The sequence below is a fragment of the Cryptomeria japonica genome, chromosome 7 (assembly GCF_030272615.1).
Source record: "Cryptomeria japonica chromosome 7, Sugi_1.0, whole genome shotgun sequence".
NCBI classification, from domain to species: domain Eukaryota; kingdom Viridiplantae; phylum Streptophyta; class Pinopsida; order Cupressales; family Cupressaceae; genus Cryptomeria; species Cryptomeria japonica.
The window spans coordinates 614,103,390-614,175,478 of NC_081411.1; the positions used below are offsets into that span (position 1 = coordinate 614,103,390).

Here is a 72,089-nt window from a genome sequence, read left to right on the forward strand (position 1 = left end):
CATTTATCATAAAAGTATTCTCCCCTTGTCATTTACCTAGGCGGTCCCTTTAAATATTTTATTCTTGTTCGCTTTTAATCTACCTTTTCTAATGTTCTTTGGGCCTTATAAGTATCATGTGATTTTCTGTTGATCTGACGCCCCGTGTTGATTCACGACCAAAAAGTGCTTGAAACTTAGTTTCCGCGAAGTAGCGAAAGGTGAAGGTGGACCCGACATATAGGTTTGGACCAAAGCTAAACACTGATCAAATTTCATCTGATCAGACGGACAATGTGGTTTCGTGAGATCAAGCTGAACGTGTTTTAACCTTCACGAAGTGGCGAAAGGGTTTGGTAGGTCCCAGAGATAAGCGGTCTTCTTTGGTTAAAGAATGATCGGGTTGGAAAAAGATCAATGGGTTCTCATTGTTTCGTGGTCGAGAGATGCACGAGCTATACCTTCAGCGAAATAGCGAAAAGGTGGAGGGTCCTGCTAAGAGTGGTAGTAAATGTGGTAACCCCAGTTGGCGATGACATGGCGGTATGCAGTGGGTCTGGGCAAGGTTGTCATAAAAAGAGTAAACAACGAGCAAGTTATTGAGATCTAACGGCTCACGTGAATTCATGAAGATAAGATGCTAGCAAGTTATTCATTGCGAAGTAGCGAAAAGGCCGATGGGCCCAAGGGATAGGCATGGCATGAAGTTAAAAGCAGATCAAGTCTATTTTGATCTAACGGTTCTCATGGTTTCGTGGCTGCAAGCCAAACGAAGAATAATGTTTGCGAAGTCATGAAAGACAGGTGGAAATCACATAGAGGAGTGACGTGGCATAACAGCTACCGCTTTTTGTAGAGCTTGGAAAAACATCAATGGCTTCTCGTTGTTTCGTGGCTGGGAGATGCACGAGCTATACCTTCAATGAAATAGCGAAAAGGTGGAGGGTCCTACTAAGAGTGGTAGTAAATGTGGTAACCCCAGTTGGCGATGACATGGCGGTATGCAGTGGGTCCGGGCAAGGTTGTCATAAAAAGAGTAAACAACGAGCAAGTTCTTGAGATCTAACGGCTCGCATGAATTTGCGAAGATAAGATGCTAGCAAGTTAGTCATTGTGAAGTAGCGAAAAGGTTGATGGGCCTAAGGGACAGGCATGGTATGAAGTTAAAAGCAGATCAGGTCTGTATTGATCTAACGGTTCTCATGGTTTCGTGGCTGCAAGCCAAATGAAGAATAATGTTTGTGAAGTCACGAAAGATAGGTGGAAATCACACAGAGGAGTGACATGACACGTGGTTTAAAAAAGTGGTTGAGGGCCCGCCTAGGTGTAACCGACAGTTATGTGGGAATAGTAAAAGGGAATACATGGCGGATTAAGGGTGGAACCAAAAGGAGTTTCTAGGGCTAATGGCCAACTGCCATGTGGCATTTATTAACCGGATAATAAGTGGGGTAAGTAATTCCTGGATAAAGGGCCCACTTAAAAGGCATTCATCTGAAGATTGATCCAATGCTTCTCATTGTTTCATGACCTAAAGATGCCCACAGCTTAACCTCAACGAAATGGTGAAAACCGTTATCTGTCAAGATGAGGCGCGGTTAGTTAAAAGGATTGACGGTCCTGGTTGGAGTTAAAGGCTGGGTGATTTGAGTTTGATCTAATGCTTGGTATGGCCTCGTGAAGGAAAAGTGCACGACTGTTAAACTCCATGAAGTGGCGAAAAGGAGGTAGGGCCCGACACTAAAGCAAAGCGAATAAATGGAGATAAAGGCAATGTAAGTTCTCGAGATCCAATGGCCAGCATTGTTTCACGAAATAAAAGAGCACGGGTTTTATGTTCTGCAAAGTAGCGAAAGAGCGAAACAGAGGAAAGACTTAGAGAAATTATGACCCGTTGGAGCTAGTTTTGAATTCAATTTGGCGAATTTAATTCTGAAAAGAAAGCCGAAGCATGCGGAGTTAATTTCTAAAAACTTAAATGCCAACTTGCCCTTTTCAGTTCACATCAACTTGATTGCTAAGTATTGTTTCATCGAAGTTTGTTGCAGAGCGATTTTCTTCAGGTGAATAATCAGGTTTCTTGTGCTTTTCTTGATAACTCTTGGTTTGTTCTCAAATACTGCTATGTGAATTACTTCATTAGAGGTTTGTGCTAGCTTCTAGTGGTATAATTGTTTGACCAGAATGACACCCAGAAGAGAATTTACAGGGAAAGTGAATTACCAGGACCAAAATATCTGTGATGATTTTTTAGAGCAATTAACCATGTCCACCAATGTTGGGGCTAAGGCCAAAGAGCTAGTACCTAAGAACCCTCATCTAAAAATTGGAGATGGCCTCTATGATAAGGGTAATTGGTTGAGGGACCCTAAAATAGGATTGTCATTCTTAGGACTCTTCAAAGTCAGTTTTGGGCAGATGATTTCCCCAACTCCTTTGAATGGCATATGGGAGAAGGATGTAGGAAAGCTTGTGGTCCCAGGTGTTTTTATGGATGTAGATCTGTTAGCCCTGATTGCACAGAATTATGACTTTGTGGCAAGATGCATCAAGAACATAAAGGGATTAGTCTTGATTGAGATAAATGAAGATAAATTCAGGAAAGTGTTTAAACTCAGTGAGTCCTCCAATTTGTTAGAACTTATTGACTTTGAGTCGTTAGCCCAGGTTTACAACACACAAAGGGATCATCTTAGAAGTGGCCCATTGAAATAATTCTTTGTAAAGATAGGGGGGTTAACAGTTGTAGGCCCCAGCACAATGGAACCATTCTCTCTCAACCTATTCACTCTAAGAGCTAAGGGTATGTATTGGGCATTATGCTAGATTTTTGGAGAGGATGTTGAAAAGAATATGCCAACCCATTATATGTTAATGATTGCACAAATTCTAAACCCCTCCCTAGCAATAACATTTGATTATGCCTCATACCTTGCTAATACAATTCATAAAGGGCTAGTAGGAATAAAAAATGGTAAGGTGGGTAGGTCATTTGGATGGTACTCCATTTTAATGCATATGTTTCTGTTCAAAGGGGCTGATTATTTTGGAAAGGAGATAGACCTGATTAAGGTCAAGGATAAAGAGGAGATGCCAGTGCAATTGTGGAGTACTATTCTATCTTGGGATAGAGAAGATGCAAGTTATTTAAAGTTTGATAGATTCTTTGCATCTAAAATTAGGATTATTTTATGTAGAGAAAACCCTAGAATTCCTAAGGCTCTTTTGGAGTTTCTCAGACCAAAGGAGTTTGCAGAGGATATCAAGATTGTTCACAATTGGGGAGACATATATTTGTACCTCGTGTCTAGTATTTTTAGAGTGTTTGGATTTAGAGGCACCCCCTTTTTACTACCCTATCAGGTCCCATTGAAGATAGGGATTGCAGAAGTCCTGAGACAAATTGAGGGAGTACAAGAAGAAGAGCTAACCAATAGAGGTAAAGGGACTATTTTCCCAACTATTACCATGGCTCACCATTTTGTGATCACTAAGGGTGGATGGAGATTTTTTTAAGAATTCTTTAAGCCATATAGGCTGTCTACTGTAGTGTCAAGATGTGTAGACCCCAAGGATTTTTTCAATGGCATGTTCAGAAAAAGAGCAGTGTGCAGAGGTAGGCCACATCAATTTCAATTCCCAGAAGATCTGATTAGAAATGAATTCAACTTAGATGAGAAAGAACTGAGGAAGGAGAAGTGGGTGGCATATAAGAAAGCCCTTGATTTTATCCATCAATTTGACACTGGCTATGACCCCCTTTCTAGCTTCAATCCATTTGAGGAGAAAATAAAATTCCTGATTTTTTATTTTGAAGATCTCATGCAGACCTTAAAAGAAAAGAGGGAGGCCATAATGCAAAATGAGCCTGATAAGGCTAAGATGGTATTGGCTAAGCCTACCTTTGCTAGAGATATCCCACGTGGTGACTATGTAATGCACAAAAGGTCAAAGTACACTGTGATAATGCCAGTAACAGGTGAGCCTTCCACTTCAAAAGGGAAGAGGAAAATTGAAGATGTCATTGACATCCAAGATTCCCCTAAGAAGTAGAGAGTGGGAAAGGAAATTGAAATTGATGAGCCTCAATATTCTCCATCTCAGTCTCCTATCCACATTGGAGATGAACAAGTTGTGGTTGAACAATTATTGCAGTTAGGGAGTCTTGGTGAGATTGCCTATACCTATGAGGAGACCCAAGAGGGGATTCCCAAAGAGCCACCTAATGCTGAAATGGATTTGACTGATGATGAGTTAAAGGGCCAAGAAATGGACCTTACTATTAAGCAAGCTAGTGAAGAATTCCTAGTTGACAGTAATTTTGTCACATTAGGAGATTTTATACAATTTCTATGGAAGCAAAATATTGATCAATTCAAGACTAGATGTTAATAGAGGAAAAGTGAACAACCTCTTAAAATTACAACTCAGGTAGAAGAAGAGGTTAAGCAAGAAATGATGGAGGAGTTCAAAGAAATCACCCCTGAGAAAGGAAGAGAAATGGTAGCAAAGGCTGGTGTGTTGATTCTCCCTGAATGGGATATAGCTGATGCCTTAGTGCTTGATGCAGTGAGGAAAGAAACAAAGCCTATGGAAGGAGTGACATTCAGCAAAGATAATGTTGCTCTTGTCATGTGGTCTTTAAAGAAGGATGAAAACAAAAGAAGGAAGGATGCATCAGATTCTAGCCTCTTAGGAGGCATGATAGTTAAAAGAGTCCAAGACACAAGGGTAGTGGAAGCTGCAAGCATAGTCCTAGAGACTGCAAAATTCAGTGTTGTGGTGGCAAAGAAAGAGGCACAAGAAAAGGCTAATCTCGAATTGAAGTTGGAGACTATTTTAAAAGCTTACAATGATGCTAAAGAAGGAATAGCCAACAGAGACAACATAATTGCTAGACTCCAGAGTCAATTGGCAGGTCAATATCATCCCAGTGAATCTTCTACACTCATGATAGCCTCCTCTCTAGCAAGACCCCCTCCTACTAGTCCCATCATTGAATATCCCCCTTCTCCTATGCCTTCTAGTTCCCAATTACTTGAAAATGTCCAACATGAGTTGGAAAAATTGAAACAAGCTCAGACATTGTATGCAAATAAATATTAGGAGAAGGTGAAAGCCACCATCTTGAAGTTTGCTGACTCAGTCAAAACCTCCAATGTATACATAAATATGAAGAGGATTCTTGAGATTTTGATCAAATTGAGAGAAGAAGAAGCCACTTTGGAACCAATCCTGAATAAGTGGGTGCCTAGAGGTAAAGAGTTAGAGCTCATGTGTTCTTCCCATTCAGATGCAGAAGAGAATGACAATCTAAGGTCCACGTGTGAGTTTATAAAAGAGATGAATATTCTTTCAGTGGAAGGAGTAGGTATAAAAAGAAAAGCCCAACTTTATAGGAAAGAATATGCAAATCATACATTTGAAATGTTTGCAGAAGGTTTCATTGGTCCTGTCTAGCTAAAGGAAGAGAAGACTTGGTTAAAGGAGGTGGACCACAATTTGTCCCTAAGGATCAATCAGATTATTAGTACTGATGACACATCCTTATTGGTCCAAACAATTGAGAAAATTGAAAAAGTGAAATCTCATTATGGTTTCATAGAAACAGAGATTGGGCATGTACGAGTCACTTGGAAGCGGCTAGAAGATATGAAATAGAAGATTACTAGTTTTACTTGGCCTAGTGATGATGTGTATTGGGAGTGAAAAGATAAGTATATGGGACAGAAAGAAGATGCTCGGGAGCAGTTACAGGAGGTTGCAACAAAACAACAAGCAGAGGAAGCCGCAGATGTTGAAAAGGACTTATAATCGATTCTTGAAAATGATCGGTTGTTTGTAACAAACTTTCTTTTGAAGGGTCCAAAGCTTGTATGCATCCATACTATTATAAATGGATACCAAGACTCCTAAAAAAATGATCACAAGTAATTGTAAGAAAACACTGCTGAAATTTATCTGAGCTTTTTTCTAGTCTTATGGAGAATACTTTGAGTTTTGTAATATTTTCTCCAAATTAATATCAATATATAGACTAGAAATAATGTATATACATAAATGTGCATAGCAGTCATAGGGAAACTCATGTCAAATGTGCAACCCAATACAATAAATAATCTTATTTTGTAGCCCTATAGCATCATAATGCAATCCTTGACCAAGTATGCATACAAGAAACATCTAATCCTATTAAGAAACAAAGCATCAAAGTCAGAGGTTATGACAACTAGTGAAAAACATCAAGAACAAAAAGTTTAGTCTCAAGAATTAGGAGTTGTAATAAAAAAACTTACAAGGATGAGGCATATTCATAACTTTTGCAGTCCCACCTTGGATATCAACACTAGAAGCAACTCATATTGTTCATGTAAAGACAAGACAATATGGGAGTTCATTATACCCAACAACTCGTGGTGTTGTTGTTTGTGTTGGCTCTGTTGGACCCTACAATTAAGATTCAATATACATTATTCAATAAGATTAACTGTGCAACATAATGAAATATTGAAAAGTGTGTTGGCTTGTTGAGCTTCACTTGGTTTCGAGAATAGTTTAATATTCTCTACTTAACAGGGCCAACCACATGAAGGTGGAAGCTCATTTGGCCCCTCCCCCCCCTAACATCACTTTAAATTCCCCGTTGACATCTTATAACATTCATTCATTAATTCTTTCTACCATTAATAAAATATAGCATTAATTCATTAATATCACATAACGTTCATTAACACATAACATTGATTAACATTAATTAACACGCAACATTCATCAATATTAATTAACACATATCATCCATAACCATTAATTAGCACATAATTACATTCACTAACACATAAAAATTAGTCATTATCAAATAAGTTAGATTACAATCATTTCTTTCTTTGTTTTTTCTTTGAAGCTATGAAAAGACTAAGTGGAACATCGGTGTCTTCATCATTTCCCCCCTCTGCAGATGTTCTGCCAATTGCTCGTGATCTCAATGTATGCCTAGTCCTATACTGAGGACGAGGAAACTGAAGCGAAGGGGGGTCCTCTGCAATAACAAAGAAATGGGTTAAATTAAAAAAAAAAAATTATTGTTACAAGTATTTCATTAATTTAGAGAACATAATTGTTGTGCTCTTTACCTGATGGGGCCACATCATTTTGTGTAGCCTCAACCTAAACATGCTGAACACCATGGTCCTCTTCACCTGAGTGGGGAACACCACGTTCTTGAGGTTGTGTACCCAGATCATGCTCCACTTGCTCACCACCGACTACATTCTCTAAAATATTAACAAGGTTACATTAATTACTACTCTAATTACAAATTAAGATGTTTAATTGTATTAATAGTTAAATAAATAAATTTGAATAGCAAATGAATACCTCCACTATTGGGATGCACATCCGGACGTTCATGTGCAGGTGGTGTTTCACAACTAGTAGGCTACATTCCAATGACATGCACATTGTTATCATTGCTTGCTTATTTAAAATAAATATAGTCACTTTATGTTGGAACTCAACATCAATTAGATTATTGGTAAAGTATTCAATTTGAAACAACTTCCATTTACCATATTTACCTGTGTGACGGATGCACTCGAATGTTGTGTATGCCCACTCAATTCTCGTAGCCAATCAGCCACGACTGAATAGCCTTGCTAGTAGGCAATTCTCTTGTCATCTTCTGTGGGCACTCTATTGAATTCAGAGCCCTGCATTTTTGCTTGGTACCGTGAACTTTGCTTGCATTGTTTGATAAAAAAAAAAACGTTTGCAATTTATTAATATTTTGAGACAATATGGGAGTTTACATGAGATACTTACAATTTGTGCAACAAGTTTCATGTAACCACCAGAGCCGAGTTTGTGTTGCCCATGCTTTTCTTGCCTTGCCTTGGTTGCCTTTGACGTGTCACTTAGTCTATAAAAAGTTTGAAATATGTTAGATTATATAAATATAAAGAGTAATTAATCAGTACATAATTACATTCTTAATAGTATCCTGTACCTTCTTCTGGCATCTACTGGTGTATTTCCTTTTTTCCTTTCAATTCTCTCCTTGGCATCCAAAATCAGGTCCTTCCACTCCCTCTCTGGAATAATGGGGGGACGCTCGTACTTTAGGTTCCTCTCCAAATGGGTCCTATATTGGTCCCTCACATACTTTAGATATGTGCCAGCTTTTTCAAGGAGCTTGGTTTTGTCAAAGGTGTCATTTCCAAACCACTCAACCATTTGGTTTGTCAATTCATCTTTTAACCTTTTTTCTTGGTCATTCCACCTTTTAAAGCAAATAAAAAACCTGTTAGATTCAGAAATGAACTGAAGCTACATTTATTACACTTCAAGAAATGGATCAAAGGAAAAGTATTCTAGCAATGATATGAAATCAAAAGTGGATAAGGGTATTAAATAATTAACAACATGAACTTTGTAGACAAAAAGAGTATTAAATAATAAAAAGATGTTGTCATCAAAATCATTGTAAATTTTGTAATTCCTTACCTTTACTTTATGTAGACTATGCAGGATCCTCAACTAAGTGGTCACATAAATAGTCACATAGCTAATAAACAATCCAATTTCCATAAATAAACACAGTTTGAAAATTGTCACATAAATAGTCACACCCCCTATCTCCATCTCCTTATTAAAAGGTGCATCATGAATTAATTATGTAATGGCATTAGAATTCAAAACAGAATGAATTAATTATGTAAAAAAAATTCTATCAAGAATTCAATATTCAATAGATAATATACTAATCGCATTCCTCATACATTTCATTCCTCATCATCATGAACATCAAGGTCATCATCGCCATCATCATCATCATCATCATCATCATCGTCGTCGTCGTCGTCGTCGTCGTCGTCGTCGTCGTCGTCGTCGTCGTCGTCGTCGTCGTCGTCGTCGTCGTCGTCGTCGTCGTCGTCGTCGTCATCATCGTCGTCATCGTCATCGTCATCATCATCATCAACGTCTTCGCCATCATCATCAACGTCTTTGCCATCATCATCACCATCATCACCATCATCACCATCACCGTCATCATCATCAACATCATCATCATCATCTTCTTCTTCTTCTTCTTCTTCTTCTTGTTCTTCTTCATCTTCATTGTGAAACTGTCGATCATGATCATCGTCCACTTCATCTTCTACTTCTCCGATATCTTCTTCTTCCATCGCATTATACTTTATTAGCCTTCCTCTTGGATCATGTCTAACAACAAATGACCAACCCGGTTTATGTGGAACCTCAGAGTAAAATACTTTCTCACATTGGCTTGGAAGAACATAGGGCTCATCCCCAACTGGTTCAAATGACCTTGTATTTAGCATTATAAAACCATTATCATGTTCAATAATAGTTCTATCAGGATCATTTTTATTCAATCATAGCCTGTACCATTTGATGACGAACAAAACTAATTTGAAGGAATTAAAGTCACACTCAAGTATATCATCCAAAATGCCATAGTATCGATTTTGAGACTGTTGAGGATGAATGTCATTTCTCGATGAAATATTTGTCACCTCAAAGACTGCAGTGATGCCAGAATCACAAGTTTTCTTCATGTCATCCAACTTTTTGATGCGAAATTTATGACCATTGCAGCACATAGCGTTGTGGTGTTTGACCTGAGATATGTCAAACATGTAAAATTTATTGCATTGTGAGTTGATAAACATATGGGTGATTAATAAATTTATACGTATCTGTTTATCTCTTAAACCATATGCTAAATCAATTTCCCTTTGCATAACATTGGAATCTCCATTACGATGTGCTTCTTTAACCAATGAAGCCACACCTTCCCATGTTAACGTGTGTCCAGAATGTTGACAACGTTCAATCCATACCATCATCCAATCAAGATTGTTTGCAATATACAAATGTAGTGCATCCACTCTCGACCAACTATACAAAAAATAAATAGACGTCTTACAATCGATTTATTTTGAAGATTAAGAATTAATTAACTACAATAACATCTTATAATTACCTCTCACTTTCCTCAATCTACCTTTCCCCGTCAAGTACTCCCCTTCGAATTTGTTAATGGTGTTGGGATCCCAAATGCGATCCACATGGATCTTTGCTGCAAACTTAGGAAGATATTCAAAAATATACACCATAGTCTGGTATACCATATATCCCTCCACCATAGAACCCTCAGGATGTGCTCTTTATTGAACCAAAGCCTTCAAAAATTTCAAGTGCCTCTCAACCATCCACATTGACCTAGTGTGTACAGGTCCACACAATTCAATCTCCTCAACTTGGTGTATGAGGTAGTGTTCTTTTGCATTTCACACATTAAATGAGGAATTTTTCTCTTCCAATATTTTATATCGTCTTTATGGATTTCTTTACATGACAATCAACTACAAGGTATTCAAGACACAAAAAAATATATTACATAAGAAGTAAAACAAATCACAAATATAATATCTATACAACGAACTAAACAAATATCACTACTTACCTCATGTATTTTCCAAGATCATATATGACTTGCTTGACATTATTGTTGAAGTCGTCTGGGAGAGATAGAGGTAGAACATACTGCAACAATTATAAAATTATCTTTTCATTTTTTTGTAACATAATGAAAAGTACACGTACGCTAAGTACTTAAATACATACTAAAAACACAAGAACATGAATTACCTTAATGAAGGTATGCCAATCATGTGTTTTCATCCTTGGCCCAAATTCACTTTTCTTTGATATGAGATTGTTTATGTTTGCAGCAAATCCTGTGGGAAATTGAATTTTTCATATGACTTCTTTTATAGCATTCTTTGCTGGTCCATTAATAACTAAGGAAGCTCACTTATATTAATCTGGTCTCCATGGCTATTTGATTGAATGACATTTATCATTGTATGATTGGAAACCTGAATCTCACTACATATTTTGACAATTTTTTCTTTGTCACGCCTTCCATCCAATATTTTCCATAATGTCTCTATTATATTCTTTCCAATATGCATACTATCAAACAAATGAACAATTTGTAACTGCTCGTAGTAGGGCAACCTACTAAATTATCGGGGATAACTTTTTATTCCCTTAGGAAGGTGGTCATTTATGCCTTCACGACCATCATGATCATCAATCACATCATCAGTAAACAAAACAAAATAGAAAAGATGTTTTATGACAAACCAATAGATGGAATGGCATTACCTTGATGATTAATTCTATTATATTCCAACTTCCATAGGTGAGGTGTCATTCTTGGTGGCTTTGATGTATTCTCTTCTTTCCCATTGAAAGGATGTTTTTCAGTATTTTGATACTTATGATTTTTGTGGAGAAAGTGCCTATACTCATCAAACACTTGCTTTCCTAAACTTTCTGAATAACGAGATTTCATCTTTGGACCACAAACAAGACATGCAAATTTTCCCTTTGTTTGAAGACCTACAAGATAATGTATAATTGGATTAAATATGATAATTTTTTGAATTATAATGTTCATGCACAACTTAAACATTATAACATACCACAAAAATGTGTTAGCCCCAGGGCATTGTGTATTGTCCATAGAAGCATCGCATGGAATTGAAATTTTCTTTGTCCTATTGGTCTAGAGACGTCATACATAGTGACACCGTTCCATAACTCCAGCAACTCATCGATAAGAGGCTCAATATATACATTCATATCTTTAACTTGGTACTTACCAAATCGAATGAACAAAAACATTACATAATTATTATGACCATTTTACTGCAATATTTATAATTAAATTTAGACGGCTATATTTAAATGATAAAATACCTAGAACAATCATTGCCAACATTATGTGCTCCCTCTTTATTGACATCCATGGAGGAATGTTATTGTTGATAACAAAAATAGGCCACACTGAGTAAACAGATCTCATCTCTCCAAATGGATTGACATGGTCCGCTGCCAATGAAAGCCTGAGCTTACGAGGTTCTTCTTTAAAGTGTGGCCACTTTTCATCTATTTCCATAAATGTTGAACCATCCATAGGCATTCGGATAATGTCATCTTGACTTCTATTGCGTGCATGGTAATCCATAAATTGTGCCAAGGTAGTGCACTTGAATAATCGTTGCATACGTGGAATAATGGGAATATAGCGAAGAACCTTGTGAGGAACCCTTTTTGTTATTTGATTTGTTCGATATCTACTGATATGACATTCAGGGCATTTATTTCAAAATTCATTTTGTTTGTGATATATAATATGATCATTGGGACAAGCATCTATTGCTTGATACTCCATTCCAATATCTTTCATAACGGTAGATAATTCTAAGTATGAGCGAGGTAGAATATTTGATGGTGGTAACAAAAATTCACCTATCAATCTACAACAACAAAATATAATTTGTTGTAATAAAGAATATTAATGGTACAACATGATTCACAGCTTATTATGACATATATGACACACCTTAACATACGTGACATTGTTATGTTGGATAAACCATTCATAACCTTCAAGTTCACCAACAACAATACAACGGAGAGAAGAGTTGCCTGCGAGCCTTCATAAAGGGCCTCAAATGCCTTCTCAAGTAGAAGGACATCATGAACAACATCAAGGTCATCTTCATAATCATGATCAGCTGCGCGAGTACTAAATGAGTCATGGATCAATGTATTTGTACCATCATCTTCAATTGTGTTTTCTGGCTCATGATCGTCATCTTCCATGGGATCATTATCTTCAGCTTTGATATTCACACCTCCATGTTAGTCCACTTCGAAAACCATATTCTTAGGGTTGTGTTGATCCATACCATGTGCTCCAGGGTGCTCGACCTATATAAAATTGATATACATAAATAAACTGTGATCATGATCTCATCATCACTTGATTTATTATGTATATAAATTGTCAAAACGATATAATGAAAAACTTACCAATGGATGATAATCATGTCCACCTTCAATGTGACCATGCATCCTACAATGTTTCTTCATTGTTTTGATTAGAAGTCTTCTAGTCTTTAACCCCTTACAAATTTTGCATGGACAATAACATTTTCCATCACCTTTTCTTTTTAAGTTAGACCACAATCTAGCAATTGTCTCCTTATTTTGTTCATTGATATTGTCTGACATGGTCTTTCTTCACAGGCAAGAAAATAGAAATTATTGTCTAACATGGTCTTTCCCTCAGGAGTTGGCAGATCCTGCTTCCATACTTTAATTCTATTTTCTCAAAGGACAATCCTAAAAATCCATGCATTGCAAACAACTTTTTACACCTTTGTTGGTTGTGGTGGCGTCACAGAGAGTTTACATCAATAAATGAAGAATATGCCAATGCTTTTAATGCAGTAGTAGAAGTCTATCTCTTATTCAATATCTCTAGTGAAACCCCCATGATCTTTTGTTGGAGTAGAATTTGTTATATTCTAGAAAGGGTCTTGTCCTTTGTTGATGGGATATTCATCTACCTCAAGAAATAACTGTTCTTATCTCCAACAAGAAGTGGAACTAAATGAAGATCTAGCACCATGAAATTAATCCTCAAAAGGATTACTATAGTTAGTTTTGGTAGATAATGATTTGGGTAAAATACTAATGTGGCTTTACGAAACATTATGTACTAGCTTAGCATACTCTAACAACTTTGGTGCGACATGCTACATCTAATTAAGTCTCCATCAATATCTCTATTGTGTTTATGGATTGGGATTCAATGTACTCTTTTTATACACATATTTTACTTTCAACTGAGGAGGTTTGTATGTACTTACTTGTCTTTCGATTGTATCCCTATTTCAAGAATTTCTTCTATCAACAAATCATTTGTTGTAAGTTGTACAAGTGGAAGCTCGAACATGCCTTCCATGCTAGCCTTGTTGATATGTTCAACACCATCTTGTGCAACAAATCTTTAGAACTCCATTTTTCCGAATTGAAGAGTGAGTAGTAGGGACAATCTAGGACACTTACAGAGGTTTTACAAGAGAGATAAATAGACCTAAATATTATGGCTTAATAATGATCAATAGGTAAACAGATAAGAAACTCTCAATATCAAAATGACTTTCTCAATTGTCTTTACTAGAAATCGATAGATTTGCTAATAATGGCTTTATGACTGTATGTCAACTTTAGACTCAATCCAATAAGAGCTATAACTAATATGCGATATCTAGAATTATGATCTCTATAATATAACAATCCAATAATTATGTTTCCACACATCTATACCACAACACAAACATCATGCTACTGTTCAGCCATAGCAATTGATATCCTAATTATAGAATGTGAAATATGCACATAACTATGAATAAAGATTAAGAAAAACAAAGAAAGATTCTTATTGCAAACATAAATGACTAATGGACAAGAATTGAATTCATTGTAGATAGTTTTGAATATCAAATTCACTTATTTGTGTGCATTTAGTAACTCGTGTACTTGTGGACAACCATTTATCTCTTTCATAAATTAAACACTTATTAATAACATTAAATGGCTGAGTAATTATGTTTTAGTAGAAATTGAAAATAAAATATTTTATTTCAGGATAGCTCACACTATTCCCTATCATATTTTAGACTCTTGGTTTTGTTAGTAGTGGTTTGATGTCTTTGGAGCTGATCATTGCATTTCTTTAGTTACGTTTGCCAGCCTACTCCCAGCCTGTGCCAAAATGGGAGCTTTGGAATAGGGTATGGACATCCATCAAAGCATAAAAGATAGAGGAATTTTGTTAGATGTAGTTGCAGCTACACAAAATGGATTTGTTGAGAAGGCTCTAGAAACTTTCAAGCAAATGCAATCGGCAGGTGTAAAGACAAATTCCACGACCATTGCTACTATCCTCCCTGCCTGTGCCAAAATGGGAGATTTGGAATAGGGTATGGACATTCATCGAAGCATAAAGGATAGAGAAATTTTATCAGATGTTGTAGTTGTAACTGCCTTGGTAGACATGTATGCAAAATGTGGAAGCATAGACAAGGCACGTGAACTATTTGATAGAATGCCTAAAAGAAATGTTTTCTCATGGACTGTAGCGATTGCTGGATATGCACAAAATGGATTTGTCGAAAAGGCTTTAGACACTTTCAAGCAAATGAAATTGAAAGGCATAAAGCCAAATTCCACAACCTTTGCAAGCATCCTCCCTGCCTGTGGAAACATGGACAAGGCTCGTGAATTGTTTGATATGATGTCGCAAAGAGATGTGATCTCATGTGAACAATCAACACGCGCATATATAGGAGGAAGGGATTGCTGATACAAAATTGAATGCTCACTCCTCAATCATAGTTCTATGGTTTTACAAGATTAAACTAGGACAATTAACCACCACATATATATTTTTTGCAACATGAAATTAAAAACTAGGGCAATTTGAATCTACCTCGTGTGTGGGATTGCCTTCAATGCGGGTTTGATGTTCTTGGGGGTTGAAGTCACCATGGACACCTACGCGAGATTGCAATTCACAAATGAATTCCCCGCCTCTTTTTTTATTTTGTAATGGTCGTTGTTGTCGGAATTATGACGAACTCGAGCACTTTTTTGAAAAAAAAAAGAAAATTCTCATTGCTAATGCCTTCTTCGTCGAAACCAAATGGGTAATTTCCATTGGAATTACGATGAATGCAGGCATTTTTTCAAAAAAAAATCAAATTTGGCCACAATATACCTTCTCCGTCAGAAACCTCAGTCGAAAATCTAGTCCAAATGTATTAGTGATCATAGATATCCATCCTGTTATGCAAATCATCTATAGATTTGCTAAAGGCAAATATAGAGTCCTGAAGTGGGACATATGCCTTGTATATCCTTTCCTACTCTTGCTTCATTTTTGTTTGTCTTTTTGAAATGTCAGAATAAAAGAAAGAAACATTAGAGGTGGAAGCAAGATACTTTCCTCCCGTTTCAATAACATTTCTCAACAAATCTTTATTGTGCAACAGAGCCATTTTTCCACTATCAATATCTTTTGCCAGTTTTTCTCCATACTTCTTCTTGTGACTCTTTTTAGCATAGAGTTGAGCAGCATCTTCCAGTGACTTGATTTGATCAGATGCATCTACAACTAATTGACCAAGTTTGTTAATAGTTGTAGGTAGATGCATTGTAGATGTTTCTGGTAGCAGACTAGATAAAATATCTACTGCAGTCTTAATTGTTTTAGCTTCAACCCTTTTCTCTTTCAGTCTCTTCTTATGCGCTCTAGATTGCATCAAGCAAAAGTCAGTGGTAACAGTAAAGACTATGTCTTTTGCAAAGTGCCTTACCAGATCTTCTGGTAATCTCTTTCTCATTCTCATCTTTTTCTGAAATTCATTAAAATACTTATTCATGGCTACAGGGAAAGTATTCTTTATAGCCTTAATGTTATTCTTGATTTGTGCAGTGACTGGTAGGTCTTTTGACCCTTCAATGTCTCCAATTCCCGGTAGAAAGTTCTGGAAATAAAAGAATAACCCAACTAATAGCTGACCATATTTGAACTTTTGACTGTTGTCCTTTGTAATAGATTGCAAATTTTGAAATAATTGCCTTCTGGTAGCTTCATAGAGATCATAATTTGCATTATCAACAATCATTCTGTGAGTTGTATGAATTGTTGCAGATGCAACACTATTAAGTCTACTAGAGTAAAATACTCGGTAGTATATCACCATTGTTGCTAGTTTCACTGCAGGGTCTTTAATATTGTTAATAGAAAAGGCATGCTTATCAGAAGTAGAACCGATTAAAGAGAATACCGTATCCTGTGAAATTCATCTTAGAACAAGTACTTCACTGATTGAGAAATAACCAGTTACAGCCTGAATGGATTCCTTAGTTATTGTGTGAGTTCTTTATAAAACTCGACTCAAAATGATTCTGATATGTTCTTCCTCAAAATCTTCAAGAAAGTAAGTGGCATTATGAAAACCCTTTTCGAAAACCCTAGCATACTTTGTTTCAATCTTTTCGTTCTCATCACAAAGTGATTTCAACTATGTATAAATGTATAGTGTTGGCATATGTGCAGAATATGTTGACATGATGATATTGTGTTGTCATTAATGTCAATATGCTGAAAGAATGAACCAGTAATATACTCAAGAGAGAATTGGTAATATGTTGAAAGAGAGCCGGTAATATGCTGAAGAGTGAACTGGTAACATGATGAAGAGTGAACAGGATTATTGAAGTTAAGCAACTAGCAAATTGAACTGGTATAATGATGAGAACCGGTACATGTGCTAAAGGTGAAGCAGTTTAATATGGTATGACTATCGGTTGGTAGTCTCAGCTTCAGGGTTTCTAGTTGAAGTGTTTCGAGCCTGTTTGATTCAATCGATGGCATTGTGTGATGAGTTAGCATTGTAATGGAGATCAGATCGTGCTACCATGTCAGCCTTGTGCACGTGAAGGATCTTGCATGAAGGAGATTGATCCTATCTACCTCAGGAATGTGCGAAGTCTCTACAAACGGTGGAGAAAGTGTGATGGGTTATCACCTCCAAGAAGCGGTGAAGAACGAATGATGGAGATTGTCTTGAGATATGTTTAAGATCATTGTATTCAAATGCAAAGTGTTCAATGGTCAGGATTGAACTAACTGAATCGCTCAACCTAAATGATTAGGGTTTAGGGTTTATGTTACCGACCTATTTGTTTCCTATAAGGTCGATTTTGTGTTTCATGTTGAAGTTGTTGGCAACTGTTATGTGTGTATCTAAGTGCAAAGATACGTGATTCTTGCCAGATCAGATAAAAGGGTTGATACCTACAGAGTGTGTATGTAGAAAAAAGGAACTAAAGCGGGTCTGCATTGGCATTGAGTGCTATTACTAGATCATTGTAATACCTGTTGATCTCTAATCACTTCAACAGTTGGAAAATCCCTTAATAGGGTAGCTTTAACCAGCTTGCTATAAATCCTTTAACAGGGTGACTCAAAGCCATTGAGTTCAAGAAATCCTCTAACAAGGTAACCCTTAACCGGGTGATCCCTAGTAGGATCGGTTCCTAACAGAACCTGTTGTAACAGTCTTTAACCGGACTAGGCTTCTAACAGAGCGGACTTCTAAAGAGTTCAAAAACAGATTGTGGGTATTCATCCCCACCGTGGTTTTTCCCAGTTGGGTTTCCACATGAAAAATATGTGTGTCATATGTGATGTCTTTTTCATGTGATGCTTTTTTGTTTTCTGTCAAGCGGTGAATCATGTTGATCTAGAAAGTTATTATATTTCTCTTAATAGATTACCTGTCTATGCACAAGGCTAATGTGGAAATGAGGGTGTAGGTTGTGTGGTAAGATAAGTGTTTCTGGTTTATATCTTTCACAGTCTCATTGTGCTTAACCGATAGTATTTTGGTTTATGACCGGTGTTAGTGATTGGTAGTCAAGTTTGTTGTTTGCAGTCAAACCGGTTCAGGAAAAGTTTTTGTATCTGTCCTGATTCAACCCCCCCCCCCTCTCAGTACTGGTTTGGTACTCACTGTTCATCATTGTGTTATCAATTGGTATCAGAGCGTCCTCTAGGTCCTCTGTGTTGTAAGCTTAACCGCTTGAGGGAAAGATCCTATTGTAATGATGAAGAGGGAAGGTCCAAAATTCAACAGAGATAACTTTAAAATATGGAAGGACAGAATGAAGATATACATCAGAAGCATGGGTGCTCAACATTGGAGCTATGTTGAGAATGTTTATGTTATCCCTATCGGTACTCTCACTGATGACCAAAAGAGAGAGATTCAAGAGAATGGGCAAGTCATGGAAGCCCTAATCAGTAGTTTATCTGACATTGAGTTTATTGATGTCCAGGATAAAGAAAATCCCAAAGAAGTATGGGATACTCTTGAGAATATCTATGGTGGTGATGAGCATGTGAAAAAAGCTAAGGAAGAAATCCTTAGAGAAAAGTTTGAAGACATGTGGATGGTTGAAGGAGAGACCATTCAACAATATAGAATAAGAATCAAAACTGTTGTTGGAGATATCAAGAGTGCAGGTGGTAAAATGGAATATTCCACTATTGTTAGCAAATTTTTGAGATCATTATTACCGGTCTATGCAATAAGGGTTGTTCCTATTTAGGAGTTGAGGTCAATAGACAAGACTAAGGTGTCTCTAGACTCCATCATTACAAAGTTGACAGCCTATGAGCTAAATAGCTTTGATGGCAATGTTCAAAAGATTGAATCAGCCTTTAGAGCATCTACTGCACCATCTAGAAAAGGCAAAGAAGCTAGTACTAGTGGCGAACCAAGATAGAGCAGAGAAATGGATGATGAGGAGATCCTAATGGAATGTGAAGCTCTTCTTGCCAAGAGACTTCCTAAGGGAACTGGTAAATACAAAGGTAAGCTTCCTTTTAAATGCTTCTCTTGTAACCGGATAGGCCACATTGCTATAAACTATCCTAATGGTGATAGCAAGGACAAACCGGAAAAGTTCAAGAAGTTCAAAGGAGGAAACTGGAGAAACTGTTTTGTAGAAGTTGATGAAGGTGTCACTGATGAGGAATCAGAAGATGAAGAAAATGAGGATATTGTGTTTGTAGCAGTCAAGGAAGATGTGTTAGACAAGAAGGCTCTTGTCTCCCACTTTGATAATTCCAATGAGTGGATTATTGACAGTGGTTATTCTCACCATATGACTGGTGACCAGAGTAAGTTTCTTTCCCTGGAAGAGTATGATGGTGGTGTAGTTTTTCTTGGTAATGATGCACCATGTATGGTCAAAGGTAGAGGGTCCGTCTCTCTGAATGGAAAGAGCAGTGCTAACAATGTGTATTGGGTAGAAGGTCTAAGGCACAACCTTTTGAGTGTTGCTCAACTGAATAATAATGGACTCACTCTGGAATACAAAAATGGAGTATGCAAAATCAAAGGAAAGAATGGTGAACTGATGGGCATTGGTATGCAAACCAAAGGTAACCTATTTCAACTAAATGCCAATATAAGTACGTGTCTTATGGCTAAATTTGATGATAGATGGATATGGCATAGGAGACTCTGCCATGTAAACTTTGATAACATTGTGAAGGCCAGTAAAATTAAGGCAGTTAGAGGACTACCGGTGCTGAGCAAACCGGAAAATCCTCTGTGCAGAGAGTGTCAATTGGGGAAAATGTCTTCCTCAACCTTCAAAGGTAAATCTTTCACTACAGACAATTTGCTTGATCTTGTGCATACTGATTTGTGTGGTCCTATGAGAACTAGGAGTATGCAGGGAGATATGTATTTTATGATTCTTACAGATGATTGCTCAAGAATGATGTGGGTCACATTCTTGAAGGAAAAGTCTGAAGCTTTTGGAACTTTCAAAGCTTTCAGAGCACTGGTAGAAAAGGAAAGTGGTAGAAGAATCAAATGCCTTAGAACTAATCAAGGAGGGGAATTCACTTCTGGTGAATTCAACAAATATTGTGAAGAGAATGGCATCAAGAGGCAACTGTCTGCCCCCCACACTCCACAATAGAATGGCTTAGTAGAAAGAAACAACCAAACCGAGGTTGAAGTGGCTAGAACTATGTTGATCCAAGGAAAGGTTGCTCACACATTTTGGAGAGAAGCGGTGAGCACTGTAGTCTACACATTGAACCGAGTACTCATCAAGAAAGGAAAGGACAATACTACTTATCAGTACTAGACCGGTAAGACACCAGTGGTAAGCTACTCTAGAGTATTTGGTAGTAAATGTTATATCAAGAGGAGTGAACATCAGAGAAAGTTTGATGCTAAATGTGATGAGGGAATATTCCTAGGGTATTCCACAAAGAGAAAAGCTCTCAAATGTTTCAACAATAGGACTCAGAGAATTGTTGAAAGAATCAATGTTAGCGTTGATGAAAACTCTGAGAAACCTGAGGAAACTGGCAGAGAGCATGTAGGAGATGAACCTGTAGTAACCTTCTAGGAACCGCTTGCAAATCAGTCCAGTACTAGTAATTGTGCTCCTACACTGGTGAATGCTAATGCTGATGAAGATGAGGATGAAGAAGAAAAGCAAGAGGAATATGTTAAGAATATACCTAGGTATGTAAAACTCAATCATGATCCAAAGCATATCATAGGAGACAAAGATGCAGGCATTCTTACAAGAAGAAAGGTCAGAGAAAACTCATGTATGATCTATGAATTTGAGCCTAAATCATTCAAAGAGGCACATAAAGATGAAGACTAGATCAAGGCAATGGAAGAAGAACTTGACCAGATAGAGAAGAATGGTGCATGGTCTTTGGTACCCAGACCGAAGCATAAAAATGTCATTGGAACCAAATGGGTTTTTAGAAATAAACTGAATGAGGATGGCACAGTGGTAAGGAACAAAACCAGACTAGTATGTAAAGGATATGCATAAGAGGAAGGAGAAGACTGTGGAGAAACCTTTGCTCTAGTAGCAAGATTGGAAGGAGTTTGTATGCTCCTTGCACATACAACTTTTAAAGGATTCAAGGTATACCAAATGGATGTAAAATCTGCATTTCTAAATGGAATACTTGAAGAGGAGGTGTATATAGAGCAACCAAATGGGTTTTCCCTATCAAAAGACAGTGACATGGTGTGTAGGCTACATAAAGCCTTGTATGGACTGAAGCAGGCACCTAGAGCATGGTATGAATGCTTGCACTCCCATCTTGTGAAGATTGGATTTGAAAGAACAAGTGAAGATAGCAATATCTACTTAAAATCAAAAGGAGATCAGATTCTGATCTATGAAGTATTTGTTGATGACATAATCTTTGGTGGAGATGACAAGATGAGTCATGACTTTGCAGATGAGATGAAAAAGGAGTTTGAGATGTCACTCATAGGGGAGATTAAGTTCTTTATTGGACTGGAGATTCAGCAAATGAAAGATGGAATCTTTATTACTCAGTCCAATTATGTCAAAGAGGTGTTGAAGACCTTTGGCATGGAAGACAACAAACTTGTTGGTACACCAATGGTGACCGGTTGTAAACTATCAAAAGAGGATGACTCAGCATTGGTAAATGAGAAGGAATATCGATCAATGATTGGTAAGTTGCATTATGTAGTGCATAGCAGACCGGACATTGCACATGCAGTGTGTATTATTGCTCGATTTCAGCAAAGCCCAAGAGAATCCCACTTGGTAGCAGTCAAGCAGATTCTTAGATATCTGAAGGGAACTATTGACTATGGATTATGGTATCCATACAATGATGATTTCAATCTGAAAGTGTTCATAGATGCTGATTGGGCTGGTAATGTGGATGACCGGAAGAGAATAATTGGTGGTGCATTCTTTCTTGGTGGTAGACTAGTCTCATGGATGAGTAAAAAGCAGAGTTGTATCTCTCACTCTACAATAGAAGCGGAGTATGTTGCAGCTTTTATGAACTGCACCCAGACTATTTGGATGAAGCATGTATTGAATGGCTTCAAAGTTCCTATATCTGAATCGGTAAGTATACTTTGTGACAATACAAGTGCAATTAACATTTCCAAGAATCCAGTTTTACATGCTAGAACCAAGCACTTTGAACTCAAGTATCATTTCTTGAGGGAAAAGGTTCAGAACAAAGAGGTGGTATTGGAACATATTTCTAGTAAGGAGTAGTTAGCAGACATAATCACCAAGCCTCTACCGAAGGCTACTTTTACCTATCTGAGAGGTGAATTAGGGGTGTTGCCCCTTCAAGAGGTAATCTAAAGGTTTGTGCTCCACATCAGTCAGATATTACTGCGCTATATCTTTCCAGGATTGATAAGTTGAAGGATGCTACTCCTCAGGGGGAGCAACATAGTGGAACATGGAAGCTTGTGCCTCCACTTTGGCATTATTGTCAAAGGGGGAGAAGATGTGAAGTGGAAAAGATATCTGCAGTATTAAAGAGAAGATGTGATGTAGAAAGAGAAATATCTTTGTATATTGCCATCAATGCCAAAGGGGGAGATTGTTGGCATATGTGTAGAATATGTTGACATTATGATATTGTGTTGTCATTGATGTCAATATGCTGAAAGAATGAACTGGTAATATACTCAAGAGAGAACCGGTAATATGCTGAAAGAGAACCGGTAATATGCTGAAGAGTGAACTGGTAACATGATGAAGAGTGAACAGGATTATTGAAGTTAAGCAACTGGCAAAGTGAATTGGTATAATGATGAGAACCGGTACATGTGCTAAAGGTGAAGCGGTTAAATATGGTATGACTATCGGTAGGTAGTCTCAGCTTCAGGGTTCCGGTTGAAGTGTTTCGAGCATGTGTGATTCAATCGATGGAATTGTGTGATAAGTTAGCATTGTAATGGAGATCAGATCATGTTGCCATGTCAGCCTCATGCACGTGAAGCATCTTGCATGAAGGAGATTGATCCTATCTACCTCGGGAATGTGTGAAGTCTCTGCAAATGGTGGAGAATGCGTGACGGGTTATCACCTCCAAGAAGTGGTGAAGAATGAACGATGGAGAATGTCTTGAGATCTGTTCAAGACCGTTGTATTCAAATGCAAAGTGTTCAATGGTCAGGATTGAACTGACTAAATCGCTCAACCTAAATGATTAGCGTTTAGGGTTTATGTTACCGACCTATCTATTTCCTATAAGGTCAATGTTGTGTTTCATGTTGAAGTTGTTGGCAAATGTTATGTGTGTATCTAAGTGCAAAGATACTTGATTCTTTCCAGACCAGATAAAAGGGTTATGTGTATGCAAAAGAAAGGAACTAAAGCGGGTCTGCATTGGCATTGAGTGCTATTACTAGATCATTGTAATACCCGTTGATCTCTAATCACTTCAATAGTTGGAAAATCCCTTAATAGTGTAGCTTTAACCAGCTTGCTATAAATCCTTTAACAGGGTGACTCAAAGCCATTGAGTTCACGAAATCCTTTAACAAGGTAACCCTTAACAGGGTTTAACCCTTAAACGAGTGATCCCTAGCAGGATCAATTCCTAACAGAACCTGTTGTAACAGTCTTTAACCGGACTAGGCTTCTAACAGAGCAGACTTCTAAAGAGTTCAAAAATAGATTGTGGGTATTCATCCCCACCGTGGTTTTTCCCAGTTGGGTTTCCACGTGAAAAATATGTGTGTCATATGTGATGTCTTTTTCATGTGATGCTTTGTTGTTTTCTGTCAAGCGGTGAATCATGTTGATCTAGCAAGTTATTATATTTCTGTTGATAGATTACCTGTCTATGCACAAGGATAATGTGGAAATGAGGGTGTAGGTTGTGTGGTAAGATAAGTGTTTTCGGTTTATATCTTTCACAGTCTCATTGTGCTTAATCAGTAGTATTTTGGTTTATGACCGGCGTTAGTGATTGGCAGTCAAGTTCACTATTTGCAGTCAAACCAGTTTAGGAAAAGTTTTTGTACCTGTATTGATTCACCCCCCCTCTCAGTACCGGTTTGGTACTCACTGTTCATCATTGTGTTATCATATAGAGATCTTAGATCTTCTATCTTGCAGTCAATATAACTAGATAAATCACCTTTGACCAAAACTCCGCTCGAAACTTGTGACAATGCATTATATGACACAATTTGTTCAGCAACTACAACTTCCATAGGCTCAGAAGTAATCATTAACCTCTCTACAGTATTTGAAGTTGATGCCATTCCAGATGAACAAGATTAATGTTCAAAGAAATACCTTGTTTCGCGCACGTTGCCCCATTTATCGGTTCAAATGCCCAAGTGCATGCCAGTTTGACTTTTTGCAACCTTCAATTCAGCTTGATTACACAGATAACAAAGGAATACGACAATTGACAACAAATAATCTTTCTCAGCTCAGCAAGCACTCCAATTTCTTTCTCGAATGCGTTAGGGTAAAAATGACAAAGTAAAAACTCACTTTTATCCTTTTTACCTACTACATTAAATGCTTGCCCATTAGGGTTACAAATCCACCACTCAAGGAGAAAACCGGTTGATAACATATTGACAAAAAGTTACCAAAATTTCATGCTTCAAAATTCTTTTACTGCTCATTTTTCTCAAGGGGTCCAAAGATAATTTGACCGTTAAGCTCCCATTAGCCATATTAAAAAGGCTTAAGTCACTGGTCCAGGGTTTTCTTCACTGGGTGAAGGAATAGTTTCTTCTCCAGGTGAGTCATCACTTTTCTTCTTCCAAATCTGATTCATTTCCTCTCTGGTTTCTTCAACATTCTGATCCTTAGAAGAATTGACCGGTTTTCTATTTCTAGATCTACAAAGTTTTGCTAAGTGCCCCGGTTTGTTACAGTGATAGCATGCCATACCAGATGATCTCCAAGGTCCTGCATTTCCTCTTCCTATTCTTCTTCTGTAGTTTATAGCCACATGAACAAATTTATTACACATGGTGCAAATAACATTTGTTACCTTTTCCATCTCAAATGGACTAAACCGATTGTCGTAGGGTCTTGCCAATTCAGGTTTACCCGGTTGTCAAAATTCCTCATTCGGTCACCATTTAGTCTTGGATGCATGTGTGGTACAGGATTGTTTGCTCCATATCTGCACTCAATGGATCTATGTCCATACATTCCACATGCGAAGCAATGACCTTCAAATGTCTTGGACACATACCTAGCATTAGTATTGTAACTTGCATTTTTGATAGGTTTGTCTTTACAAAAATTTGCAGTGTGACCAAGTTTATGGCAAACAAAACATACAGGTTTAAAGACCTTCTTATCGATAGGCTTATTGATCTTAGGAGTAGATTTATTCTTAGGAATGTTTCTCTTTGTACCGGAGGATTCACCTTTTTCAGATGTGTGAAAACCAAGTCCAGAGATATCACCCTTCATCCTTTGTGATTGAATTTGTTCTTCCAGCATGGTAGAGCTTTTGTTGAACTTCTCCAATTTCTCATTAGTTTTAGTAAGTTGTTTGGTGAGATCTTCATTATGCTTTGACAGGTTCTCTCTCAGAGATGATGCAAGTTCAAGATCTCGATGTATGTTATCCTTTTCTTCTCTTTCAGCAACCAAATGCTCATGCATAGTGACATTTTCCCACTTCATCTTGGCAATCTCTTGATCTCTTTCCTTAATAAGATCTTTAGCAACTCTTCTAGCTTCTAGTTCCCAACTCATGTAGATAGTGAGACCTTCTAGCTCTCTCCTCAGATTCAGTTTCTCACCATTTAAATTTTCAACTTCCTCTACTAAAGAATCAATATTGGCTTCATCTAAAGAACTATTATTAGATATCTCTAGCAGTTGTTCAGTTAGCTCTCTCCTTTTGACTTGTGAAGCTTTTAGTTTGACCCTGAGGGTTTCAAGCTCATTTCTACTAGCTTCTAGCTCTCTAGCCATCTTGAAGTAGCTCATGGCCCCCATGGTGGTTTCAAGGCTCTCTTCTAAGAAATTAGGCTTCAAATAATTTAGGCTCTGATACCAATTGATGGACTTTAAAAGCACTGAGAGGGGGGGTGAATCAGTGACACCAAAAATAAAACTACTTCAAACACTAATCTGTAGATGAACTTAACAAAGCTTTTAAACACAATGCATGTAATCCAAAATGATATAACAGCATCCACAAAAAGTAAATCATCCACCATAACACAAGTGTTTGTATGTGGAAAACCCAAATAGGTAAAAACCACGGTGAGATGGAAATCACAAGTTAACTATCTGCAGAAATAGATAACTGACCGGTTAAGGTCTACAAAGTGCTCTGCTAGGAGCGAATCTTGTTAGAGATCCCAAAGCTTGATTAGAAGCTTATACCCTGTTAGGAGTAACCTCGATGGAGGATTTCTGAATCCAAACTAATGGATCACCTTGTTAGAGGATTTATACATTGAATCTTGTTAGAGCTTACCCGGTTAGGGGATTTGATTATGTTGTAATTATTAGAAAACAACAGGATTGGTTTGATCTGTTCTGAGTAGCACAATACTTGCTTGATCAGATCCTTCTAAACTTATTCAATGCTGCTCTTCTGCATACTCTGCAACTTAACTCTTTTTCCTTTCGGCACACAACATAACACTTTTCACTTATGTCAAATAATTCATTGTGATGTCAATATATAGACCTTATGATTTCATGTCAGCCTTCCGAAATTATAACACAATTTCATAGGTGCAGTGTATCTGGACAAGTGATCATAACACATCACAAAAATTACTGCCAAGCAATCGGTGCTAGTAACTCATCACAAAAGTACTGAATACCAGTTCGAACAATCAAATACCAGCTTGAGTAAAACATATGAACTATTATCCTTGAATCTCCGCTTGATCTCCATCTTGATCTTCATCTTGATGTCAACTTATTATAATCATAGGTTGTGTCTTATGCACATACCGATTGACAAAAAGTACTAGTTAGAGATTAACCACTAAGTATATCGGTTGACAGTGTAAACAATTGAAGTTACACCAGTAGACAATATAATCATGTGTGTGTATGTGTTTCATCAATGACAACATATGATGAATATATTACAATCTTCATCAAGACAACATACTTGTACCCATTAGATTCACTTTCGATAATACTGTCTCATCATCGGGAATAATGATTGTTTCTTGCTCAGTGTGTGTATCAATTGTTGTGTCAGCAAAAACAATCTCATTTGGTATGATTTCATCAATATTCACATTGTCAGGGATATCTTCTCCCTTTAATCTCTCTGGTTCCTCTTCTTCAAATCCTCCTCAGTCTCATCTTGTACTAATTGGGATTCTCCAACAAGTAATCTTGTAAGCCTTTTCTTTGATCTAACGAATGGTTTTGAATCCAAATAAATATTTTGCAATTCCTCCTTTGAGGCTTCCGGTTGTAAACTTACAAGAACAAATTCAATAATATCCCTGTCTTGTTTTATTGCAGCTTGCTATCTTGCATCTAATTTATTGTACAAAGAATTTGGTATTTTCCCTTGCAATTCAATTAGAGCTTTACTTAACTTATTCCTTGACAAAACTGCTGCATCTTCAATTTGCCTTTTCTCTTCTTCATTGAATTTGTCATAAATTTTATTCAAACTAGCTAATATACCATACTCCTTAATGTGTAACACTAATTTTTCAAATGGAGTAAGTTTAGTTATCGGTTTCTTAACTGATTTTACAGTAGATGTTCTAACAATCTTTGATTTCTTACCACTAGCTCTCATCTCTTTCTTCTCTCCTTTATATTTTGTTTCTTCTTCATCTGCAACTCTCTTTGGTTGCTCCTTCTTCCTCTTAGTGGTGACTATCGTTGCTTTAGGTGCAGGGGGCTTGATTTATTTCCCCTTTCTCTTGAATTGAATTTTAGAACGTTTCTCCTTAGCAGTTGTGCTTCTTGTTTGTCTACCAGTACTGGTACCAGTTGGGGCACTAGAGGATTCAACAACCTTCTTTGCTTCAAACTTATCTCTAGCCTTAGCAATCGCCTATTTAGTAAATCCCTATGAAACAACAAATTCTTCCACCTATTTTCTAACTTTCTTTGCAATGATCGGTCTAACAAGCTGAAAATGCACCTCAATAGATTTATGCTTATATGTTCCAAACCTTGTTGCATTAGGATCTACAAGTATAGATAGAAGATGATCAACATAAGCATTCAGTAAATCAGCTTCAACTTCATAACCCATCAACATCACCCATGATGTCCTAGGTTCTATTGCCTCCATCTGACAAGTGTCACTATCAACCATGAAACAAATAGAATCTTCATACCTTTTAACAACCTGTTCTGGTATCTTTTCTCTTTCATGCATCCTCTTTTGAAAATATTTAAAGTATCCCCACGTGACCTTAAAGAATTTATTACTGATAATCTTGATGTTGTTCTTGATTCGTACCATTGTCGGTGTACCTTCTGACCATTGTATATCACCAATACTGGGAAAGGAGTTCTAGAAATAAAAAAATAAACCTATGATCAACTATCCACATTTAAATTTTTGTCTTTTATCCTTCTTAATTGATTCAAGGTTCAATACCAACTAGGTTCTCAAGGCTTCTGAAAGATCATAGTCTGCATTGCCCTTCAACATTTGGTAGGCAGTATGAATCACAGCTGCGGGAATACTGTTTGTTCTGCTAGAATGATAAATCCTATAAATGATCACCATAGATGCATATTTCACCTCAAGGTCTTCAATTTCATTTATTGTCATAGCATGTCCATCCCATTTAGACTGTCAGTTTAGTTACATCATCCTCCTGGATTGACCTCAACATAGGAACTTTACCAATTGTACACAATCTGGTGACACCATGAATAGCTTCCTTTGTAATATTATATGGTCGATCAAGCCACATAAACTAATCATGTATTCTACTCAACACATATTTAATATGGTCATCTTTGAATTCATCAAGAAAATTCAACACATGGTGAAAACCCTTGTCGACAACCCTTCAGAATTGATCTTTCAAAACACCTTGTTTGTCACACATTTTTCAGAATTGGTTGAAGATTGAAAATGTTCCCAAATCTTCCAGTTTGCAATGAATGTAGGATCTAACATCTTCAACATGCAACACACCATAGGGTAGATAGGGCTCCAATAGGATTGGTTTTAATTGACTTGAGTGGATGCCTTTTGAATTTCGATCGAGGCCTTTCAGTTATATCAACAAAGTGTGGTGTATCCATCTCAAAATATCAAACACAGATACAAATTCTAGATAAATAGCTTTTCCTCCTTCACAGCTAGGGTTTCTGCACTTTACTGAATCATAAATCCACAAATCTTCTCAATCTATTGTTAATCTTCGCCAATGAAGCAATCAAAATCTCTTCTCTGCCTCAGTCTCTCTCAAAATGCTCTAAAAAATGCAAGGTAACAAATGAAACTGAAAAATGTCCTTTTATTTACCTTTTACCAATAGCATTAAATGTTATATCCGGTTGAACAAACCCTAAACTTCATTCAAACCTATAACTCACTACTAGTTCCCATATCACATCAAACCTACCGGTTTGATCACAAAATCACTTCAAAACATCATAAAGAAACACAATATTAAAAAATTTCTTACCGCACAGTCATTCAAGGGTCTGCAAATAGATCTAACAATAGGTTCCCCCTAAGCTTTATAACAAATTATTTTACCGATGATGTATTCTCCACATTAGGTGAAGAATGGGAATCTTCGAGTGATTTGTCTTCAATTTTGTCATCACTCTTCTTTCCCTAGATCTTGTTCATTTATGCTCTGGTCTCTTCCACATCAACTTTCTTCTTCCCTTTTCGGTCAGCAGACTCATTTACCAATTGATTTGTCCTGACTCTGCAAGACCTAGCAATGTGTCTCGGTTTGTGACAATGAAAACATGGCATTCCAGATGCTCTCCATGGTCCATCATTGCCTCTACCAGTTCTTCTTTGGCAATTCAAAGCAACATGTCCAAAGTTGTGACAAATTGAACAAGTCACATTTTGTCTATACTCCATCTCATAAGGACTATACCGGTTCACATAAGGTCTCTACCAAGTAGGGTTTCTTCGGTTATTGAAAGATCTTTTCCATTCACCATTAGGTTTGTAAATATTTTCTCTAGACGTGCACTCAATAGCTCTATGCCCATACTTGTTGCAAGTGTAACAATAGCCATCAAAATTTCTAGGCGTATATCATTCATAAGTATTAGATCTATAACAATCAAAAGAACTAGATCTTCTTCTACAAGCATTAGCAGTATGACTTGGCTTATGATAATTAAAGCATACTAGTTTGTAGGGTTTCTTATTGGTGTTCTTCTTTGTCTTAGGTGTAGATTTTCCTTCATGCATGATGTCCTTAGTACCAGAAGGCTCTCCTTTCTCAAAGGTACTATATCCCAAGCCATGTGTATCTCCATTCTACTTTTGTCACTGAATCTTCTCATCAAGAATAGTAGAACTCTTGTTGTTTTTAGCTAGGATCTCATTAGCATCAACCAACTCCTTAGTAAGATCTGCATTCGTCTTCATAAGACTTTTCTAAGAGACATAGCCATGTCTAGATCAACCTGTATTTCTTCTTTTTCTTCATTTTCCTCATGAATGTGTGCATGCAAAGTGCCAATCTCCTTATTCAATTTAGAGATCGCATGATCCTTCTCTTTGATCTTGTCTTCAGCAGCCCTCTTAGCTTCAGCTTTTGAATCATCTTGATAGTTAGGGCTTCCAGCTCTCTCCTTAGACTTGACTTATCATCATTCATATTTTCCACGTCATTAGCCAATGCATCAATGTTATCTTCTTCAAATGAACTGTTTTCACTAATTTCATACAACTGTTCAGCTAGCTCTCTCCTCTTAGCCAATGAAGCTTTATACTTGACCCTTAACTCACTTAGGGCTTCTTTGAATTCTGCAAGCCGGTTAGAAAGCTCTTTATAACTTATATCCACCATGATAGCCTTAAGGATCCTTCCCAAGCGGTTAAGCCTTAAAGGAATTAGGCTTTGATACCAATTGATAAACTTATAAGGCACTCAGAGGTGGGGGTGAATCAGTGCAAGAAAAAACAACACAAATTTGATCACCACTTTTATCAATTTGAAACTTATCAAGCATGCAAGGAAAATAACCACATAAGCTAACACCCAATAAAGCATGCAACTCATAACACAATGTTTTTCACGTGGAAACCCAAATGGGAAAAACCACAGTGGGAATTAGTACCCACAAGATCAACAATCTGCAAAATAGGGATCTAACAAGTTAAGATCTGACAACTACTTTGTTAGGAGCACACCCGGTTAGGAGTGTCTTAACCCGATTAAGATCTATTACAATAAGGCTTGTTAGAACTAGCCCTATTAGGAGCTACTTAGCTATAGGATTTAAACAACACAAGTTAATGTGTGACCTTGTTAAGGGATTTAAAGCTTCAGACCTTTGAGGATCCTACTGCACCCTGTTAGGAGTGACCTGTTAGAGGATTTTATCTTGCTACAACTGTTAGGAAACAACAAGTGACTGATTTGTTGTTAGCACCTTTGTGCCTGATTAGATCCACTCCAAATCTGCTTCTAACACCAACTAAACATCAATATAGAGCTTCATCTTTCGTCGCACAATCAAATTCACACTATATATCTCATATCTCATACATCATCACACAATATACTCCTTTTTATAAACAACTTTCCTAAGTCAACTAAGAACCCTTGGAACAATTTCCTAGGTACATTGAACCTAGTCAATCTTTCTCATCACGCTTTCCTTATGTCAGAAAAATATAACATGACACAAAAACATAACATTATGTGTACCGGTTTATAGATCTAAGTGACTTTGCTCTACCAGTTAACTATTCTTCCTGACTAACTACTCAGAACATCTTAACTCGCTCATTCCATCGAATCTACTGATGTGGTTCCAGTCATAGACTCCTTCCAATACCATGAACATCCATTCCAAACCGTAACACTTAACTCTTCATCGATTTTCCGTATCGATTGCTTGAACATAGCTCTGTCACAGTTTACCGGTTCACTGTTTAACTGCTTCCTCTACCTGTTAGGCTTTACCAGTTGGACTAAAAGACTTAGATGACTAACAAAACATGGTTGTCATCAATGACAACACAATATATGTCATCAATCAACCTCTTACAACAAAATCATCATCAAGCCAATAAATTTACCTTAGATTTGCCTTTGTCATCTTTTGGGTTGGATTGTTCACCGTTTTCATAATTTGGGAGTGGAGTTTTGAATGCTAGATGTGATTCATTCATTTTATGACCATCCATTGTGATAGTTCCATTATCGATTAAATATTGAATAAGGTGCTTCAATCTTTGACAATCATTGGTTTGGTGTCCTTTTTTCCGATGATAATTGCAAAAATGATTGTCATTCCACCAATTTGGTTTGACTTGAGGCTCATAATTTTTTTCTTCTGGTAAGGTAATCAATTTATTCACAAGAAGAGTCTTCAAAGCTAATTCCAATGGTTCCCCAATGTTTGTGAATTTCTTGCAGGGATTAAAGAAGAAAGACTTGGATTTATTGTTCTCTTGATTGTTGTTGTTTGGTACTTGACTTGATAAGTTGAATATCGGTTGTTGTTTGATAGCATTATTATAGTCATTTCCTCCATTGGTAACATTCATATTCTTTGACCAAAATTTGGGTTTGTCATTGTTATTGTTACCATTGTTGTTGTTGTTGTGATTGTTGTTATTGTTGTAATTGTTTTTGTAGGAACTGTTGTAGAGTTTTAACTCTCCTTTCTCTACCATTGCATCCTCTATCTTTAGACCATTTTCAATCGTTTTAGCAAAAGGAGGACATTTCATTTTAATATGGTAACTCATTTCACAAGTAAGGTTATCAATGAATATATCCATTTTCTCTTGATCGGGTATATCTCTTGGATATCTATTGAACATTCATCTCCATCGTTATAAAAAGACCGTGAAAGGTTCACCATTCTTTTTCTTGATGTTGCATAGATCTAGCATTGTTATCTCATGCCTTATGTTGTAGGAATATTGTGAGATAAATCTGTTCACAAGTTCTTCAAAATATTTATTCCTAGATGGTAGTCTTAAGAACCATTCCATTGATTGTCTGCTTAAGCTTCTAGGAAATAGATGCATTATGTAAGTTTCATTGTGTGCATAATCCATACTCATTGTGCTAAATTCCCTAATGTGATCCTGAGGATCAAATTTACCATCATATTTATCGTATTTAAGGATTTCACAATGTTGTGGGAATGCTATCATGGTTAAATTCTTGTCAAAAGGATATGGACAGATGTCCTCCAATGAATATTTCTTAGAACTTGTTCCATTCTGGATATCATGTATTTGTTGTTGCAAGGTTTGTATTTGTTGAGCAAGAGTTAACAAAAGATTATCAACGCGGGTTCTATTCTCTCTTCTTGTATCATTGTGGTCTTTTCTTATTTTATCTCCTCTTGTTTCCTCATGATTTACTTAATTTACATCCTCTTTATTGATATCATCAGTGTTTTCATTGTTACTTGTTCTTGCATCTTGTTTCAAACCTTCTACATTAAAATCTTGTGGTAATTTAAATCCTGAATTTGCTAACATTAGAATGTAATTTTCCTTTTGTTTTTCCAATAACTTTTCCATTAGTTCATCAAAATTATAATCATGTTCAGGGTCTCTTATGGTGTTATTTATTGCTTCTTCATCAACATTTGTGTATCCAAATTGATGAAACATTGGATTTTCCTCTTCCATTTGAATTGCTCGTATTGAACTCTATTCCAAACTAGCATGTAATTGATTTGAACTTCCCAAGTTTTTGATTTTCTAAATGAAACTCAAAAGGTAATCACTGCTTTAGGAAGATAAGCTTTGTTTATTTTACCACCGTTATTAGTGCATTGTGATAAGGCATCCTTTTGTTGGAAGACACGTGCTTGCAAAATTTCTCTGTCAAACTTCATTCCGTAACTGCGTAAATAGTGACAAAAACAATGTAGGAATGTTCTATGTTTTAGCAAGATTTTGCGATTGATGTATTAAGAATTTCCTCTTCTTCAAGATAGCCTTCCAACTTGGTTTTCTCTTGAGGCGATATCTAAAAGTCATATAAGCATCTAATGATTTTCAAGTTGTTTGATTCCAATATGAGTGCAATCTTGATTTTGATAAAACCTAGGTCCAAAGAGGAACAATATATCCAAGATAATGAACAAAGGTTGATATGATCAGGTTTTTTGATAAAGGATTTGATATATCTTGATATGAAACTGATAATGATGTTGATTTGCACTTGAGATGGTTGAATCACTAACTTGTTGGATGTTTTATTCTTATGAAAACTTTTGGAAAAAAAAATACTATTTGATTGATAAGTTAATGTTTGACTAGCTTTAAGACTTGTGATAGTTGAAGACAAATCTATTCAAAAAAGGGTATATGAAGATGATGTTGAAATTTTGGTCTGATATGTGGAAGTGCTCACTGTTTCAAATGCGGGAAAGCAAATGTGCTAACCTTTTGCTCAAAAGCGCTAACCTGTGCAACAAATGCACTACTCTATTGAATGGAAGTGTTGCTCTGCGTCGTAAAAGCATTAAACTAAGGTGCAAAAGCATTGTTTTGTTGAGCAAATGCGTGATTTTAAAGGTTAAAAGTGTTTTACTATTGATCAAAAGTGTTGTTCTGCACAACAAATGCGTTGTTTTGTGCAACAAATGTGTGATTCTAACTGTGTTTAAAGAATTTCTCAGTTTTCCAGCAAGTTGTTAGATTTTTACTTATTTCAAGATGATGATTTTTTTAAGTTTTTAACCATTTTGAGAACATTTTGCAAACACAAAAGACACAATGGTTAGAAATCAAAGTGCACAAGCAAGCACAAGTCTTATGGTAGGCCGAGACAATAATTGTTGAGTCTCACATAGGGTTTCCCCCTAGGCTACGCTATTTAGAGCGGATATTTAGGTGTTTGACCCCACTGGCTCCACGATCGACACTCACTTCTCTGGGGTAGCCAAGCACCAATTTCCATGAAAAATCCCCATGGAAAACTTCATATCTCTACTAAGAACCGTATGTGTGTGAGCCGCTTCAGAGGTCCAACCTCCTGCGCCAACAATTAGAAGGATTTTGGTAGCTAATACAAATGGTTTTTAGTAAGTGCTAACGATCATGTGGCCATACATGTGGCACTCTATGCTTTGTAAATACATAAATTTTCCATCCTATAAAGGTTACGCTCCATAGGGTTTATGGGGAAACATAGTGTCAGTATGAACTAATCAGCACATGTTGTCCATGACTTTCATCATAGACACAATTTATTTAGAGTGGATCGAAAGGACTCGGTATTATCCCGTTTCCACTTGGGTCATTCCCCTCTCACTGGCCCCCTCAAGGCAGCTCGAGAAGGTGGACCCTCTAAAGGTAAAACATGAAAAATGAAAGCAAGTCTAGTTTTTTGATCACCGTATTAGGGTGAGAGCATACTCACCTACTACTTTCAAACTAGCATGGTAGACAATGGTTATCTTACCCTTTAGATTACCTATGTGCAACTACCTTATTGAAAACACACGATGCAAGTTGCATGCTATTCATTTACCTCTTAGTTAAGCTAGGTGAAACATGTATGGTTTTTTTACTTCCCAAAGTACTCCTAGTTAAACTAAGTGAGGAAATGCATGGAAAATTGCTCAAAATAAACCCTGCATGCACACAAGTCAGTAGTTTTCTGATATCTGGTCTTGGATGGTCGAACCTACAAAAGTATGTTAGCTGAAAGATTGTAATTTTAAAAAAAAATGTAGATTGATAGAACAAAAGCACTAAAACAGTAAATGTGTGACCTTAAACTATAAATTCGCTATTCTACAGGATAAATGTGCTACCCTACGTCACAAATGCGTTATTCTACTACTTAAATGTGTGATTTCAATAATAAAAGCACTAACCTATTTAGCATATGCGTTAACTAAAGCAGTAAAAGTGTTGTCTTATTAAGTAAATGTGCTTCCAGATTGTACATAAGCGTGAAACTAGCTTACAAATATGTTAAATTGATTTCTACGAGAATAAGACGGGATATTAGAAGGATATGTGCACAACCTGAGCCCCACGGTGGGTGCCAAAAAAATGTATCCACTTAAGTTTCACCTCAAAGATTAAACCTACAAACTCACTAGTCTATCATGTAAATATAACTCAAGCTTCAACCAATGAAACAACATGAAATGAAAAAGAAAAAGAAATTGTTATACCTTCATGATTTATGTCTCATTGTGTCCTAACCCCGTTGTTCTTGGTTGCGGATGATTTTGTTCTCAGACAAGTATTGGTAGCTTCCAAGATGGCATATGAAGAATGGACAAATAACTAGTTGTTGATTGATATCCTAATTGATATTAAGCTAATATGCAAAGATAATGATATACTATGATAAAACTCCTAAAATGCTAAATTGCTTTAAAACTCAAAACTCACGGATGCAAAATGAAGACTATGTGATTAGCTATTAGTTTCAAAAATGTCTTAGGAGACCTCTATTTATAGATGTTTGAATGCATAAGCTTAGGTGGTAGAGATCAACGATCATGATAAATCTTGCAATTTGGATGGCTATGAGCAAGAGGTTGAGATGTGAGAGAGAAAGGTGGAAGATGTTCCTCCTACACCTACAGGATGGCGGAAAAGGTGGAAGGAGAAGCCAAGTGTTATTCATCTCACCATGACTGAGAGAATATAGGATAGTTGAGAAATTTTAGGGATAAGAGGACAAGTGGACTCAACTTCCTCCAAAGATGTAGGAAGGTTGGAGAGAATATAGGAAGGTTGAGGAATGTGTGTACGTACACATTATTTGAAGAATAGAATGAATGTTGAAGATAATGATGCATATTAATATTAATAAAATATTAATATCTTTAGCCACATGATTAATGAGTTGGCAAAGAAGAAGTGATGTGGAGATGAGGGGAGTTGGAAAAGGGAGATTAAATAATTAAGAGATTATTTAATTAAGAAGACTATAAGATAGTGGATAGAAGAATAATTAAACATTAGATATATAATTAATTAATTAGAAGAAAGGATAAATGAATTACTTGATAAAATGTTTCAATTAAATTAATTAATAAAAGAATATGAAACAGATTAAATAAATTAATCTTTTCAGATTAACTATTTAATAAAAGAATAATTATTAAATAAATATAAAATATTTATTTAATTATTCATAGCCAATTTTATGTGTATACAATAACCAAAACCAAGAGTTTATCCATCTTCCTTAGTACATTTTCATTGGGATGATCTGTTGTATTTTGTAATGTCATGAATGTTTGAAGTTGTAAGTTCTTTGGACATTTCTTAGGTACACCTTGGTCTTGCAGAGCCAAAAGTGAAGTAGATTTCAACCTTGTGACTAAATCTTGTTCGTTGGCCAAATCCAACCTTGAGCATGTTGATAAGAAAGTGGCTAAATCTTTAGGGTTTGGGGATCTGTTGATTTGAGAACCAACACCCATCACCTTTGTCATAGTCACAAATAGAAATGAGGAGATAGGATCACCTTCAAAAAATTCATAGAGAGACCCATTGACCAAAACAGAGTAATGAACAGAGGAGACACACACACTAAGATCTTAATCCAGTCCTCCCAAAAACCAAACCTTCTCATTTTTTTAAAGTAATATACTAATTATAAAATAACTCAAATAAATAAAATGACTTTTTAAAAAAAATAAACAACTCATGTGAAAGTAAAATATAATTAAATTATCTAAAAATTAAAATAGTATTTATTTTTATGCAATAATTTTTATATCTATTTAACATGCCTTACCTTGGACTTACTAACTACCAATTTATTAACTTATTGTTGAAAAATAAAATATTAAATATAAAATATAAAATAAATAATATAAAAAAACTTATTTAAAATTTAAAATGATAATTATTTCAAAATTTACTTCCTAATTTATTTAATTAATTAATTATATATCTATATACTATTTTACTTATCAAATTACATAGATTTTTAAAAAAATATGTATACTAGTAATAAAAACAATATTAAAAATATAATTAAATAAATAATATTATATGTATTTAATTATCATAATATTTAGAAATATAATACATAACAATAATATATTAATATCTAATGATAATATTAATTGATCATAATAAAATATAATAAAAATATAAAAAATAATATATAATATAAACACTATATTAATCAAAATATTGTTTAATAGAAAAATATTTTAATAATCAAATATATAATATTATAATTCTATATTATAATATTTAGCTATAATATATAATATAACAATCATATTTAAATAAGTTTATTATATTAGATTACATTGTAGTGTGAATTAGTAAATAATTGTATTATATCATTATTAATATATGAGTTGAGAGCAACTCTCCTAACATCCTACTATTGAGATATCCTTCTTGAGGTGTGTATTTCCTAAAATAAGTGAGTGAAGGACTAACATTGTTGACATACCATTCTTCAATAATTAAAATTATATTATAGAAGCATGCACACATATATACATATATTAGTGTTAAGGTTGAATGATCTAACCTAAATAACAGATTAGGGTTAGGATTAGGTTCAATTATAGTTAGGTTTAGGATTAGGTTTAGAGTTAGTGTTCAATTATATTAGTGTTAGGGTTTGATTTGGAGTAGGGTTCAATCAGGATATGTATTAAGGCTACAATTCAATTAGGGTTAGGGTTCGATTAAAATTATATAACAAAAATCTTTGGGTTAGAGTTAAATTATGATTGCAGTTCAAACATGGTCAGTGTAAAGGGTTAGGGTTCAAGCTCAATTAGGCTTGTGGTTAAGATTAGGTTAGGGTTCAACTACAAGAAAAGTATAGGGTTACGGTTACAGTTTAGTTACAATTAGGTTTAAGGTTATTTTCAATTTAGATTAGGGTTTAGTAAAGGTTAAAATCTTGGGGTTTAATCAAATTTAATATTAAGGTTAAATTGTGATTACAATTCAAATATGGTCATGGTTAGGGTTAGGGAACTCAAGTTTAATTAGGGTTAACATTAAGCTTAGGTTAGGGTTCAATTAGAGGAAAATAATTTAGTTAGGATTAGTGTTCAATTAGGGTTAGGCCAATTTAGTTTAAGGAATCTTTCAATTTAATTAAATTTAAGATTAGGGTTAGGACTAGGGCCAGGGTATAGTTAAGATATGGTTAGAATTAAAGCCAAAATCAGAATTAGAACTACAAATAAGGATAGGATTATGGCTAAATTATGGTTAAGGTTTGTTAGGGTTAGGTTTCATTTACACTTACAAGAAAAATGTTTTATTTATGGTTCGGATTTATATATTATTAGATTGCATACTTATGAAGTGGATCTCAATTGTTGATTTATGTTTATTAATGCATACTATAAACTATTGCTTTTAAATTCAATTCTCCCATTTTTCGATTTACCCATATAATATTTAACATGTATTTTAATATCAACATAACTATCACACCTCCTTTCAACACAAATACTAATAGATGATATTTCATATATCTTTCAAGGCACATTTATTTATAATCCTTTATCTCTTCCATAACTAATCTCCCATTGATTCAATACAACACTTACAGGTTGAGGTGTGATTAGTTGTGATAGAATACGATAGAATAGTTTAGGTCCAAGTGTAATTTGGAGTTTGTCCAACAACAATGCTGCTCAACTTGAAATATATGAATAAAGTAAATTAGACCAAAGTCACAATCATTATTCCGTTGTCGTCCAGTCCGGTTAGGATATCTGGCTTTCACCCAGACGACCCGGGTTCAAATCCCGGCAACGGAACACGACGTGCATTTTTGAATTGAACATGTCTTGAATTTTCGTTTTAAATAAATAAATAAAATAACATGCGCATAGCTGGAATAGCTCAGTTGGTTAGAGCGTGTGGCTGTTAACCACAAGGTCGGAGGTTCAAGCCCTCCTTCTAGCGTTAGCGTTAGAGCGTTTTTCATAGAAAAATTGATTTTAAATAATTAGATAATATTACTAAACACGTGAACAAAGGTTTAGGGTTTAGTTTTTATTATAATAGAGGATTTCTAAATTAGGTTAAATAATTGTAATATATTTTTTTTAATTTCATTTGTATTTGCATAAACGACTTGTACATCTTTTAATGTGGATTTGTACTTTAAAAATGGCTATATTTATCAACATCTTAAAAAGTTAAGTTATATGATAATCTATTTTCTAATTAAATCTATAAATTTGAATTAATGGTTTGAACGAGCCTTCATATAATATATACAATTATTCAACGAACAAAGGTCTAATTTTTAGTATAATTGAAATTTTTTCTTGAGATTTTGAGATGAGGTTAAATACATAAGATAATTTATTTTTTCTATTGAAGAACTTTTGGGTTCGATTGTGTAAGCAAATTTTTTTATCATTAACGTTTATGATCACACTGTGATCTCTCTTTCATCACGATAAATGATGGATCACAAAGTGTGATCCGAAATGTTGATGATAAAAAAATTTGCTTACATAATCGAATCCATAAACTCTTCAATAAATTTTCTATGGATTGTGGAAATTTGATATTTTTAATTTTTTTTTCTTAACGAATAATTTTTGGAATTGATTTATATTTGTATAAATATTTGTACATCTTTTAATCTAGACTTGTATTTAAAAATTGGTTATATTTATCCAACGCCTTTAAGAGTATGTTATATAAGAGTCGTTTATTTAGTCAAACCTATAGATTTTAATAATGGTTTGAACATAAAATGTAGACATGCTAAGCAATCATGTAACATACCTAGTTTATCGCTAATGATGTAGATGTTGATGTATGATGATGATACAATCCAATTATTGGATTACTCTAGAATGAATCAATGATTGGATACATAAAGTGAATTAAGGTTTATTATCTTATACAAACAACGTACAAGCAAATCATATTTTTCAAGTCAAGTCAACAACTAACCACTAGGAATTGTTAATGTAACATTTTATTCACCATGGATATGTTTTATCTTAAGTTTGATATTACACTGGTTTATTAACTTTACGTAGATAGGATAGGATAATGAGTTGCACATTCTTCTTTTATAATGAGATTTTGCATGCTTCCTTGTCTTCATAGATTTGGAAACGGAGGTAAAGATATGCCTTATTTTTTTTATTTTTTGCATCTTCCTCATCCTCCTCAGATCTGAAATCTTCAGGCTATATATTCTTACTCTTTCCTTTCATTTATTTTACCAATGAAGAAGCTATTGTGAGCTTTTGCACTTCACTTTCAAGAAAACAATTATTTTGTGCTATTATGTTTTCAATTAATCATTTGTATTTATCGGTTTAATAATATCTCTCACTTGCACTAGTTCCCAATTTAGTATATATTTTGCAAATTCTAATAGGAATGTCACATTTTGAATCTTAAATTATAATGTTCAAGGTTCAAATCCAAGGTGTAAATCTGAACCATGTTTATTTTTCTGGCCTTGAACTAGGCCCATATGAAGGAATGCATAAACTATAGATTAGAACCAAAACCTTAGGATGTGGGGGAGTCAAAATCAAAAAGGGATTTGCCTACTTTTGTACATAGTGTTTGACTTGTATACTATTTATTACATTTAGAAGAAATGAGTTAGAGTAAGTCTAAAATGAAGAGGAAAAGTGTCAGGTCTGCACATTTTATCCTTACACATTATAGTGTTAAAATAACTTCCATTATTTCTTTTTGCTTTTGTGTTGATTGAAATTATGCTTGACTCTATATGTGTGTGATATCCTACTAGGTGTGTGTGTGGACATACTCATTTGATCTATGATGGTGAATTATTCATGATGACTCTAGATTTTTGGACTTGATGATGATATTGATGATTTATGCATATGAGGACATATTTATGATATTAGGGTTTATTGCTTATCATTTTTTAATAACTATGACATGAAGATAATGTATTGTGATTATACTGGATCACGATTTACTAGCATGTGTATCAAGTGATCTTATTGGAGAATTGATTATGATTTCTGACAATCTTATGCAAATATCATGATTAGGTGTCTATGTATATGTATATATATGTTGTGTAGGTATTTTGTGTTTTGATTGATGCAGGTATAAGGCATCGACTCCACTTGGCTTCACAGGTCTAAGCATGCCTATACAATCCCAGATGGTGGTTTACATGAAGATAGCATTAAGGCCCATCTGACCTAACACTAGCCATCATCCCAATTTAGGATGTTTGTCTTGGATCTTGATTCTATCTTATTGGGTTGCCATGAAGGCAATGTTCATGCACCCTATGTCAGTGATCTTTGGTTGTGTGATTTTTGGTGGATTTATTGTGGTTTTAATATCTATTACTATTGAGTTGTATTTTATTGTGATATTTTATGTTACTAATATTATTTGGTCTCCTCCTTTATTTTATTATATTCCCACCTTAAGAGATGTACTTATATATATGATTATTATTTATTTAATTGTGCTATTATATTTGAGGGAGTACTATGTTAATGTGCAAGTGTATATATATGTGGTGGAGTAAGTAAATAAATAAACATTAACATATGTATTGGGAGCTAATTGTATTTTAGTGATATAATTAATTATGTATTTTTTAACTAATTTATTGTTTGTTATGGTTTTGATTATTGTATTGGTTAGTATGGTTGAATTCCCATACATGTTCTGGGAAGGAATTTTATTGCTGGATTTGGGAGATTTTGGGGATTCTTTCCTGCAACATTGTTTATGGAAATTTTGGAGGAGGTTTTGGTGTGGAGAATTGTGTAAAACTCTTGCGAATTTTGGTTGGTTTATTGGGGAGATTTTTCTTGGATTTGGAGAGTGATTTGGCTGGAATAGAATTGATTACCGATTGGAGTTGTTCTTGATCTTGGAGGCTTTGTGAGCAAGGTTCAATTACTTTCATTTGGATTTTGAATTTCGAGGTAGGAGTTTCTTATTCCCTTGTTTTACTATTGAATTCTTGATTGAAAGCATTTACTATTGATGTGGTTATTTGGGATCAATCTAGAAATGTGTCTTATTTTTGGTTAATGCTTAAATGAGAATGCCTCTATGAATTCATTGTGTTTATGGGGTTGTTTGTCTCTATTATGTTATAAATCTTTATATAATTCTCTTTTTGATGATTTCATTGAGATTTTGGGATGTAATCGAGCACTTCTCAAATGGGTTGTTCTCTGATTTTATCTCTTGAATCATCACATTGCCTGATTGGACATCCTAAGTCAATCTAGGCAAGTGTGTAGTTCTGGGCGATAATTATGTAGTAATAGGCATAACTGCATAACATATTAGATCAAGTGCATAGGAATCAGTTATGGGTTCTACATTTGTTGTTTGATCTTGTTTTGGTTCTTAGGTCATCCTAAAGGCTCAATTAGGTCATGTACTCTATCTATCTTGTGTTTTTTGGTCTGACTGATCTGATTTGGGAGGATGTGGTAATTATATGCCCATTTGTATGCCTTGTTGTGGAAGAAAATAGTTAATTATGCATTCATATGTTGTTTCAGGGCTGACCCCTTTAAGCTAGGGTCTTGTGAAAGTCCTAATTTTGATTATGTGTTCAATATGAGATGTATATGCTTTAGTGCTTTATGTTTCCTTGAATTAAACCTTAGGGTATGGGTAGCTAGATGCATTAAGGGAGAGTGGATCTCAATGGAGGTCGATGCCCTAAAGAGGTTGCTAGGGTAACTCATTAGAGAGTTTCTTAATCAAGTGATAATCTAATTAATGAACTAGGGTAGAAAACATTAATAAGATAACATAGGCCCCATCCATGACCTTGAGTGCTTGTACAGACGAAGGATAGAAGTCAAAATTCCTGGCTATCTGAGGGGCATTGATCTGGCATACTCGAATCTCTGTGTCTTCACGAAAGGGATATTCAATTTCACGAGTTGTCTCTTGAGGACTATATGATGAAACTCTTTCCTTCTTGTACGCGAGTATCTTATCCCATGTGGTTGTGAGTAGAAGCCTCTAGTGGATCCTTGTCATGTTGTATACTTGTCCTTGTATGTTCTTTATACTTGTGTATATCTTATATTGCCTCGGATGTTGGTATAGAGTAGACCTTGTTTCCCTTCCTTGTTTGCTTATGTGTTTGGGACTTCATGTGTATCTCCTTAGCATGGTGGGGTGGACCTGAGGGTTCCACATGGTCGAGTGGTTGTTGCTAACCTCCATTGGGAACTGGAGACTTGTTTGAGTGTGTTTGGGAAAGATCTTGTCTTCTTCATTCCAATACCTTTTCATTCAAGTTGCAAGTTATTCAATAATTGTAATTAGTATATATGTTTTGTATCATTGAGAAGAATTGTAGCTATATTGTAATTGATTCTTGAACACTCCATAAAGGGATTGATGTAATTTAGATGGATGCAATTAATATTTATTGTCATGTTAGAATAGTGTTTAGGTAGATCAGTGTTGGTACCGACTACTCATGTTTGATTGTATGTGTAACATATTAGATCAAGTGCATAGGAATCAGTTATGGGTTCTACATTTGTTATTTGATCTTGTTTTGGTTCTTAGGTCATCCTAAAGGCTCAATTAGGTCATGCACTCTATCTATCTTATGTTTTTTGGTCTAATTGATTTGATTTGGGAGGATGTGGTAATTATATGCCCATTTGTATGCCTTGTTGTGGAAGAAAACAGTTAATTATGCATTCATATGTTGTTTCAGGGCTGGCCCCTTTAAGCTAGGGTCTTGTGAAAGTCCTAATTTTGATTATGTGTTCAATATGAGATGTATATGCTTTAGTGTTTTATGTTTCCTTGAATTAAACCTTAGGGTATGGGTAGCTAGATGCATTAAGGGAGAGTGGATCTCAATGGAGGTCGATGCCCTAAAGAGGTTGCTAGGGTAACTCATTAGAGAGTTTCTTAATCAAGTGATAACCTAATTAATGAACTAGGGTAAAAAAAATTAATAAGATAGCATAGGCCCTATCCATGACCTTGAGTGCTTGTACAGACTAAGGATAGGAGTCAAAATTCTTGGCTATTTGAGGGGCATTGATCTGGCATACTCGAATCTCCTTGTCTTCACGCAAGGGATATTCAATTTCACATGAGTTGTCTCTTGAGACTATATGATGAAACTCTTTCCTTCTTGTACTCCAGTATCTTATCCTATGTGGTTGTGAGTAGAAGCATCTAGTGGATCCTTTTCATGTTGTATACTTGTCCTTGTATCTTCTTTATACTTGTGTATATCTTATATTGCCTCGGATGTTGGTATAGAGTAGACCTTGTTTCCCTTCCTTGTTTGCTTATGTGTTTGGGACTTCATGTGTATCTCCTTAGCATGGTGGGGTGGACCTAAGGGTTCCACATGGTCGAGTGGTTGTTGCCAACCTCCATTAGGAATTGGAGACTTGTTTGAGTGTGTTTGGGAAAGATCTTGTCTTCTTCATTCCAATACCTTTTCATTCAAGTTGCAAGTTATTCAATAATTGTAATCGGTATATATGTTTTGTATCATTGAGAAGAATTGTAGCTATATTGTAATTGATTCTTGAACACTCCATAAAGGGATTGATGTAATTTAGATGGATGCAATTAATATTTATTGTCATGTTAGAATAGTGTTTAGGTAGATCAGTGTTGGTACCGACTACTCATGTTTGATTGTATGTGTAACGCCCCACTATGAGGCCCGGAGGACTAAAACAAAATAAACAACAAAAAAATGTGAAAAGTTTTTTTTTATAAATAAGTTAAACCTTACAAATGCAAAGAGTAACATGATGATACAAGATAAAGATAAGTTGAACATATAATATCTAACAAGATTCCTCAAGGCCCCACAAAAATGTTACTCAAGATAGCATAACCATACAAATAACACACATGAAACTCTAAAAACAAAATAGCACCGTCCTCTACAAAGGAACGTGATTCAATATACATTGCCTTGGAATTATACATATGATCATTAAATTAAATTACAAAGGATCCATAATGATACAATCTCCAAGAGTCCAAAGATGGGATAAATACATAGATCTAAAACCATGTGACAGTCTTCAATCTTCCACATCCATCACGAACCTAATGTGGACTGAGGAAAAACCCAATAGGTGTGAATAGCACTCCACCCAACCATGTGGTACCATTAGGTTCTCCCGTGCTAGGAGATATCAACCAGACCCACAAGACGGAAGCAAGCATACAAGGGTACCAACATTACTTGTTATCCCCAAATCGCAGGATACAGAAAAGAAACCATGGGGATTTCATCCACGGTTGTGGGTGAGTCCCCACAGTCATGAGCTATCCCCACTGCTATGGTGATGTCTCCCCACAGTCATGAGTAAACCCATGGTTGTGGGTCGAGCCACCCACAGTGTGGGTGGGGCTCCCACAGACCACCATGCATGACAACAAAAAGAAACATTAAACTACTGAACAACATACGAATGATAAATATTTTGATACGGATGGAAAATAAGGATATAAACATTTATGTATGTATGTATTTATATAAAAACTAACATCAACGGACAAGATTCATAGAATAATTCATAGATATAAAGCATAACTATTCAAATTCATGATTCCAAATGCTCAGATTCACGATTAAAATCGATCTACCCCCCCCCAAAAAAAATTCCAATACAAAACAAAGCTTCAAATGAAATCTTTGACGGATATCAATTTTTGAACCAGAATTAAATACGAAATTCTATAAACACAATCTTCCCATTAACAAACATTTCCTCTTAAATCTTCTCAATACAGTAAATCAAACAAGCTAATTCTCATTCAAATTGGAAGGAAATTTTACTTGCAAAAGAAAAGAAAACGGAAAAAACCCTACCTCTTTTCGCTATCTGAAAATCACACAGAGATGGAAGCAAAGATTCCCAAAGAAATCCTTGACTGCCAATCACGATACGCAAGGCACACAGACCCAAAAAGCTTCAACCAAAATCTATCAAATTTCTTCACTAATTTCCTAACGAATCCCAAGCCAGAATGCCATTATTCCCCAATTTCTTCTTTCATAAACTAGACCCCTCCCACCAAAAAAAAAAAAAAAAATTCTTCTTGAAAATCCGATAACCAGTAAATACATATGCAGAGAAAAACTTCACGAGAAGCCCCAAAACTTTTTCTCCCCACTTTTTTCCTAAAAAATTCAAAAGATAAGCTTTTTCCCCAAATGTAACTCATACGCATGCAAGATCTCCCAATTAATTAAATTCATTAATTTTTGTTGTAACTCCCTTCATGCAAAAATAATTAGAAAACAATTAAATATAAAATTATTTTTAAAAATTAATTTCTTTGAGCACAATAAAATACCAAGTTAAATGTTCAATTTATTAATCATTAACAACAAGGATAAAATAAATTTAATCATTTCACCAACAACATTAGTTTAGTTTAATCTTGCACACTTTCAATTTAATTAATCAATAACATTCAATTACCATTAAAATATAGTATTAATCCCTTTCACAAAATAATAGATAATTATTAAACTATAATCAGGAGCAACAAATTGCAACAAACCAAAACACGGAGGACCAACAGAGCTAACGACCGACATGACTGGACAACAAGATACAAGGATACCTGACTGGGGACTCATTCTCGTAGGAATGATGGTACGACAAGGGGTTTGACTAATAACTCCATTTTTTTTCCACGTTACCATTGGGTCATAGAGCACGCTCAGACCTGAAGATTCAGGTGGAGTCAATGCTCGATACCTGCAGCTACATGAACAGACTGCCACACATGTACATACAACCATATAATATATCATACCATGAAAAGGGAATGGAAGCGACGTAGCTTTCCTGTAAAGAGAAGTGCAACGTTTTTCCCTTTCACCCAAGCACATCAAGGGTAAAATACATTGTATATCAGAGCAATTAAACATTGATAAATATAATGACTAGATCCTAACATCAGATATATAATTCATCTCATTAATCATCTAACTATCAGAGCATAAACAATATCAAATAATCACATCATAGATCACAATATGAAAATCGTCACCCAACGATCCATAGTGTATAAATCATAAATAGCCACTTCAACTACAACAAAGGTAATCTAGACTCAAACTAGGTTAAAACAAGTCTGACCAAAGGAGGGGCATTACAGTATGTCCAATCTTATTCCATGTTGAAAGGCTAACATAGGAACATTTGGTTTGGTGCTTAGATGAACCTAATTGTAGATGTAGGTGTTCTTTATGTTATATAATGTTATAGTTGATTCATTAATTATTTATGTATTCTCGTTTATGTTTAGATGTGTTGCATAGTAGCGACGTTGGGGAACCCATAGATGATGTAGTTTTTAAATGTATGTTATCTTTCACTTGTGCATTGTAATGGTTATTTATATCATGTGTTAAATGATATAACGTATTTTTATTTTTTTTAAGTTATTACTATGTTATTTTAGTTTGTTAGTTCTTAGTTGTAAGTCCTCTGAGGTTCCTTAGCAGGGCATTACAAGTTTTATAATAGTGAAGAGGTTACATTTAATATCAAAAAAATAGCTAAAAATATATTTTTTCACTAAAGTTTCAAGTTATCAATATATGCAAAAAATTTGAAGAAAAAAAGGTAAAATTTACTATATAAAGTGTGACGCCTTGTGTAACTTCAATTTCAGCATTTTATCAATAACTAAATTATAGTGTTTAATTTATAAGAAAATATATTCAAATAATTTTTTTAATTTTTAAAAAAATTACAAACATAAAATACACACAAAAATATACATTTTATTAGTTTACATCATTCCAAAATTCAAAACATATATTTTACTTTCTATTGATTCAATTTTAAAAATTGAATCAACATTGGTCATTTCCTTTATAAAAGTGTGACACGGCTTTGTGCTTTTACCCATATATATACATATACACAAAAATATACATTTTATTAGTTTACATCATTCCAAAATTCAAAACATATATTTTACTTTCTATTGATTCAATTTTAAAAATTGAATCAACATTGGTCATTTCCTTTATAAAAGTGTGACACGGCTTTGTGCTTTTACCCATATATATAGATATACATATACATATACATATGTATATGTATATGTATATGTATGTATGTATGTATGTATAGATACATACATGTATATATGTCTATAGATACATACATACATACACACACACACACATGTATATGTATATATACACACACACATATATGTATATGTATATGTATATGTATATGTATATGTGTGTATATGTGTGTGTGTGTGTGTGTGTGTGTGTGTGTGTGTGTGTGTGTGTGTGTGTGTGTGTGTGTGAAGAAGAGATAAAATATAGAATGTAATAATGAGTTATAAGGATAATGTGAATGTATATGAAAGGTCTGATATGAAGTTTCATAAATACGATGTTATGTTTCATGAATATTCTATGTTTCACAATTTTATTTGCTAGTTAAGGCACTGTTTGGTTTAACTCCTTGCCCTCTTTGTAGAATTGAGTTTGGGGTATAAAAACAACATACACAAATTACTTGGAGTTAAAAATCTCAATCTTTGTTCCCCATTTTTCTTGCTAACTATGGTTTTGTTGTGAAACCATAGTTAGCTCGTATAAAGGTTAGCAAGGATATACTATTTTTTTATTAAAATAACATTGAACCATATAGAAAATGAGGAAAAAGGATGATTTTTTTATTAATTTGTGGCATTGTCTCCCTAGTGTATGCATCATGAGAGGGGTTTAGGTGCCAAGGGGATGGAGAATGGAAAGGGGGGATCTTCAAAAGGATGTGACCAATAAAAAAAGATACCTAATAACTACCATGGGAAAAGATAAATGAGTAATGTAATCCCAAATGAAACACACCCATGGCCAAAGGAGACAATAAGAATTAAAGGGGGATTAGAGAGTATATTGAGTGAACAATAAAAGTGAACATGGAAAGTCCTAATGGAGAGGAAAGAAGCCAAAGACATAATACTAAAATAGAAGAAAAATATTGCATAAGATTAGAGAATGTGAAAAAAGAAAATAAGCGAGTATGCAAGGAGGGTGCTACTGAGTCCAACAAGGTGGGTGCTTCTAAAAGAAAGCTAAAAAAAGAAACCAAAGAGGAAGATTAAAACACCCCAAAGAAACAAAATTCACTATGGGAAAAGTGAAGACAACTCTTAAAAAGTTTGTATAAGAACATTGATGATTATGGAAGCTGATATAAAAAGTTGTTAAGATATTGTAGTAGCATGAAAGCTCCATCCCTACCACAAATCTCCAAAAGTTTGACAATCAAGCTAGATTCATCCAACATAACAATCAAGTTAGATGATAAATTCTATGAATTTATTAAAAATATAGAGAAGTTTATATCCATTCAAGAGGAATATTTGGAGGAATTGATCAATAAAAGTATAAATAAATTAAGAAAAGAGGAGATAGATGAGGAAAATAAAGTTATACTTAATTTGAGAGAAGAGTTATTATTATTAACTAAAAAATGAAAAAGATGTTATGAAGAGTCACAACCCTTGAACTAGGATCCATCCCCTATGTCATATAAGAGTAGGAGGATTTCAGCTGAGGAAGCACAACATAAAGAAGAGACAATAAAACAAGAAGATGAGGTATTAGATTGGACAAAAGTTCTTGGAGAAGAGTACTTTGACATTAAATTATCAAGGGACAAGGGCAGAGAACACAAGCCCACTATAATAAAAAGCATAAAGAAGGAGAAAAAAACAATCCACCACTCCACAAACCTAAAATAGAGGAGTCCAAAATGGAGTCAACAATCATGATACTAGTGTTCAAAAAAGATACCATAAAGGTTGTAAAACATATTCTATTGTTGGAATCAATATGTGAAAGACAAGAAATTGAAGAGGGACATATTAAGTCAATAGAATGTGTTGCCTCCTTATGCAAAGACACCTTGGATTAATACAAAAATACTTATTCAAAACATGAAAAATGTTGGGAAGATGTGAACAAAGACTTCTTAGCCAAGTTTGATACTCTGGACATTCCAACAAAAAGTGTAATCAAGATCGATAAATAGTCTAAAAAGGATGAATCAGTGAAAGCATGTGATTAAATATTTAAAGAAGTATGCCACAAGTTGGAGGAACCTTGACAGAATGACAAAAGATTGGGCATAGTTTATTTTTTATTTACAAAAGGACATTAGAGCAGTGTTGGATGGGAGAATTTTTTACACTCACATGCATGTTGTCACTATTGATGAGCCAATAAATTATTATGTTTATATCATTAGTTATGAAACTTTATCCCATTATTATAATGTCATTCCGATACATTTATTAGCTTTATATTGATTTCATGAAGCATTAACTATGATAAATGGTTATTGATGAGCATTTGAATGCTTAGATAGTTAATGCTAAAATATGATAATAAATTTTGATGAATGGTGATTATTAAATGTTAAAAGTATTTTGGAAGGATTAACATGTTTGTATAAGTATTAACTCATTCATGCAGTTGAAAAGAAGAAGAAAAAGTTGATGATTGTCAAGGTAGTTGTTGTTGGAAAGTATATAATAAGTCAAAAAGCAATTTCAATAAAATGGGAATAACTCCCTTGTTTCATTATAAAAATTTGATTTTCAAAACAATTCTAAAATTTTGAAAAGGAGCACAAAACCCAACAATTATTTGAGGAAAGTCACAAACATGAGGGAGTAGTTCATGATAGAAGTTGATTGAGTAAAAAGTGACAAGATTGGAAGCAACAGTTAAGGAATGTGTTGCAATTCAATTTTAAATCTTCTACCTCTTGCAGATGTCATAGATTAAGAGTAAATTCAAACATGTAAACAAGGAGAAACTTGTGGAACAATGAAGAACATGGCTAATAATTATTATCCCATGTTTCTACATATTTTTAGCCATAACTGTATTTTGATGTTGTAAGAGTTTCAAGATTATTGTGACACTCTCAACTCTATTTAGTTAGGTCTTTATTATCGGTTATGAAAATAATAAGTAATCTCCTTGTTCTAGGAGAATTGACATATGTTACAAGTTGCTTAGTCTATAATTAATCCAACTCTAGGATTATATGTACAAATATTGGATCATGTTTGAGTTGAGAAGAGGAGGAGAGTAACTAGTTAGTCGCTAAGTTTTGTTAGTAATGTTTATCTTCAATCAACAAGTCTAATATTAGTCCATGCAATCTTCTTTGAATATAAATAAAAAGATGATTTTGGCAATTAAATTTGTACATTGAAGATTGAATACTAATAAGTTAGATTATAGTCACTCAAGCAAGGGTCACTTGAGGTATTATGACTCTATAGTAATTAAGATTTTTGTACAATATGCTTAAATGTTAGTAATAATTTGTTTAGAATAAGTTAATGTCATTTCTAGGGATGGTGTCAATCTATGAGAGTCTCTAGATTTCTTAGAAGCTTTATCTCATTTTTCTAGAATCATAATTTTCATTCAAAGTACTTAGGATTATTAGGAATTTTGCAAAGTACCACAAGAAGATCTAGCAACAAAGAAAATTTTTTATTTTGGATCCATGAATCACAACAACCAAAAGCCAATTTCATTAGCAACAAGTTTGGGACAACTGGAAGATGCTAATAACTTTGTTAGAGTGTTGGTCTACCCTTGTTTGAAAAAGGAGCAGATTGATATGCTTGAAGAGAGTAAGTTGTAAATCAATGAAGATATGTTCTCTAACATCATAGAAGAATTTTTTTCAAGAATTGATGCCAATATAGCACATCTTGAATCAAAAATTTCTAATCATGACAAGGTGTTAGTTTATGAGGAAGAAAATAAAGAAAACCTTGTTTTGCAAAATGAAATCAACATACACAAGGTTGTTGGTCAAGATGAACATGATTTAAAATCAGAAATCCTACTTCAAGAAGAGAGTTGTCATAAAGTCAAAATCAATCCTCTCATGTAGAAAAGTAAAGAAGAGATTAAAGAAGACCAAATTTGGGATGACGTAGAGGTATTTTTCTCAAATTTAGATGATAAACTAGTATATTTTTCAAAGCAAAATCATGAGTAGCATAACATTGTGCAAAAATTTGTATGTTTGTATCAAATCAATCACACAAAATGGACTTTATAAATCAACAAGAGGGTAAAGAAATAGCCCATCAACATAAAACCAAAAAGGAGGGTTCAAAAAAATTATTGTATGAGGATTTCTTATCAAACATCTAGGTGAGATAGAGGCAAACAAAGCATCACAAGCTATGTTTGTACCCAAGTATGAAGTTGGAGTTGAAGATGAAGTTGAATATGTAGTTGTAGCTAAAGAATAATGGTTTTAGCTTACTTATACACTTCAAAAAAATAGTATATATTGTCAATATGAAGTAGTAAGTTATTTTCTTTTATGTCTTTCAAAAATCATTATAGTTGTTTATTAAGTTTCTAATTCTGTTGCACCTCTTTTTGGTTGCTCGTAAATATGTGAAGCATTGTAAGTTGTTGAGAAAATGTAGATATTTCACATAACCAATCAATGGTTTTATTTGAGCAAGTTTTATTTTTTGGTTAGTATAGGTTAGGATAAGTTTCCATTCAATAAGTTTTGTTACACAAAGTCTTAGATTTCTTTTTCTTCAAATGTTGAAGCATAGTAAGTTAGGTGTTGTCTAGTGTAGTTGGTTCCCCATTTCTTCTTGTTTAGATGACTAGTTTTGAGGTGTCCATAGCTCATTGGTTGGTCATATTTCAATATCACTTATATTTCAAGGTTATGAATCAATCATGTCTTCAATTTTGAATGTCTTAGCATATGTTGTCAAAAAAATTCCATTACGTAGTTGGATCTTTGGGATCAAGAATGTCTATTTAAATGGTGTTGTCTAATTGATCTAATCAAATTTTATTCAATGGTAGTGGACTGCATATAAAGTTGCATTAGAATTCATTTGATAGATAAAAAAGAATTTAGTGAGCACCCAAGAAGCCTACAACAACTGCCCAAGTTGTTAGTAATTGTTGTTTGATTGTATAGTCAACCCACAAAAATTGTTGTGTGATTGAACAGTCGACCAATAACAATTGTCAAGAAACCTACAACAACTATTGATGATAAATATGTAGCCACTTTTAGAGGAACATGTACATTCAACTATTCACCAAGTTTGTAGCTTTTCACTGCATCACCATAAGTACTTACATTTATGATTCCTATTTATCAAAATGTTTATCGTTTTTAGTCAATTAACTAGCAATGCATTACAATATGTTCATGAATTATCATTTTTCTAATTACATGCTTCATAATTGATTTATTTTTCCACCCTCATCCATACATTAGCATTTGAGGACAAATGATTTCTCATTTGGGGGAAATGTGCATGCCTTGTATTGTTGTAGTAGACCATAAAAAGATGACCTTGCCACAATTCTATATTTTCATACTTACTACATTTGTGACTATTTTTGCTTTATTTGAAATGTTGTTCTATTGATTTCCCTTTTTCATTATTGTCTCAGAGTGACAAAAGATAGAAATTTATTTAGGGGTAGCTATTCAAATGCAAGAATGACACTACTAAGATAGTGGGAAGGGACAACAAAAAATAGAAGGAAGACCCTTAATGATAGCTAATAATGAAGGAGAAAGTAATAAGAACCTTAGTGGACAAGTAAAAGAATCATGACATGAGTGCAAAGAAAATGAAAAAGGTGAAGAATTTCTAAACTTGAGTAGAGCAATCAATAGGAGTGGACTTTAGAGCAGTACCGGAAGAATAACTCACATTCTTAGAATTCTCATAATTGAAAGAAAATATTACAACAGATATTCATATTATAAAAACTTTAAGGGTAGCAACCAACAATGGTCTTCAAATTGTTATAGACCTAATGCAAATAAAAATGAAAAAGGATTGTCCTATGAAGAGTGTTGGCATTTTGAGTTTGTTGGTATTTTGCATCAAGATTGCATTCATGATATGTTGTCATTGATGTCAATTGAACCGGTAAATGGTATTCATGTTATTGTTGATATTGTTGTTTTTGATATTGGCTAGTAACCGGTAAGAAGAGATTTGTGGAAGATGTTGTAAACCTGTATGTTAAGTTTTGTGAGTTGACCCGATGGAAAGGGTTAAACCTTTCTATGTAATGTAGCTGGTAAACCCTATCAGTTGTTAAACCCTAACTGACCAAGTTTGATGGTTTGTTATCTGATAAGCGGTAATGATGGAGACATGTGTGATCATTTGATTAAGGAGATATTCAAATTATTTTGGCATGTTTGTTCTTGTCTAGGGAAGGAGAAAAGTGGATTGCATATAATGCACAATGCGTGATGAGTTACAAAGTCTAATAGAGCGGTGATCATGGAACGGTTGAAATTGTCTTGAAGAATGTAAAGAGATTGTCATAATTTCTAATGGTCAATATTGTACAAACTTGTTTGTAATCTCGATAATGAGAATTTGTTTTTTGTTGTGTTACCGATGTAATTGATTTCTATTTAAGGTTGATGAAGTTGTTTGTTAAGGTTGTTGGCAAGGTTGGTAGAAAACCTGTTAAGTGTATAGTTGCCAAAATGGTGAATGGATATGCACTTTGAGTGAAGGTAGACTGAAGTTTATAGAAGGATCTTATCAAGAAAAAGTATTTCTATTTAGATAGATCAACTAAACTGTTGTTTTCTAACAATTACAGCAGAAGTTAAATCCCTTAACCAGGTAAACTCTAACAAACTTGGTTACTCATTAAATCCTCTAACAAGGTGGTCCATTAGTTTGGATTCTTAAATCCTCCAATGAGGTTACTTCTAATAGGGTATTGTGCTTCTGGAAAGGCATATTTGTAAATCCCTTAACCGAGTGATTCCTAACTGGAATTAGTTCTTAATAGGACTTATTGTAAAGCTCTAACAGGCTTTGGCTCCTAACAGGGCGAACTTCGAAAGAGTTCAGATAGCTATCCTTGTGAGTCTCATCTCACCGTGGTTTTTACCTATTTGGGTTTTCCACGTATAAACATTAGTGTCAAGTGGTGAATACTTTTGTGGTTGTGATCTTATTTGTTGATTTGGTTAATCTCTGATAAGGAATGTTAAGTAGAAGCATTAAGAGATGAATATGTTGAGTTATGATTAAGCATTGTTGATATTCACAAGATTGAATTTGTTGACTGTTAAAGTTGTCATAACAGTTAAACAGGTTGATGTCAAGTATTCTTATGAACATTGATCTTGACTAAGATATGATTACTTTGTTTGACTGAGTTTGAGTTTGGGAGCTTTGTATCAGTTTTTCGATATACTGATTCAACCCCCCCCTCTCAGTATTCTACCGGATACTTATTCTTTCATCATATCATCAAAGAGATCACAAAGATAAGAAAGCATGACAATGAGATGGAAAAGATGACTTATGATAAGCATGATTTCAAATGAATCATAGTAGTGGTGGTGATGAAATTTTATGAAAATTGACCTATATACAACAAAAAAGATAATGGATGGTCTTATTGAATTTTTTTGAAAAGATGTAGCTTTGTCCATGATAGAAAATAGTGTTTTAGTATGATAAATGGACATTCATACTAGGCATATGATAATGGAATTACATGGTTTTAATCATGTTATCTCAAGAATGGCTTAAAGAGAGAAGATTCTAAGACAAGATGGAGAGACAACAAGGTTTTTATCTTGATGAGGAAGAGGGCAAGGCAAAGTAACAGTATTCCATGATGGTAGTCTTCATTTATAACCAATGGTAGCCTATAAATCATCATATTTATATCATTAGTTATGACACTTTACCCATGATTATAATTTTATTCCAATACATTTCTCAGCTTTATATTGATTTCATGAAGCATTAACTCTAATAAGTTATTATTGATAAGAATTTGAAAGTTTAGATAGTTAATGCTAAATTATGATAATATATTATGATGAATGGTGATTATTAAATGTCAAGTATTTTGGAAGTATTAATGTGTTTTTTGTGGAAGTATTAACATGTTCATGCAACTAGAAATAAGAAGAAGCAAATTGGTAGTTGTCAGCTTATAGTTGTTGCTAGAAAGTACAAAAAAAGTCAAAAAGTAGTTTAAATAAAATGTGGATATCTTTATCACTTCTTAATGAAAATTAGATTTTAAAAATGATTTGGAAATATCAAAAGGAGCACAAAACCAAAAAACCATTTGAGGAAATTTGCAAATGTGAGTGAGCAATTCATGACCGATGTTGATTGAGTAAAAAGTGGCAATATTAAAGGTAGCAGTTAAGGAATGTGTTGCAGTTCAACTTTGAATCTTCTACCTCTTGTTGATGTCGTGGATTAAGACTAAATGCAATTATTTGAACAAGGAGAAACTTTTGGAACAATGAAGAACATGGTTAATGATGATTATTAGATGTTCTACATATTTTTCAGTCATAATTGTACTTTAATTTTGTAAGAGTTTGAAGAGTATTATGACAATCTCAACTATATTCAACTAATTTTTTATTATCAATTATGGAAAGAATAATTCATCTCCTTGGTGTTTTAGGATAATTGTCATTTATTACAAGTTGTTGAGTCTTTAATTAATCCAACTCCAAGATTACATGTACAAATGTTAAATCCTATTTGAGTTGAGAAGAGAACGAGAATGACTAGTTAGTTGTTAAGTTTTGTTAGTAGTGTTAATGTTCAATCAACAAGTCTAAAATTAGTCCATGTAATCTCTTTTAATTGCAATAAGAAGATGATTTTGGTAATGAATCTTGTAGATTAAAGATTGAATATTGATAACTGAGATTATAGCCACTCAAGCAAGAACCTCTTGAGGTATTGTGAACTTTTTGTAGTTTATATCATTGTTTAATATGCTTAGAATAAGCTATGTTGAAACATAGTTAATTATAATAGTTTTGCACCACCCGCAACCACTGTTGAATAACCTAACTAGGCACTTGCAACCACTACTATGTAGTTAGATTTACTTTCAATATTATTATCTCTTCATTTTAGTTTATTGATTTAAGCTAATTTTCTATACACAATTGATAGAATAGCTTAGATTCTTCCATAGTGCACATGTGGTGCATACCCATCACAAGTTTACACTTCTCTGGTTGATAATTAAATGAGCCCATTTGAGTTAGTAGGTTGCTTGATAAGATTTTTATTGGTCCATTGAGTTGTCTGCATCAATCTACTACACTTAGATGGAGACAGTCAACTATGGCATACCAAATTGAGGCCCAACCATTGCATAAAGAACATAAAGATTGATAGAAAGAAGCCTTTGAAAAACTATATTTTATGGTAGAGTAGTTAAATTTACAACAAGATATAATGGATAGAGAAGTAAAGAAACATAAATAGGATATCTGGTGTTTGTATTGCTAAGGGGAAGGGCATCTCAGGAATGAATTCCCTAAAGCACAACAAAAAAGAATAGTGGCAGCTATCTAGAGAAGTATTTAGAAATGCATTGACCAAATTGAATTCATTGTGATGCTCTACAAAATGGGAAGGTTAGCCATGATAACAAAATAACACAAATAACAAGAAAGCCAATTTGTTAGTGTTAGAAATCATAAGCAAAACACTTTCCTAAACAAGCATATCAAGAAAGATACTACGAAATAGATAAAAAGCATAATAAATCTACAAAATGTAACCAAACATCTCCATATGCTCTCTACCATGTTGGTAGGTTCTCCTTCCTTGTTCCTCTCCTCTCCAAGTTCCAAATTAGTGTAGCTCTCAGCAGCTTTTTGCACTATGGATGTCTTATGGAGATTCAAGATTGAAATGACTGTTCTCAAAATGTATGCAAATGTAAACAAAACTAATTAGATATGCTATGAAATGAACTAAGATTTATTTTAGTCCAAAATGACAATATATGTTATTTATGCTAAATGCTCTTTCTCTAAAATTCACTATAATGTAAATGCATACAAGTTTTCAGGATCTGGATTATGAAAAAATGAGCTCTATTTATAGGAAAAATGGAGAAATGGATGGTTGAGATTGAGTAATCTCAACAAGGGTTAGGATTGAATGATTTATGATCCATGTGAGGGCTTTCAACCCAATCCCAGGATGACAAGTGTCAACATGAGATGAGTTGAGAGGAGAGGGAATAAGCATTAAATGCTTGACATGACCTAAGGGTTAACTTGGGAGTTAAGGTTAAGGTTGGGTTGAGTGAATAAATTCATTGTCCATAGAATAATGCTTTTATCCAATGGATAAACTCTTGTGCAAAGGTTAAAGGGATAGCCATGGTCAAATCAATAAATGTTTAAGGAGACACATGGGTGACATGAGGGTTGAGTTAGGGGTCAAAGTCCCTAACCATGGGTGCAAGTGGATTTAACCATTAATGGTCATGTAAGAGCCATAAGTGGTTTGGAAGACTTTAGAGGTTAAATTGTTGAACACACAAAAGCATTTAATGCTTTTCAAAGACTTTGAAGTCTTTGAGAAGTGACTCCTAGTTGTGTAGGAATGTGACAATATTTAGGGGATGGATTAGGTTAATTAGGAAGGGGTTAGAAGAGTCTAGAAGGGGATTTAGGATTGCAAGCAAGTTTGATGGGTGAGGGAAAATAGGATTTTTATTAAAATAAAATTCATTTATTTCAACAAATAGGTGCAAGTTGCATTTTTAGGAGAATGCAAGTGGGAGGGGATTTAATGATTTAAATAAATGTTTTATTTAATTTATTTAAAAGAAGAGGAAGGGGATTAAATTAAATAAATAGGATTTATTCATTTAATTGATTGTGAGTTTAGTTTAATGAATTAATTAAAATAAATTGAATAATTTATTTAATTAATAGGAGAATGTTTGAAGATGAATTAATTAAATATTAATTTAATTAACTGATGGGTAGTGGGTTTTTAATCAAATAAATAGAAAATATTCATTTAATTAAAATGGACAGATTCATGTGACTACATTTGCCCCTCTTTGAGACGGTGCGGTTTGTCGCGTTGTTTCAAAGAAAGAAAAATAGGTGTGAAGAAATATGCCCCATAAAATGATAATTTAATGGGTGGTATGCCCCCTCAAGAGATGGGCCGAAAATTTTGAAAAATCGGGCGATCTCTCGAAAAAAAACAAGAAGTGGAGGGGGGTAGAATAGAAGAAACTAGCAATAAAAGGGAAAGAATGGGAGAAAACGGAGTAAAATGGAGAAATAACAAGCCAATGAGTACCTTTAGGTCAGGCAAATATATGGTGCAAATATGGTGTGTGCTTTTGATTGATGCTATACAATTGATTAAAATTGGTTGAACAATCTGGTGCAATTGGTTTAATTGCCCCGGTCGAGTCAAAGCATGACAGTTGATGTTAGTTGGTCGCTTGGACAGGATAAAGTCTAAGTAAGTGAATCAAAGTGACCTGATGTGACTTAGACAATTGATGTAATTGCCCGATGAAGTCAAGGTATATGAAGCAAAATACTCATTGAGACGTGATGGATGGTTGTGGTGAATCATAGTAGCCTCATTGAGACTAGGTCATTATGATAAATGCATATTGTAGTCTAGGTTTGCCATGATCAATTACATGTTGAGACCCGAAGATACTTGATCAAAGTATCTATTGATAGTCCAAATGTGTGTGAGTCGATGTGCCTATGCAGATAGAGTAACTTGCTTGATTGGGTTGATGGGAAATGATGTAGGTTACGTGATGTTGATTATCGACATGGGGAGGGTGAGGGGGGGTTCAATGTTAGATAGAAGAAATGGAGGACCTATGGCTCATTCCTATGGAAGAAGAGGAAAATAGAGTATCCATTGTCATTACTATGTGTAGTCACATAAATCTGTCCACTTAATTAAATGAATATTTAGTATTTATTTGATTATTTAACCATCAATCAATAATTAATGAAATTAATATTTAATTAATTCATCTTAACCCTCTTCTCCCATTAATTAAATAAATTATTCAGTTTATTTGATTTAATTCACTTAACCAAATTCAGACCATTAATTAAATAAATAAATCATATTTGTTTAATTAAATCTTCTCTCACATTTAAATAAATTAATATTTATTTAAATCCCCCAAAATCCCAGCTCTCACATTTAAATAAATTAACATTTATTTAAATCACCTTTATCCTGCACCCACTTGCATTTTCCTACAAATGCAAGTTGCACACTATTTTAAATAAATAATTATTTATTTAAAATCCTATGTATCCTCACCCACTTGAAACCTTTAACGGTTTCCCTTAAAGTCTTCAAACTTAATGGCTTCCTTCTAGAGTCTTCTCAACCCTTTAATGGTTTCCCTTAAAGTCTTCAAACTTAATGGCTTCCTTCTTGAGCCTTCTTAAGCCTTTAATGGTTTCCTTTAAAGTCTTCAAACTTAATGGCTTCCTTCTAGAGTCTTCTTAAGCCTTTAAAGGTTTCCCTTAAAGTCTTCAAGCATTTAATGCTTTATCTTCATTTTTCTCATTTAAATAAATTAATATTTATTTGAATATCCATCCAAATGCAAATTACACCATTTAACTGAAATAAATGATTTTATTTCAATTGAAAATCCCAAATTTCCTCCCACTTGCATTCTCCTACAAAATCCACTTGCATGCCTAAATCCCTTCTAGATTCTTCTAACTCCTTCTAATTAGCCTAATCCTATCCTAATCATTGTCACATTCCTAAATAAAAGGAAGTCACTTCTCAAAAACCTCCAAAGTCTTCAATAACCATTAAAGGCTTTATGTCTTCAAATGGTTAACCTCTAAAGTCTTCCAAACCATTAAAGGCTCTTACATAACCATTTATGGTTAACTCACCTTTTACCTTTGGTTAGAGACTTTCCTCTAACTTAACCATTCTTTTGACTCATGGGTCTCTTCAAAGCATTTATTTCTTTGACTAAGGTAACCAATTAACCCATGCACATTCATTTATCCCTTGGATAAAAGGAATATCCATTAACCTAACCCTAACCCAACCCCCTAGGGTAACCATCATGTCCCCTCAAGCATTCAATGCTCCTTATCTCTCCTCTCAAGCCTCCTCATGGTGACACTTGTCAACATGGGATTGGGTTGAAAGTCTCACATGGATTGAATATCTTTCAATCCTAACCCTTGTTAAGATTGTTGAATCTTAACCCTTCATTTCCCTATTTCTTCTATAAATAGAACCCTTATCCTCAAGCAAAGAAGGAAGCATTAGAGTATTGTTGTTATACTGGTATTAGCATAGAGCTTTTTCATAGCATCACTGTCTACACTTGCATAGCATTTGTTTATCATTTTCAACCATCTTGAATCTCCATATGGCATCCATGGCTAGTGCTAAAAGTTGAGAGCTACACTCATGTGGAACTTGGAGAGGAGAGGAACAAAAGAGGAGCAACTATGAGCATCTTGATTAGCATTTGGAGGAGTATAGTTTATCTATTCTATATTTGTATGCTTTCTATTTCATACTTAATATCTCTCTTGATATGCCTATTTAGGATAATCTTTTGTTGATAACACTAACATTTGTTTCTTGTGCTCTTGTGTGTGTTGCCATCAAACAGATTTTCTAATCCTTTTTGCAGAGCATCACTATGTATGTATGATATGCATCTATTATAAATGTATGGATGGATGGAATGCAACATAATGCAATATATACAGATGAGATGAAATGATGATCCATAGTGCTTTATTTTCATCATTGAGCATGGTGATATCGAATTTGGATGAGGCAGTATGAACCAAGGATGGAGCATTGTACCTGCAAACAAACAACATAAATAAAGCATAAAGAATATGGACCCTCCATAATGGTTCATGCTCATATGGTTGAGGTATACGCTGTAGTCAGCAAGCCATAGTGATCCATGACTGTATTTTGCATGAGATCACGTAGCTTAGTGAACTTCCCATGTAGACACCATTAGTACATGCCCCAGAACTTCATTAGAATAATTCGCAGAAGACAAACAAACAAAACAATACTTAGGAACCATCCCGACCACTCTAATCACTTGTGGATATCCCGGAGTAGCGTAGGAACCTGATATAATTGAATAAATAACCTACAAATCAACCAAGTATTTGATAGCTTAAACAGAATTTTCTTGTCAAAGAAAATGTCCTCTTGTCTTTGTTTTGGTAAGGAAGGATGCATCCTTGTGAAGACATTTTTACATTTTGATGTTGATTATTTGGTCGATGTGATAAGTGGTCATTGTTTGAGTATTTTACAATGTTTGGTATCTTCTTAGATGCGTATGTACAAAAGAGTTTCCATGTTTTTGATTGATTTTTGATGTTTTGAAAATGTTTCTGGATTTTGTGAGTGTTTTTTGAATGTTTTTGGTATTTTGATGATTGTTTTGAATGTTTTTGGATTTTGTGAGACAGTTTTCAATGTTTTTGGTATTTTGTGAGATAGTTTTCGAATGAAGAAGTTCAAGGAATCACAAATAAATGTAGAATCCACTTCCATCAAACAGATTAAGGGCATTGCCCCCAGTTTAGACATGACTATAAAAAAGTGGGATGTGAGACGCATGAAGTACTATCTTTGATTGCAGATCAATTATCAAGCCATGGTTTTGATTGATGGATGAGTGGATGCAAATGAATGTGATCACCACAAGTCTGAAAGACAATGGAGCCATAGCCTTTACGAGTGGCACCTGTTTGCCAGGTTTTCACCATCACACTTACCCAAGGTGCCACCGGAGTGGTTGTTCACCATTTGGATGCATGATTTTTCTTTACTATTTTGATTTTTTTTTTTGTGTGTGTTTTCTTTAGGACATTTATCTGAATGTTTTTGGTGTTTTTCTAGTATGTAGGGGAGCCTGATGCTCTGTGCAACTTATGTATAAAACCATTTGAGGTGCATGTTGTTGATCAGATCTGCTAGCGGTTCTCCTTCTGAAGTAGCCAACTGATATGCCTCGGACCCAAATACAACAGTGATAACATATGGACCCAGGCAATTTGATTCAAACTTTCCCTGATATTCTCGATTGGGTTGGTTACAAGGATTCTCTCTTAGAACAAGATCACCTACCTCAAATGTGAGAGGTCTAACTCGATGATTATAGCTTCTGCTCATGCGTTGCTGATAGGCTTTGAGGTGATTGTATGCAGCTTGTCGTTTCTCATCAAGTAGCTCTAAGTCCTGAAGACGTGATACCCTGTATGCTTTGTTATCTATGAGATCATGCAAGGAAACCCGTAGAGATGGTATCTCAACCTCAATAGGAAGGATAGCTTCTGCACCATAGACCAGACAGTAGGGAGTTGTGCATGTAGGGGTTTGAATTCTAGTTCGATACACCCATAGTGTTGGATTCAAGTGAACATGCCAATCACGACCGGCATCATTGACTGTCTTCTTGAGGATTCTCAATATGTTCTTGTTTGATGCTTCGGCCTGACCATTGCCTTGTGGGTAATAGGGAGTGGAAAAGCAGTGTTGGATATGAAACTTCTCACAGAGCTCATGGACATCCTGATTTTTGAATGGAAGCTCGTTATCTGTGATGATCAACATGGGTACACCATACCAGAAAATGATGTAATTAAGGATGAATGAGGCGATCTTCTTGTCGGTGCCTTGGGTGAGTGGAACAGCTTTGATCCACTTTGTGAAGTATTCAGTAGCAGTAATAATGAATTTGTGGTCGTTGGATGAAGATGGATGAATCTTACCCACAAGGTCAAGTCCCCATTGACAAAAAAGGCCATGGTGTAGTGATGGGTTGCAATTCTTATGCTGGTGCATGTATCAGGTCTCCATGAACTTGGCATTTCTTGCATTTTCTGACAAAATAGTAGGAGTCATTTTCCATGGATGGCCAATGGTATCCAGTGCGCATGAGTTTCTTGGCTAGTGATAGACCGCTTGCATGAGTTCCACAAATTCCTTTGTGTACCTCTTCCAAGGCCTTTGTTATCTCATCATGTTCCAGACATTGAAGGAGAGTACCATCAAGACTACATCGGTATAGGGTTTCAACAATAATGGTATATCGAGCGGATTGGTGAATGAAGGTTTTACGTTGGTTATTCGATTGGTTAGGAGGAAGTGTGTGATCATGTAGATAGGTGTATAACTCACCGTACCATAGGGAATCAGAACCGATAAGGTGACATATCATCTCAGATTTGGGGATATCATAAGCGGGAATCCAAAGTTGTTCGACCAAGAACTCATAGTGTGTTGAATTCTGTGGAAGATCTAGGAGAGATGCAATGGTAGCCATAGCGTCAGCAGCTCAATTTTGATCTCTAGGTATCTACTCAAAGGTGATAGTAGTAAATGATGCCTTTAGATTGTCCACCATTTGTTTGTACGGTATGAGTTTGTCATCCTTGGTCTGATATTCATCTATTACTTGTCGGATGACAAGTTGGGAATCACCATATATTTGTAGCTCTTTCAATTTCCATTGGATGGCTAGTCGGAGTTATGTGATCAAGGCCTCATTCTCAGCTATGTTGTTTGTGCATGGAAATGTGAGCCTGTAAGACTTCAGGATGTTGTCACCTTGAGGTGTGATGAACAAGATAATTGCCCCCGAGCCATGCCTAGTATAGGAACCATCAAAGTATAGTTTCCATGGTTGTGTTGTTGTGATCATGAAGATCTCTTCATCTAGAAAATTGGAAATGAGAGGATGATTGCCTATGAGTGGTGCATCGGCCAACTGATCTGCAATAACTTGGCCCTTGATAGCCTTACAGTCCACATACTCAATGTCAAATTCACTTAGAATCATCACCCATTTGGCTAAGTGGCTCGTCAATGCTGCTTTGCTGAGTAAGTACTTTAGTGGATCATTCTTGGCAATGAGTTTTACTTTATGTGTTAACAGATATTGCCTCGGTTTAGTAGCTGCCAAGATTACTGCTAGGCAAGCTCGCTCAATAGGTGTGTAATTGAGTTCATAGCCAACCGATGTGCGAGAGATATAATAAACAACACACTCTTTTCCTTCTGCATTGTGTTGAGCCAATAGTACTCCCAATGTTGTATTTGTTGCTGAAATATAGAGCAATAGAGCTCTGCTCGGATCTGGTGGGATCAGCAATGGTGTATTCATGAGATAGTCTTTAAGCATCTGGAATGCTTGTTGGCATCTAGTATCCCATTGAAAGTAGATGTTCTTATGTAATAAGTGTGTAAAGGGGTGACACTTATCTGCCAGTTGTGCAATTAATATTCGGATGGATTGAAGTCGTCCTTGTAATGTCCTTAGCTTACTGATGTTCTGTGGAGGTGGCATGTCTATGATTTCTTTGACCTTTACAGGATCAACCTCAATGCCTTTGCTTGAGATAATGTATCCTAGAAGCTTCCCTGAGGTTACTCCAAAGACACATTTCTTTGGGTTGAGTCGAACATGATATTGTTCCATTCTGTCAAAGATTTTCTTTAATATTTCTAGATGACCTTCTCTTGTTAGTGATTTTGCCAGTAAGTCATCAATATAATCTTCCATTATGGTATGCATCATGTCATGGAAGATGGTGATCATTTCTCTTTGATAGGTCACTCCTGCATTCTTTAGACCAAAAGGCATTACATTCCAGCAGTATGTTCCCATGGACATGTGAAGGTCGTCTTATGTTGATCCTCTGGTGCGATCTTTATCTGGTTGTACCCTGAAAAACCATCCATGAGTGAAAGCATGGCAAGTCCTTCTGTTAGGTCCACTATTATGTCGATGTTTGGTAGGGGAAATTCATCTTTAGGACATGCCTTGTTCAGATCTTCGAAGTCAGTACAGATACGGATGCCCCCATTTGGTTTGCCAATAGGTACAATATTGGATATCCAATCTGCATAATCAATTGGTTGAATAAAACCAACATCCAAGAGTTTCTTAAGTTCTGCTTTGACTAGTACCGCGATCTGGGGATGCATCTTGCGAAGTTTCTGCTTGACAGGCTTGGCTCCTTCTGCTATGATGAGATGATGCATGACTAAATTGGGATCAAGTCTAGGCATATCTGCATATGACTATGCAAAGTTGATCTGACACTCTTTGAAGAATTCAACAAACTTAGATTGTTCCTCTGGAGTTAAAAGAGATGCCAGATGTATGTGGTGAGGAGTTTCAGGAGTCCCCACATTGTATTCTTTTGTTTCCTCGATGAGAATTGTTGATCGTTCCCTTTGTGTACTAGAGGGGAGAATGTCAAACCTTTCATCCTCCAGCACCTCAGAGAGGTTTTCACCATTGGATACGCTCTTTCTTTTTACTTTTTTGGGATCAAACAGTGCCACAGTGTGGTTTTCACTAGAAAATCCATGTTTTATTGTTATATTTTTGCACCTGAAAGGTTTGGCATCTGCCCCGAAGTATGTTGCGCTATTAAGTTCAATGGTGAATCTAGCTTTGTGATCCCCGCTTGGTATGGTATCCCCTAGTTCCAAAAATTTAATGATCGCCTCATCGTTTTGGAAGTGGTCAAGGCATGGGGGATTAGGTTGGTTCCATTCGATGGCATAAAAGGTTTTATCATGTAAATTTTGATAACTTGATCAAAATAAGTAAGAAGCACCGAGTAAGAGGTCTACCGAGCTTGGAAAAACCTATGAATGCAATATGTCAAGGATGCTAGATGGGTAAGATGACAAAATCAAGCTTTACAAGTAAGTCTTACACTTCTAAAGGAATTTTAGATCTTGTGCACACTAATCTTTGTGGTCCTATGAAAGTTCAAAGTTATTATGGTGATAAATACTTCATATTATTTGTGGATGATTACTCAACGATGATGTCAGTTATGTTTTTAAAAGAGAAATCAGAAGCCTTTCAAATGTTCAAAGGGTATAAGGAAAGAGTTGAAAATGAAATAGGAAGACAGTTGAAATGTCTAAGATCTAATAGAGGAGGAGAGTTCATTTCAGATGAATTTAATTTATTTTGCAATGATCATGGTATAAAGAGACAAGTGTCTGCATCGAGAACACCACAGCAAAATGGGATACCTGAAAGAAGAAATAGATCAATTATAGATTGTACCAGAACCTTGATGATAGAAAATAGAGTACCTCAAATATTTTGAAGAGAAGCAATAAGCATTGCAGTTTACACCCTGAACTGAGTACAACTAAAGAAGGGAATTATGAAGACACCGTATGAAATCTGGTATGACAAGAAACCAAATGTAAGTTATTTTAAAATATTTGGAAGTAGATGTTATGTTCACAAAGATGACAAAAATGGAAAATTTGATCAGAAAAGTGAGGACGGAACATTTCTTGATTATTCTTCTAGAAGTAAAGCATTTAAATGTTTGATCAAATCATCTAACAAAATAGTGGAAAGTCCAAATGTGAAAATTGATGAATTTGCAGAAAGGAATGATGAAGGAAATTCCAAAGAACCAGAAGATTATGAAGAGTTTGTATATGTACAACCGAGAAGTCCTACTGAGAAAGCCAATGAAGAAAATATTTAGTTACCGAGTGATGAAGAAGATCATATAGAGCCTACTGAGCCTATATTAGCAAAATATGTCAGAATAAATCATGCATCAAGTCATATTATAGGAGATAAGGATGCTCCAGTAATGACAAGAAACAAACTGAGATAGAACATATGTCTGATATCCGAGTTTGAACTGAGGATAGTAAAAGAGGCATTAAGCAATGAAGATTGGTTGAATGTTATGACAGAAGAGATTGAAAAGTCAAGAAAAATGAAACATGGACACTAGTCCCAAGATAAAAAGAGAAAAATGTAATCAGTACAAAGTGGATTTTCAGAAATAAGCTAAATGAAAAAGGTGAGGTCATTCGAAATAAAGCAAGGCTAGTTTGCAAAGGTTATGCTCAAGGAGAAGGAATAGACTATGGTGAGACTTTTGCACCTGTGGCAAGACTTGAGGGAGTGAGAACATTAGTGGCATATGCTACTTACAAAAGTTTCAAGGTATATCAAATGGATGTTAAATCTGCATTTTTTAATGGTATACTAGAAGAAGAAGTCTATATTGAACAGCCTGAAGAATTTATTGAAGAGAAGAATAAAGATCAAGTATGTAAGTTGAACAAAGTTTTATATGGCCTAAAGCAAGCACCTAGAGCATGGTATGAAAGGTTGCACTCTTACTTAATAAAGATTGGATTTATAAGGACTAGTGAAAACAACAACATGTATATGAAGAATGATAAGGAGAATGGAAAACTGATTTCAGCCATATTTGTTGATGATATTATTTTTTGTGGAAATGATTCTTTATGCAAGAACTTTGGAAATGAAATGTGCAAAGAATTTGAGATGTAATTAATCGGTGAAATAAAGTATTTTATAGGTTTACAAATACTGCAAATATAAAATGAGATTTTCATTACTCAATCCAAGTATATAAAGGAAATCTTGAAGAAATTTGGAATGGAGGATTCTAAACCTGTAAGTACTCCTATGACTACTAATTGTAAACTATCAAAGAATGATGAATCTGCATCTGTTGATGAGACACTTTACCGATCTATGATTGGAAAGTTGTAATATGTAGTTCATAGTAGGCCTGATATAGCACATGCAGTAGGTATAGCTGCAAGATTTTCTACAGATCCCAAAGAAACTCATATGATAGCAAGCAAGAGAATTTTCAAATACTTGAGAGGCATTGAAGATTATGGTTTACTATATAAAAAGAGGAATGAATTTGACTTAAAAGTCTATACTGATGTTGATTGGGCAGGAAATATTGATGATAGGAAAAGAACAAGCGGTGGAGCTTTCTTTTTGGGAGAAAGACTAGTGAGTTGGCTTAGCAAGAAACAAGGATACATTTCACAGTCAACAATTGAAGCTGAATATGTCGCTGCAGCATTGAATTGTACCAATATAGCATGGATCAAACAACTATTGGAAGGTATGAATGAGATAGTTACTGAGCCAGTAACTATATTTTGTGATAATACAAGTGCTATTAACATTTCAAAGAATCCGGTAATGCACTCTAAGACAAAGCATATTTCTATAAAGTATCATTATCTAAGAGAAGAAGTTTAAGAAAAGATAGTTGTGCTGGAATATGTTAGCACAAAGGAAAAAATAGCAGACATCTTCACAAAGCCACTGCCAAGGGACACTTTTGAGTATCTCAGAAGCAAGTTAGGGGTCCTACCCCTATCTAGTACTCACTAACAGAGTTCAGTGAAAGCATTAATTCAATGACTCTACAGAACAACTATTTATGAGTTGATGTTTATTTACACACTTTAGGAGGTTGCCTAAAGTTGTGCAGGGAATAGTGAATGAAGACAAGATGCCCTGATCAAGACTGAGATGATACATTTGTATATGTTTTAATAAACAAGGAAATTACTTCACAAGGGAAGCAATCATGGATCAGTTTTACTTTTGGCATTGTTGTCAAAGGGGGAGAAGACTAATGACAGGGGGAGAAGATAACAGGAGAAGATTAACAGTAGTTCGAATCAATAAATCAGAAGTTGATATATATTGCCATCAATGCCAAAGGGGGAGATTGTTGGCATTACAATAAGTTTGTTGGTATGAGGATATTGAGAAGGTTGTTGGAGATTGATGATATAATTAATAAAGAATGGTTACTATCTTAATAATATTATTTTGTCATTGATGTCAAGTAATTGATTTTCTGATTCGGTATGATGTTTCTATATCTTAAAGAGTATGTTTTGATGAGTATAAATATGTCGGTAAGTGACATAGAGAGAATGTAAAAATGAAGGAGAGTAATAAGTTATTCAATGGGCAACTATTACCGAGTTAGACAGTGATGAGATTATGTTATTTTGATTGTTTTGATACCTATATATGTGTATTCGAAGACTAAATAAGAAGGAGAAAAGATTTCATGTAATAGAATGAGTAAAGGTTTGATACTATTCTATTTTACCGAGCAAGGAGCCAGTCGGCAAATTCCAAGGTTATCGATGTCGGTTAAGGAAGAAAGAAGTCACCGAGTGTCGTCAGCAAGCAAAGCTACTGAGACAGTAACCGAAATGAATACAGAATGTCTACTGAGTAAAGTTCAAAATTAACCAAGCGTCAACCAAGTAGTAACAGAATGCATTGGATGAATAAATACATTATTAAATGAAGGTTGCCAATGAGCTGGAGATTTATAGAAGATTGGAATGCCATGCAAGAAGTTTGTTAAGGATCAATGGCAATGAAAATTCAAGAGTTAGATCTACAACACAGATTGAACGGTCATAACCGAGCACAAGTACCAAGGAAGGAATACAAGTTTCAAGGCAAGATAAAACATTTTTTAGTTCGAAGGATTCAATGAACCTAGTCTAGTTTGAAGATCTGATGGCTAAGATTAATCATGGGAAATGTGATTAAGGAGATTAAGCGGTTAGGAATTGCTTATAAATAAGGGAAAGTTGATAAACAATGTATGCGGGCAAATAGAAGAACAATGATGTTGCTGAAGTGATTACAAAGTACAGAAGTTTGAAGATCTGATTGAAGAACAAAGTGAGAAGCCCAGCAAGGATGAAGATAAGTCTTATGACAAGATGATTTTGAGCACATAGAGTCTGCCATAACATTTCAGATCTGAAGTTGCAGATATATTTTATTACCGTTATTTATTTTTGTAAGTGACAGGAAATCTCTTAACCGAGTGGACCTAACAGTCTTATTTGTAAATCCTCTAGCAAGGTAACATTCTAATTGAGTGTTTGAAATCCTTTGACAAGG

General features: G+C 34.9%; 2 non-coding genes across 2 annotated transcripts; both read left to right on the forward strand.

Annotated features, from left to right (window-relative positions):
- Window positions 1-40,111: 40,111 nt before the first annotated feature.
- TRNAE-UUC (transfer RNA glutamic acid (anticodon UUC)) lies at window positions 40,112-40,185 on the forward strand. Its single transcript has one exon. It is a non-coding gene; the product is annotated as a tRNA-Glu (tRNA).
- A 74-nt stretch (window positions 40,186-40,259) lies between these two features.
- On the forward strand, window positions 40,260-40,333 carry TRNAN-GUU (transfer RNA asparagine (anticodon GUU)). The gene has a single exon. It is a non-coding gene; the product is annotated as a tRNA-Asn (tRNA).
- The last annotated feature ends 31,756 nt before the right edge of the window (window positions 40,334-72,089 follow it).